Raw genomic sequence first — 63,843 nt, 5'->3', positions numbered from 1 at the left:
GTGGCCTACCCAACCACTGGAGGGGCCAGTGAAGTCCTATCAAGTACCCAGGAGGGGAACTGGGAATAATTGGTAAAAAGTACTAATTCCCAACACAGTGTATATTGGATCTTTTCATGGTTGCAGAAATCCCCTGGGGTAGTATCAGGGTCTCCAATTTATATATGAGGAAACCAAAGCCCAGGGCGTTAAGTGACTTGCTCAAGGTCTCCTACAACATGCTCCAGGTCTTCTGACTTTGAGATGATACAGGGAGGGCCATATCACCGAGAGGGTTGAAAGTTAAGGAGATCCTTTTATTGAGGATGCTGCATCAAAGTGGGGAATGGGGGCCCTTTTCATGCAGTCACCAGGGAGCTTGGTAAGCATGCAGATAATTGGTTCCACTCCAGAGAAGTGCTCATTCTGGAGCTCTGAAGTGGAGCTAGGAGCAGGCCCTGGGTGATTCTGAGGCAGAGGACCAAGAGCCATGTTTTAAGAACCACTGTTAGGGGAAGTCTCTCTAAGTCTGGTTTAAAAGTGTCCTTTCCTCTTGAGGGGTGCCTGGGTGGCTCAGTCGGTTAAGTGGCTGCCCTCGGCTCAGGTCATGATCCCAGGGTCCTGGGATCGAGCCCCGCGTCGGGCTCCCTGCTCAGCAGAGAGCCTGCTTCTCCCACTCCCTCTGACTGCTGCTCTGCCTACTTGTGTTCTCTATCTCTCTGTCAAATAAATTTAAAAAACTTAAAAATAAATAAATAAATAAATAAAAATGTTCTTTCCTCTTGAGCTCTGTAAGCTGCAATAGTGCTCAATTCTTTTTATCCCAGGTTGTCCATTTCCTATCAATTTTTTCTCATCCCAGTATCCCCCACGCTCCATAAGGGCTATATTTGCAGAACAAATTAACTGAGGAATAAAAGGGATTTTTATTCTTTAATTTTTTATTCACAGTGGAACTTTAAGAATTTCTACATGGGAATTTCTGTATGGATGCAGGAAACTTGAATGGAGAAGGAAGGTCCTTGAAACTGGGTTTATATAGTAAATTTTTTTTTAAGATTTTATTTTTATTTGAGAGAGAGAGAGAACATGCGTGTGTGAGAGAGAAGGAGCATGGGGAGGGGCAGAGGGAGAGGGAGAAGCAGACTCACCACTGAGCAGGGAGCCAGATGCAGGGCTCGATCCCAAGACCCTGGGATCATGACCTGAGCCGAAGGCAGGCACTTAACCTACTGAACCACCCAGGCACCCTATTATATAGTAAATTTACATAAGTTTGTGAAAATGAATTAACTAAAAATTGGGGTGGTGGCATGATGGAAATTCACCTCTGCCTGTTCATTTACTTAAAAACACTATTATTAAGCATGTACTTTGTGCAGGTATTAAATGGTGTGTCTGGTTCTTGCCATATTCTCTGTAATTCAGTTGTGGTGGCCCAGTGTATTCCTTATTGATGGACTGCTATGGTAACTGGGAAATTCATCTGGGACAGAAATTTGCAGTGCTGGGTGCTGTGGGATGTCACATGGGGCATACAATAGGTTGACTGGGTTGAACACTGTTACATAGTGAACAAGGTTCAAGTCAGCAGTGAGGCAAGATGCAGTTATCAGGGTTGGTAGTTGTAATTTGGGTAGTTGTGATTTGGGTCTCTTATATCCTCTTGAAAATTGGAATAGTGACCATTAGCAATAGGTCCCAAAGAAGGCCCTACCGGGCAGACCTACAAAAGGCCATATAGAAGTCTCTCACCTGGAAGGCTGTACAGGTTAGGTCCCCTTAAGGTTAGCTGATTCACTCTCAAACAGCTTTCAGAGTTGTCCCTTATAGAAAGAAAGAACGTTATAGATGAGGCATGTCAGAAAGTACACAGATATGGGGCTCCCAGGAAGAACAGCATACAGTTATAGTCAGAGAAGCTAATAAATTGGAAAGTGGGAGGTAGAGACAAAGAGAACAAGGAGCCTAAGAAATAAGTCAAAGCTCTTAATAATCAAAAGATACTCCTTCCAGATAAAGCAGTTGGTCCTCCTTAAGAGCTTACCCTTTGGGAAGAAATGCTTTGGTGGTTGATAAATTTGTATACTTTCATATAGGAACTTGTTTTGTTTTTGTTTTTCTTTAGGGGGGGGAGGGGCAGAGGGAGAGAATCTTAAGCAGGCTCCACGGCCAGCGAAGAGCCCCACACGGGGCTCGATCTCACAACCCCGAGATCATGACCTGAGCTGAAATCAAGAGTCAGATGCTTAACTGACTGAGCCACCTAGACACCTCTCATATAGGAACTTGTTAAAATGAGGATAATAATGTTCTGGTGGTTTTAAATTGAAGTGCAAAATAATAAGGAAAAAAGAAGTGAAGCAAAGACAGCCAGAAAAGTATTATAAATGAGTTCCTTTAATAGAGAGATGAAAACTTTAGAAAGATACATGTAAACCGAATGGGACACAGGATGATCAGCAGGGGCATCATTACGTGGGAGGAGGAGGCTGTACCTGAGCTAGTTAGAAGAAAGGGACTGTGTGAAGGGTTGCGACTAGCTAGAAGAAATGTGATCTAAAGGGACGCCTGGGTGGCTCAGTCGGTTCAGCGTCTGCCTTCGGCTCAGGTCACGATCCCAGGGTCCTGGGATCAAGTCCCGCATGGGGCTCCCTGCTCTGGGGAAGCCTGCTTCTCCCTCTGCCTCTGCCTCTGTCTCTTTGTCTCTCATGAATAAATAAATAAAATCTTAAAAAAAAAAATGATCTATGAAGTCACTAAATTCAGAGAACCCTGTACAGGTCACCAAGACCTTATGGAGAAACAGCAAAATAACATTTCTTTTATTATAAGTGAGGTGAGCCAAAAAACATAGTTGAAGGAGACTGAACTGCATCTCACCCACTCAGAGTGGCCCCGGCATCAGAGCTCCTTCCTCATGCAAATGACGTTGTAATGAGAAGAGCAACATTCAAACTAGGAAAAGAGTAATTAGAGGCAGAGCCTCAAAAGGTCTGGGAAGAAGTTTGAGAGGAATGTGGAGTACAAGATAGGAAACTGAGAGAGAAAGAAGTTATATGAGAGTTAAATATAGAAGAGTTAACTTAATCTTACCAGAAGTACTGCTGACCTGTTTCTTTCCCAGTGACTCTGATCAAGTTAGTTGTGGGTAATAATAAATCATGGAGTTATCTCCCCTGGTTTACTTATTGGCATCATTTCCTGCCAAGAACCCAGAGCCTGGGAAAACCAGAGTCCCACTCTCATTGTATCTGGGAAGAGTGGACCTGGTATTAGAGTAACCTAGGTGTCCTCTCGCTTAGATGATTTTCTTGTCTTTTCTGTTGCTCTGAATAGTTGGGAGTAGAGAAAGGGGGTCAGGACCAGATAATGAACTTTCCCAGATCAAAGTATCCAGTCCCTATCGCCAATAAACCCCACAATCTAATAGAGGACACAGAAATCCACTGAAAAGCCTTAGAAACAATGACCAAAACTAGTAGAAATAAACCTCTCTAATACACTGGTTGTGGTCTTGAAATATTACTTCCATTAAAAGAAACCAGGACAAAAATAAGTTCAACTGATTTTTGACAAAAGTGCAAAAGCAATTCAATGGAGAAAGGATAGGCTTTTTTACAAATGGTGCTGGGACAACCATAGGCCCCCCCAAAAAATGAACTTCAAACTAAGCCTTACACCTTAATCAAAAATTAACTCAAAATGGGTCACAGACCTTGATGTAAAATGTAAAATTATAAAACTTTAAGAAAAAGCATAGGAGAAAATCTTCAGGATCCAGAGCGAGGTAAGGAGTTCTTAGACTTGACACCAGAAGCACAATTCATAAAAGGAAAAGAAGTGTCAGAAACGTAGTGCTTGTGGGCGCCTGGGTGGCTCAGTTGGTTAAGCGACTGCCTTCGGCTCAGGTCATGATCCCAGGGTCCTGGGATTGACCTCCGCATCGGGCTCCCTGCTCCGCGGGAAGCCTCCTTCTCCCTCTCCCACTCCCCCTGCTGTGTTCCCTCTCTCGCTGTGTCTCTCTCTGTCAAATAAATAAATAAAATCTTAAAAAAAAAAAAAAGAAATGTAGTGTTCGTGTGGTGGTAGCATAAAGATTAACAAATAGATCCATGAAACAGAATAAATCACCCAGAAATAGACCCACAGCACTGTTATTTGATTTTTGACAAAGGCACCAAAGCAACCCAACTGGGGAAAGGAGATTCTTTTCAACAAATGGTTCTGGGATGGGCGCCTGGGTGGCTCAGTCGTTAAGCGTCTGCCTTGGGCTCAGGTCATGATTCCAGGTCCTGGGATCGAGCCCCGCATCGGGCTCCCTGCTCCGCGGGAAGCCCGCTTCTCCCTCTCCCACTCCCCCTGCTTGTGTTCCCTCTCTCGCTGTCTCTCTCTCTCTGTCAAATAAATAAAATCTTTAAAAAAAAACAAATGGTTCTGGGATAACTGAATACTCACATAAAATTAATTTCAACCACTGCTTCTTACCATAACAAAAATTAATTCATGATCATAGATCAAAATATAAAAGTTAAAACCACAAAGCTTTTAGAAGAAAATACAGGAGAATATCTTCACGACATGGGAATTAGCAAAGCCTTCTCAGTTAAAAGGGATCAGGCATTTGAAAAAGGTGAGTTAGACTTCATCAAAATTTAAAAGTTCTCATCAAAAGACACCATCAAGAAAATGAAAAGATAAGCTACAGAGTAGGAGAAAATATTCACAGAACATATATCTGGCAAAGGATATATTTTAAAAGTCCTATAATTGAATAATAAAAAGACAACCCAATAAAAAAAAAATAGAAGATGTGAACACACTCCTGAAAGGAGATATATGAATGGCAGTAAGCACGTGAAAAAGTGTTCAACATCATTAGTCATGAGGGAAGTGAAAATTAAAACCCAAATGAGATGTCATTGCATACCCACCAGAATGACAGAATTAGAAAAACCAACAACAATAAATGGTAGTGAAGTTGTAGAGCAACAGTGTTTCTTAAACATTTTTGGTGAGAGCGTAAGATGGTACAACTTGTTTGGAAAAAAGACCCAGCAATTCCACTTGTATGTATTTACTCAAGATTTGTGTAAGAATTTTTTGTATAAGAATATTCACAGCAGCATTATTCATAATAGCCCCAAATTGGAAACAGTTCAGTCTTTTGTCTATAGGGGAATTGGTTTTTTAAAACTGTGATATATCAGTATATTATACAATGAAATAACTACTCAGCAGGGATGAACTATTGGTACATGCAAGAAAATGGACGAATCTCAAAAATGTTATATTAAGTAAAAGAAGCCTTAACATAAAAGAATACACACTGCATGTTTTGGGCGCCTGGGTGGCTCAGTTGGTTAAGTGACTACCTTCGGCTCAGGTCATGATCCTGGAGTCCTGGGATCGAGTCCCACATCGGGCTCCCTGCTCAGCAGGGAGTCTGCTTCTCCCTCTGACCCTCCCCCCTCTCACGCTCTCTCTATCTCATTCTCTCTCTCAAATAAATAAATAAAATCTTTAAAAAAAAAAAAAGAATACACACTGCATGTTTCCATTTATATGAAATTCTAGAACAGACAAAAGTAATCTATGGTGGAAAAGTCACAACAGTGGTTGCCCCTTGGAATTTGGGTAGGAATTGACAGAAAAGTCATGAGGGAATATTCTATTTTTGATACGGGTTGGAACTACATGTGTGAATGCTTTTGTCAGGATTCTGCAGATGCGCACTGTGGCACATCCATACCATGGAATGCTCCTCAGCATTATAAAGGAAAGAATTAGTGATGCACACAACTTGAATGAATCTCCAAGGAATTATGCTGAGTGAAAAAAAAGCCAATCCCAAGAGATTATATACTATATGATTCCATTTGTATGACATCTTTGAAGTGACACTGTTTTAGAAATGGAAGACAGATTAATGGTTGTCAGGGATTAAGAACAGGGAAGAAGCATCAGGATGGTAGGTGTGGATATAAAAGAGTAACATGAGGGATCTTGTGCTGTCAGAACTTTTCAGTTTTTTTTTTTTTTAAGATTTTATTTATTTATTTGACAGAGACACAGCGAGAGAGGGAACACAAGTGGGAGGAGTGGGAGAGGGAGAAGCAGGCTCCCCGCTGAGCAGGGAGCCCAATGGGGGCTCAATCCCAGGACCCTGGGATCATGACCTGAGCTGAAGGCAGATGCTTAACGACCGAACCACCCAGGCACCCCCTTTTCAATGTCTTGACTATGGTAGTGGATACCCAAACCTACACAGGTGATAAAATTGTGTAGAACGTAATACAGACACAAAAATGAGTCCAAGTAAAACTGGAGGAATTCAAATAGGGTGGTAGATTGTATCAATGTCACTCTGCTGGTTGTGATTATAGTTTTGCAAAATGTTACCACTGGGGGAAACTGACAAAGTATACAAGAGATTTCTCTGTATTATTTCTTGTAACTGCATATGAACAATTACCTCAATAAAAATTTCAATTAAAAATATTTCTTAGAGGAATGCCTGGGTGGCTCAGTCAGTTAAGCATCTGCCTTTGGCTCAGGTCATGATCCCAGGGTCCCGGGATCGAGTCCCACATTGGGCTCCTTGCTCAGTGGGGAGCCTGCTTTTTCCTCTGCCTGCCACTCTCCCTGCTTGTGTGTGTATGCAGTTTTTCTCTCTCTCTCTGAAAAATAAATAAATGAAATCTTTAAAAATTTTTCTTTCTTAGACAAATGTCTAATACCATGTCTGGGCAGGAAATGTAAAAACTGAACTAGGAACATTTTGATATACCACATGGCAAAGAAGCTATCAAAGATTACTGAGGTTGTGTCAAAATGACTGAGGAACCAAATTGAGGCCAAAGATGTCTCAATTTGAGTTTCAGTATGAATAGCAGTTTCAAAGACTTGAAACCTGTAAAATAGGTTTAAATCCATGAATTCATCATAATAGTTTAAACACACACAGATTGGTTACCTTCAAAGAATAACAGAACCAATTCATTGTCTTGAAACCTGGGAAATGAAAGAGGCCTTTCCTAAGTGTGCAGTGAAGAGAAGCATCTCCTAATATAATTACTTCAACAAAGAAATCAACCAAATGATATAGTTAGAATTATCACCATTTTGTTACCTCCAGGGAATTAATGGATTTAGGCATTGAGCATTAGTGGACACTTACATCAAAAAAGAGACAGTCAGACTTGTAGACGTTTGCTGATAAAAACATACAATACCACTTGTAGCCTTGCTAAAGGGATTGCACCTGAGTCTGATCAAGCCTCTGGATCCAGCTGCCAATGTGAAGAAAATACAACAGGGCAACAAGTTGAACTCTCCCATGAGAAAGCATGCAGTCAGCAAAAGTCAGACTGAGAAACTGGTCAGATGGTTGAGATTCTTCAACAGGCAACTTGTAAAAAAAGAAAGGGGTGGAAGGGGACCCTGTGGGTGGAATGAGAACCAAACACATATCAAGCTAAAAACCTGAGGACAAAAGTAAAACTCTAGAATCTAAGGATGCATACTTAAGTGATAAAACCACAAAGACCTAAGGAAGTGATTACTACAGAATCAGGAATATGTTCACCTTTGTGGGGAGGATTGGAATGGGGCACATGGGGAGGCTTCTAGAGTAGCTGGCAAAATTGTTTTCTGATTTCGGTAGTGGTTAGCAGGATGTTTGTCTTATAAAACAAATCACTACACATTTGCTCTTTAAAAAGGCTGTGATAGAACTATTCTCAGGTAGCTATGAGAGGCCAGAAGAGGCATTTGATGTCTGAGGAGAGGATGAAGAAAGGGCCTCTGAGCAAGGTGCTGTTGGGAGAGTGAGGGTAGTTGGGATGAACATCAGTGATGAAGCTAGAGAAATAGACCAGCTCATGAGCTGTCATCTGTACTAGGTTTTATCCTGGAAGCCATGGGGAGCCATTGAGGAATTCTAAGCTGACAAGTGGCATGCCCACATTTACATTTTAGAAAGCTTCCCTTAATGGCTGTATGTGAAGTGGATTGGATGGAGGAGGCAGGACTGGTTCCAGGGAGACCAGTTGAGAATCTACTGTGGTAATCCAAACTAAAGATGGTGAGGCCAGAAACAGCTCTGTGACAGAGAGAGGAGCGAGGAAAGGACTAATTTGAGAGTGCTTAAGGAGGTGGAAACACACGACTTGAGAGAATATCTGGGAGAGAGCGAGAGAAATCAAGGAGGTTTCCCTAGTTACTGACTGGGGTGGCAAGGTGGAAGATGTTGGTGCCATTAACTGGGACATGTAGAGCAGGTCTGGAGAGATGATAATCTATACTATTTTGTAAATTGAGATAAAGTTTACATACAATAAAATGCACAGAACAGAAACATGCAATTCAGTGATTTTTTTCAGATGTGTGCACGCATGTGACTAACACAGCAGTGAAGATGTAAACGCTTCCTCCACTCCTGAAGTTTCCATGCAACCCCTTCAAGCGCTGTTCTGATTTTTATCACCAGAGATTATTTTGTCTGTTTTTGAACTTCACCTATATGGAATCATACAATATGTGGTCTTTTGTGACTAGTTTCTTTTGCCTAACATATTTCTGTGGCTCACCTGTCTATTGTATATGTTAGCAGTTCATCCCGTTTTACTGCTGAACGGTATTGCATTGCATGAATACACAATTTGTTTATCTACTCTTCTGGTGATGGACATTTGGGTTGTTTCCAGTTTTTTGTTTTACTATTAAGAATAAGGCTTCTGTAAACATTCTCATATAAATCTTTGTGTAGATGTACATTTTCATTTATCTTGGGTAAATGTCTAGGAGTGGAATTCCTGGGTCATAGAATAGGTGTGTTTGTTTAATTACAGAAGAAACTACCAGACAGTTTTCTAAGGTGATTGTAGTATTTTATGCTCCTACCAGCAATGTATGAGAGTTCTGGTTGCTTCACATCTCAATGCTTTGATGCTTTCATTGTTTTTCGTTTCACCATTGTAGTGAGTTTAACACACACACACATCTATCTCATTATGGTTTTAATACAAAACAAGTAATGAATACTAATGATGTTGAACCTCTCTTGAACTTATTGGCTGTTTTTCTTTTGTGAGGTGTCTATTCAAACCTTTGCCTATTTTTTGTTGGATTTTTAAAATTTTATTTGGATTTTATTTTTATTACGGATTTCTTTTTTTTTTTTTTTAAAGATTTTATTTATTTATTTGACAGAGAGATACAGCGAGAGAGGGAACACAAGCAGGGGGAGTGGGAGAGGGAGAAGCAGGCTTCCCACCGAGCAGGGAGCCCGATGCGGGCTCGATCCCAGGACTCTGGGATCATGACCTGAGCTGAAGGCAGACGCTTAACAACTGAGCCACCCAGGCACCCCTTTATTATGGATTTCTTGATATATTCTGGATATAAGCCCTTTGTCCTGTATGTGCATTGCAAATATTTACTCCCATTCTTTCACTTGTCTTGTAATTTTCTAAATGATGTCTTTTGATGAGCAGAAAATTTTAATTTTGAGAGACCAATTATTTTCGTCTTTTATGATTAGTGCCTTTTGTGTTCTCAGAAATCTTTGCCTATCCTGAGGTTGCATATTTTCTTAGATTTTCTCTCTTTTTTTCTTTTTTTATTAAGATTTATTTATTTTATGATAGACACTGGGGAGGGTATGTGCTCTGGTAAGCGCTGTGAATTTTGCAAGACTGTTGAATCTCAGATCTGTACCTCTGAAACAAATAATGCAATATATGTTAAGAAAAAAAAAAAAAAGAAGAAGAAGGTAGCGGGAGGGGAAGAATGAAGCGGGGGAAATCGGAGGGGTAGACGAACCATGAGAGACGATGGACTCTGAAAAACAAACAGGGTTCTAGAGGGGAGGGGGGTGGGAGGATGGGTTAGCCCGGTGGTGGGTACTGAGGAGGGCACGTTCTGCATGGAGCACTGGGTGTTATGCACAAACAATGAATCATAGAACACTTCATCTAAAACTAATGATGTAATGTATGGGGATTAACATAAGAATAAAAAAAATAGTAAAAAAAAAAAAAAAGATTTATTTATTTTAGAGAGAGAGAGCATGTGTGTGTCTCCCCGGGGAGGGGAAGGGGCAGAGGGAAAGGGAGAATCTCAAGCAGACTCCCTGCTGAGCACAGAGCCCAACGTGGGACTTGATCCCACAACCCCCAGATCATGACCCAAGCCGAAACCAAGAGTTGGACACTTAACCAACTGAGCCACCCAGGCGTCCCTTATGTTTTCTCCTAGAAGCTTTATAGATTTGGTTTTTGTATTGAGATCTAAAATCAATCTTAAATTTTTGTACATGGTGTATGTCAGAAGTTCATTTTTTCATATGAATGTTAAGTTTTTCCAGCACCATTTGGTGAAAAGGTTTTTGTTTATTCATTGAATTGCATTGATATTTTGTCAAATTGGTATGTTTCTAGACTCTATTTTCCTTATACCCATACCACACTGTCTTGTGGCTGGCATATTGAGGGAATCTACATTATGTTGTCTTTTTTTTTTTTTTAAGTGGTAAATAGTATTCTAACAGACAGTTAAGTTACTGGCAGAACCCTTTGATTCTATCAGGCTTGCTTTTATTCTTATAATTTGAATCTGTTCCTGTGGCATATCCTTTCTGAGTCTCAACGTGAACACTTCCTATTCTGGGCTGGACTACCATTATCTCCCAGCTCTGCGTGATCTCTAGTGTCACCATTTACCCCATAACAGGCGGTCTCTGCTAAGTCCAATGAAGGCATGCCCTGTGCATGTGCAGTCCAGCTTTGAGCCGAGAAAGTGCCCACCGACCCCACCCTGCCTCACAGATTCCAGCCACTTGAGCATCACAGAACTCAGATCTGCCTGCTCATCGAGACTACCACTCTGCTTGAGTGCCATCTCCCTACCCCACAATGAGAAGGTACCCCCGGATGAAAGCTAGAGCAGTCACATCCTCCCCTGCTATGTTTCCCTTCTCTCAAAGATTACCGTCCTGTGCAGTTCAATTCCTGAACGCATATTATCAGTCCACCTTTATAGTTTTCCATGGCAGGAGGGAGATTCTAGTTCCAGTTATTTTGTAACGGCTTGAAGTGCAAGTTGAGGTTCAGTTTTGGATATAATGCTGAGTTTTTAGTATCTGTGGAACATCCCAAGTAGAAATGCTCAACAGGCAATCGGGTATCTGTATGGAAGGCCTGAGAGAGACTATTGGAGATTCAGATTTTTACAGTTGAAGCCAAGGGAATGGATGTGATCACCTAGCTATACTTACCTTCTTAGAATAGAGAAGGAGTAGAAAAACAGTTTTCTCTTAAAAAGCCTGAAAAGGTATGGCTAAAGAAGGAGGTGAAGAACAGGAGACATGGGTATCACGGAGACCACTGTGAATAAAGCAGTATTCATGTGGGGAAGTCACAGCTACCAGGAGCCCAACCTTTGTTCTGTGATGCTTGCCAGTCCAGAGCCTAGCTTTTCTTCAGTGCTGTCAAGGACTTAGTAAAGTCTTACTAGGTGATTGTTATAGAAGAACCTATATACCCAGGTCCTAATACTAATCTATAGAGTTAAAGCAAGACCTGTTACGATGAAGCTCAGAATTCTTCTAGTCATAATCACATTTGTGCTTCTATAGCCTTCCTGGGCCTGTGTAGCTGACAGGTATGATCATCATGTTCATAAAATGGAGAGGAAAACCAAGGCCTTGAAGAGGTTAACAACTTGATTACAGTCTGTTGTGAAGTCTGCCCTATTTCCAATTTTAGTTTCTAGTTGTCCAGAGACTTTACAGGTTTTCAGACTTGGAAGTTGCTCTGGGTCATCTAATGCAGTCCCCTTGTGTTTTAGGTGGGGAAATGGACACTCATAAATGAGAGGACGTTAGCTAGGTATAAATAACAGAAATTCAGTGAAGCCAACTTGAGCAAAAAGAATTTATCACAAGAGTACAGAGCTAGCTGATGGAATTCAAAAGGCAAAGATAAAGCTGAGTTTTGAGCATAGGCTGGAGCCATGACCTGGAGTGCTATAGAGAAACTGGGATGCCCCTGGTTTCTGCCCTTTTCTCTGTTTCTGTCTCCTGATTCATTCTTCTCTCAATGTAGACTAACTTCTTCTGCCCCACCCCACCCCCACCCCCTTGCAGAGAAAATGGTCACTAGTGACTTTTTCTGAGTTTATATCTTAGGAAAGAAGCCATTCACTCTCTTCCATTCAGGAAAGAATTCAACCAATTCTAGAATTGCAACTCCTATTCCCCTGGAGACCTCAGTGGCCCAGTTGGAGCCATCCAGAGTCCAGCTGCCAAGGGTCTGGAGTAGTATCATTCTACAGGCATGGCTACCAGGGAGCCCTGCATCTCTGAGTATGTGGGGTAAATTTTGGGGGGGGGGGGTGCAGGGAGCAAGGGGGCAGATGGCTGGGCAGCCAGTAGGGTAGGTGCTTAGTAGGACAGTAGGGTTGCATCAGTAACCAGTAGCAGAGCCAGGACCAAAACCCACAGCCTCTGATCCAGCATCAGTGTTTCCTGAGGCTGCCTTACATGGGAAAACAGTGGTAATTATTTGGTCTGGTAACAGGAAAGGCAGACAGATGGACACTCACTGCCTCAGTTCTTATTCCTCTTAGTGTGAAGAACTAGAGGTCCCTTCCCTGGGAGTCGAGGGAATCCAGAGCTCTAGGACTGTAACAGCCAAAGGGGGGTTCCATTAGTCCAAAATCTTAGTGACAAGTCATAGAAACCTAAGTCAAACCAGCTTAAGCAAAAAAGGGTATTTATTAGAAGGTCATTAGGTACCTCATGGAACTGAAGAAAGAACCGAAGATTCCAGGGCAGCTTTCAGGAATCTGGAATCAGTACCACCAGGACTCATACACATGTGATCACTTTTTTCTTTATCTTTTTCACTTTTCATCTTTCATTTCCTCATTTCTGCTTGGCTCTGGTACCACAAGGTTTTCTCCACAAGTGGGGAACATGGCTGACAGCAGTTCGCAGGTCATATCCGCATAGTGTCTGACCAAGAGAAAAGAGTCTTCCCTGCTGACTCCAGGCAGAAAAATCCCAGAGAATTCCAGTTGAGGAGATGGAGTCCTATGATTGGCTGGGCCTTGTTCACTTTCACACCCTTGGGGTCAGGAGAAGGCAGGGAATATTTCAAGAAGGGGGAGCTGTAAGCAGGGTCAGCAAAAACCTCTTTTGTTTTGTGTCTGTCTCCCAGGTGACCATGGAGGCTGGCGGCCTCCCCTTGGAGCTGTGGCGCATGATCTTAGCCTACCTGCACCTGCCCGACCTGGGCCGCTGCAGCCTGGTTTGCAGGGCCTGGTATGAACTGATCCTCAGTCTCGACAGCACTCGCTGGCGACAGCTGTGTCTGGGATGCACCGAATGCCGCCACCCCAACTGGCCCAACCAGCCTGATGTGGAGCCTGAGTCTTGGCGGGAGGCCTTCAAGCAGCATTACCTTGCCTCCAAGACGTGGACCAAGAATGCCCTGGACTTGGAGTCCTCTGTCTGCTTTTCTCTATTTCGCCGGAGGAGGGAACGCCGTACCCTGAGTGTTGGGCCAGGTCATGAGTTTGACAGCCTGGGCAGCGCCTTGGCCATGGCAAGCCTGTATGACCGAATTGTGCTATTTCCAGGTGTGTATGAAGAGCAGGGTGAAATCATCCTGAAGGTGCCCGTGGAGATCGTAGGCCACGGGAAGTTGGGTGAGGTGGCCTTACTCGCCAGCATCGATCAGCACTGCTCCACCACACGCCTGTGCAACCTTGTCTTCATGCCGGCCTGGTTCTCACCCTTCATGTTTAAGGTGGGTGCCCACATCCAGATGGGTGGCCTCTCTGGTCCGACGACTTGGGCCTCTTCTCAGTGGGTTTGCAACCCCTTTTTTGTTGGAATTGAGGGTTTTGTCACTGTTCCTATAACACACTCCTGAGTTCTGCAGCAGTTGAGAAATGGGTAAGGGATCATTAACGATCAACATTCTGCTTTATTCCTGGCAAAACTGTATTAAAAAATAAGCCGGGGACTCAAGACCCAAACTGCTTTGTACTTCTTTCCTTCCACACTGGATGAACTGGCACCACAAGTGGAATAGCTAGGTGGAAAATCCGGGTCCGGGAGTATACCACACAGTGACAGGAAGCAGAGAACACTTCATGCCCAGAGATGGCCAAAGTCAGGGGACGCTATGCAGGACCAATGACCTTTAGCATGTTAGCCCCACCCTGTGGAGGAGGGTCAGGGAAGGTCAGGCTTTTACCAAGGGTGACTGGGGAGAGGGCCAGGAAATACCAGCCCAACACTTAACCTTCTAGGAACACAGAGCACAGGCTGTATTCAAAGCAAAGAATGTACTGACATGTTGGTAGCTCCCGGCAGAAGAGTCTACAGCTTTACATTGCCTAGAAACATTATAATATCTGGATTTCAGACCTAGTCAGTAATAATTATATTGCCACTATGACTACCAATCACAACACGTTGTCTCTCGGGTTTGTAATGATCATCATACAACCAGGCATTTACAGTACACTTACTTTGTGGCTGGCATATGCTTTCCAGCCATTAGTAAGAGGGGTCGTGCCATCTGGTTTTATAGATGAGCAAACTGAGGCTCAGCAAGATTAAGTGACATACCCAGGTCTCAGACTTAGTAAGGAACAGAGCGAGGATCCAAAGCCTATATTCATAATCTAGGTGACTATCCATCTGTGACTTCATTTGATCCCCACAACAAATAGTTGTGGTAGACAGTAGACATGGTATCCCCATTTTGCCCATCAGGGGCACTAATGCTCAGAGATGCTAAGTAACTTTCTCAGGTGATTAATTAGTGAGATTAGAACTCAAATTCTAAGTACCTTTGAAATTACATTGTGCTGGATTCCTTGGAAACTTAAAAGCCTGTTTTTTAGGCCTAGAATGTTTCAGGAGGACTGATGTACAACTCCTGTGCTGGTCTGCAGACCCAGAAGAAGAGTTTGATTCAAGACCCTTCACGTTTCATACAACATTTACTCTTAGAGTAATATGTTCATTTCGGCCTCTCCTTCTCCCTTGGAAGTGCAGCCTCAGATGCTCGGGAGTTGGGCCTGGCATATATTAGTGCTCCGTCCATGATCGTCTTTTAAGTGAAAACAGGACAAGGGGCTAGGATGACCTTGCCTTTAAAATGCAAAGACCAGGGTGATTTCACAGCGGTTATGAATTTTATTATACTATGAAGCCTATGGTCTGATTTCACAAAGCCTGTATTATGTTCTCCTGATACTACATGTCCTTGACATTACCTCAAACGCCCCATATTATTATGGGATCATATGAAATTTAAACAAATTCTTATTGGTGAACATTTGTTATTCCCATTTAAAAACTGTGTGACATTAATGATGTGATTTTCATCTTTTCATTGTTTGAATCTCATAATCATGTATTTCTATAGTATGATTTCCAGATCACAGTTGCATGTTACACATTCCGTTGTATAGTGCTTTTGATATGTATTGCCACCAAGAAAGAAAAACATGTAACTGTCATTTCTGCATCAGTAATTAATATATCTGATGAAACCACCAAATCCCAAATTTTTCTATTATTTATTTCATGGGGATGAGGGAAGAATATGGGAAGTGACTTCTGAGGAGAACCCCAGCAATGGCTCTGCATCTCCAGATAGCTGGTGTTCATCTACAGAGAGGACCCAGTAAGAGAAAATAGACTTAAATTGCTGCAAGAAAAAATTAAGTTAGCCATAAGGAAGAGCTTATAGGGGTTAAGGCCAGTAAGTTCTGGGCCAGGCTCTCCAGGGTGCTCACTGCTAGAGAATGTAAAAACTGTTCAGGGCTGGATATGTCTGGATTACTCAGTGGGATCATGAAACCCTCCCTCATTTTCTGGTTCAAATCCATCTGATGGAATTTAGCGTGAAATCCGGAAACAGTTCTTTTTCAGGAATATAGAGTAGCTGTGCTTCTCAGCCAGGCCTGGGAGCTAAGGGGCTCAGGTGAGTGGTGCGTGGGATTCAGCACTTCCCCACCCCAGAGGAATCTCTGCTCTTTGTGTCCCTGGCCCCAGGTAATGGTAGCTAATTTTCAGTGGGTGCCAGCTTTGTACCTGGCTCTCTACCTTGTGCTTTGTTGGCTGGCAGGCCCCCTATTGCATACAAAGCCTCAGAGAGATGAAGTCCTATCCAAAATAACACACTTGAAAGAGGCAGAGCTGGGAGTTATTCCTATGCGGTCAGACTCCAGAGCCCATCTTAACTCCTGCTCAGTACTGCCGGGCCATGACAGCTTACCTTGTCCCCCTCTTTAGGGACACAGCCTGCTGTCCTTTGCTCTGCCCCTCCCCCACACACACACATGTACCGGTTGCCACACAGGCTGGACTCTTTCCCAGAACTGTGGCTGGGTCTCCGCAACTGCCTGCCCAGCCCAGCCCAGCCCAGGCAGGGTTCAGCTCCTCCTGGCCTGTCTTCTGTCAGCTCTCAGGCTTCTGCCTGGCTCTGTCCTGAGTTCAGATGCCAAGCTGGTGTTCTGTGGGGTGTTGCAGGGCTGAGAGAGGAATGGTGAAGGGAGGATGTGCTCAAGGGGTGAGACCTAGTGAGACACCTCATGATCTCACGCTTTCTTCATGTAACCAAGACACTGAACTGGGACTCCCTTGCCCTTCAGGGGTCACAGTAAAGTTGTGCTCAAATCCCAGCCAATTCTTGGTTTATGAAAGTCCAAAGCTCTCCCTGTCATTCCTGATCATCCCTAGAGTGATGCTCGCCCTGCTGGTTCACCTCCTGTGTTACCATGTTGACTCCATCTCACCCAGCATCCCTCTGAGCTTCAGCTTCTTCCCTCTTCCCCATCTTCACCCCTCAGAGTTTATATTCTCACTAGACACTAATTATGTACTGGGAGGATTTACTTGAGATTTGAGGTCTTTAGGAAGGGCCCTGTTGCAGAGTGTGAACTTTTCTGCCTTTATCCATTTCCAGTCCCTTTGGGATTGGAAGGAGGGAAAGGCAGCAACTCCAAATTATCCTTCCTCTGATGCAGAGCAGTTTCCTGTCCCCATCCCCCTGTGTGGGGGCTGACACGTGTCCTTAGGAAGGAGGAGAACAGGATCAGCAGGACAAATGGCCTCTCCAGGCGCCACCCTCCTTAAAGAGCAGTTAGAGTACTGACTGGCAAAACAATTCTTATCCCTGTTTTATCCATTTTCTCTTTTCTATTCCTCAGACAACATCAGGTCATGTTCAGTTTGACAACTGCAACTTTGAGAATGGGCACATCCAGGTCCATGGCCCAGGCACCTGCCAAGTGAAGTTTTGTACCTTCAAAAACACCCATGTTTTCCTGCACAATGTGCCCTTGTGTGTCCTGGAAAACTGTGAATTTGTGGGCAGTGAAAACAACTCTGTGACTGTTGAGGGCCACCCATCTGCAGACAAGAACTGGGCCTACAAGTATCTACTAGGGCTTATCAAGTCTTCACCCAGCATACTCCCCACAGAGGACTCTGACTCTTTAATGTCCCTAGACCTGGAGAGCAGGGACCAGGCCTGGAGCCCAAGGACCTGTGACATTGTCATCGAGGGCAGCCAAAGCCCTACCAGCCCAGCTTCTACCTCCCCAAAGCCAGGCTCCAAGGCTGGCTCACAGGAGGCAGAGGTGGGCAGTGATGGGGAAAGGGTGGCCCAGACTCCAGACAGCAGCGATGGAGGCCTGAGTCCTAGTGGTGAGGATGAGGATGAGGACCAGCTCACATACAGACTGTCCTACCAAGTGCAGGGCCCACGCCCTGTACTGGGGGGCTCCTTTCTCGGCCCACCACTTCCAGGAGCATCCATTCAGCTGCCCAGTTGCCTAGTGCTGAACTCACTGCAGCAGGAGCTGCAGAAGGACAAGGAGGCCATGGCACTGGCCAGCTCTGTGCAGGGCTGCCTCATCCGCAAGTGCCTCTTCCGGGACGGGAAGGGAGGTGTCTTCGTTTGCTCCTATGGCCGAGCCAAGATGGAAGGAAACATCTTCCGGAACCTGACTTATGCGGTGCGGTGTATACATAATAGCAAGGTACCATCATAAGGTTTACTCTACAGACCCATGAGGCCTTACTGGGTCACTAGGAACATGATTTTGATTAATGAGAGAAGGTTCCTGTGGCTATACAAAGGAAGGCTTTGGTGAGGCTGTTTTGCATTTTTTTTAAATCATCTTTTTTTCAGCTTATAACACACCCTTGCCTTATGTCCGTCGTCTGATTTGGACAGAGCAGAAACCATTCTTCCCATTTTACAGAAGAGGAAACAGACCCAGAGGGGAAATGTGACTCACTCGGGGTCACACAGCAAGTTAATGGCAGAACTGGGACTAGAACCCAGGTCTTCCAACTCCTCTCACTATGTCATGGTGTTTCTCAAATATGTCCCCAAGTCCTAGTAGAAGGAACAAGGGCTCTTTAGCCTGGATGAGAGAAAATTGAGGGACACATGATCACTGGCTTTGATCCAAACTGGAGAAGGCTTCCCAGAAGAGGTGTCTAAGCTGTGTAGGATGAGTAGAGGACAGCCAAGGAAAGTGGTGTGCGTGTGGTTGAAAGGGTGCAGAGTGAGGGCATTCCAGGCAGCCGGAACATTCTATGCTGGGGCCTGGGTGTGAGGCTGATTGTAACAGTGTGCTGAGGATGGAGGAGTGGTTGAAAATGAGGCAGGGGAGGTGAGCAGAAGCCACCTCGCCCCAGGCCTGGAAAGCCCCTTTGAGAGACACTGGGACTTTATGCTAAGAGCAGTGCGTCCTGCCACTGATGCCGTCATGACCCTGCGGTCTCTTGGGGCGCCGCGGGACAGTCCACAGATTCTCCACACTGCTGAGCACACGAAAGGCTTCTGAAAGGAAAGACACAGCCTTTTGGAAGAAAGCATGGCCTAGCTCCTGGGTTTGAGTCTTACCTCTCCACTGACTCACCACGAGCGTTACTGTCCTCTTCTGTAGAATGGAAATAAGCATCCCTGCCTTGCCTCTCTCACTGGGGTTTGTGAGGCTCCAGTGCCGTAAAATTGGCAGAGCACCTAGTAAGCTGCAGGGCATCGTACACATGTCACGTGTGAGACTCAGAGATCTCTGCAGGCTGCTAGAATGGTTAACAGCAATCACATCTGACTGCACTTTGTCCAGCCCACTTCCAAAGAGGATTTTAAAGGGTGGTGTTACCCTGAAAGAACATCAGACTACTATATAGAGAATAAAAGATGATGGTCAGATCAAAAGGATGGGTGATAGTTGTGCTCTCAGGTACCACGATGAAAGGATCTGGTCTGAGCCCCCAGGAGGGTCTTCCCTCTTGCATAGTTATTACAAGTGTGGCTTCTGAGTCGAATTCTGCCTCTGCCCCCTAATAGCTATTGTCCTTTGGACTAACAATACTGTCTGCCTCCCACGTGTGGTAAAGACTAACTCAGGTCGTATATATAAAGTTCTTAGCAATATGTCTGGCACAGAGCAAGTGCGCAACAGATTGTTGTTGTTGTTGATTTTTTAGAAGCGCTATTACAGTCCGGCGTGGGAGGTGCTGTGGGTGGCGTAGGCGCCCAGCCTCAGGGAGAGGGTCCCTGGAGGAGCAGTGCCTGGGCTGAGCTGTGTAGGAGCTGGCAACGGGAAGCTGTGAGACGTGGAGGTGTGCTTGAAGGCCAGATGTGAGAAAGGACGCCGTACGTTTAGGGAGTCACCAGTGACTCAAGCAGCCAGAGCATGAGCTGATGGCTGCGACAGGGGACCAGGGAGTCCGCAGGAGTCAGCTAGCTGAGGCACAGAGGGCTTGCCACAGAGATTGGAGTTTGCTGTGAAGGCAAGGGAAACTCACGGACAGATTTTAAGCAGAGGAGAACTGTGGTCAGATCTGTATTTGGAAAGCTTTCTGGGGAATGGAATGGAGGGGAGCAAGGCTGGAGGCAAGACCAGTGAGGGGCAGTGGAAAACTGTGGTCCAGAGATGGAGAGGAGGGGACAGAGCATTCTGGAAAGGTAGAAGGGAGGGCTTTAGGAGGGAGCAGTCAAAGGCATGAGGCTGAGGCTTCTGGCCTGAGCGGCAGAGGCATCAGCAGGAACATGGGAGGTTAGAGTGTGGAGACGGATGCTGAGTTTGGGGCATTTCCAACATCTAGCAGAGATGCTGTCTGGTTACCTGGGTCTGGAGCTTTGGGGAGAGATGTGCCCTGCCAGGCAGACTTGGAAAGCAGGTGGTAGCTGGGAGTCATCGAAAAGGAAAAGTTATGTGAAAAGTTACACAACCTTACTTGTAGCCCTTTTAAACAATTGCCTCCAGGGGCTTCTGGCAGGAATTGTGCAGCCTATAAATTCCTAGTGAGTCTCTAGCAAGGAACCTAAGAAACTGATATTCAGGATTTTTGACTTAAAAAAAAAAAATCCATGAATCTCCTGAGTATCCAGCATCAGGTACTATGTGCTGAGTGGCATTCATACAAGCAGGGAGCTGTGGGCAGGGGTGCCAGGCCTGCTGAGCCGGTCCCATGCCCACGAGCAAAGCCTTGATCCGGTGGCCGGAGGGCAGCCACCCCTCCCTGCCCTCTAGAACATCCCAGGGGAGTAAGGCTGACAGAAAGAGCCCAGTTGCTTCGGGCTCCACAAAGAAGACTAGTGTTTATCTTGCTGTTTTGTGTACCTTGTATAGAGACTGAGGTCAATTGCATTTATGTGTGGAGATGGGCATACCTCTTCTTTTGCCAGACCTTTAGAGGACCAGGTTTTGGGTCAGTCTAGTGAGGATCGAGCTGGTTTGGGTTTTGTCATTATCCTCCGCCTACCATAGGCTTCGTGTTCTTTACCTTCTGCTGGTTTGCCAGTAGGCTTTGCTCTGCTCCCTGTCCTCCCAGCAGTAGACTGCTTTCACTTGTGGCTCTGGCTGGTGGTAGGGTTTCTCGTGTACGTTTGTCCTTAGTCTTAGGTAGGTGCTGTGTCTGTGGGCTTGGAAGTAGGTCCTGCCTCACCCCCAGCATGAGGGGGACTCTAATGATCGGAGCCCGAGGTGGGGTTTTTTCTTTCACTTCCTTGAGAGTGACAGGGCTTGCTGCCCTTCTCCCAGCTGCTTCAGGCTTGTTCAGCAGGAACGTTGGGGAGAAAACTCCAAGAGGGGCTCAGTGCTTTTCCCACAGTGGCTGCACTGTCTTTCCCCCATGCCTGTGCCATGAGGGAGGCTGTCCCCAGTCTCTTGTCCGGTCCCCAGTCTTTCCCCATGAGCACCTAGCGAGGCGCGTGGAAAAGGGAACAGACACACCTACTCCCAGAGTTTCCGCACCCTCAACGCTAGTTCACACTTGGCCTTTAACAGTTCGCTAAAACTTGTAGCTGGCTCTTACCGGTTCGTGGGGCACCTGCATCTGCACAGGCAGGCACGGGCTCACATCTCATCTCCTGGGAGGTGCCTGTTGTCCTTGGATTACAGGCTCCTTGCTTGTCCTGCCACCTCAGCTCTCTGATGCGTTCAAGAAAGTGTGTGTTGTTGCATATTATCTGATTCTGTTCTTGTAGGTGTGGGAGCAATGAATGCTCTTATCAACTTTCTCTATCCTAAACGGAAGGCTTCTCCCTGAAGCTGTACTTCTGTTCTACTTTACCACTCCCAGGCTTTTATTTTAGTGTAATATATCGTTTATCCTAATGTAATATATTTTACTATTAATACAAAGTTGCTTAAAATAATACAAATATATTCTGAATTTTTAATATGCTTATTAAATAGGGGGAAAAAATGTGAGTGGCAATACATCCCCTTAAATAAGCTGTGTGCTGGGTTGTGGTACCTTGTTTAAAGGAGGCTTCCTTGTACCAATACTTCTAATTGTCCCGTAGTTTGGAGTACCAGGGGTTTTTCCACCCCTGGAACATACACCCAAGAAAGATTCAGAATGGACAAGAATAGGACTTTGTCTTACAAAGTAAAAGAGAAGGTAGGAGGTTATTCTCAGGTGCTTTCTCAGGCAGGTGAATTTTAGCAAAGGCACATGTGGGAATTTGATTCCATTCATTGTAGCTTGGAACCTGGGGAGATCTTCATGTGACCCCAGTCCACATAGAGTTTGAAGACCACCAAATCCCATCTTCTCTGAGGGTCCCTTCCATCCCGTCATCCAGTTATTCTGCTCGCAATTTGTGACTACGGGACACGGGGCCAAGCTTCAGTCCGGGTTTTATTAAAAAAAAAAAAAAAAAACCACTGCGGTTGGTAAGGAGCCTGCAGGGCAAAGCCAAGCAGGGCTCAGAGCTTGCTCCGCTCCTGGGAGTACACAAGGTGGGAAGAGGCGGCCCTTGCCTGTGGGCGGAATAGCATGGAGGGAGCAGATGGTAAGAAAAGGACTCAAGTGTTCCCCAAGTGATTTTATAAAAAACCTGTGACAAGAAAACAAATGGCTTTCTCTTTTCTGCCTAGATTGTCATGCTCAGGAATGACATTCACCGTTGCAGAGCGTCAGGCATCTTTCTTCGCTTGGAGGGCGGAGGCTTGATCGCTGGCAACAACATTTACCACAATGCGGAGGCCGGCGTAGACATCCGGAAAAAGTCCAACCCACTCATTCTGGTACTTCTGTCTTCATGCTCTTTTAGGTGGCTCTTGGTTCTCAAGCCTTTTCTGAGATTATTTAAGTAAATGTTGCCATCTTGAGTTTGTTTATTTTTAAAGACTTTATTTGAGAGCGAGCACAAGAAGGGGGAGGGTCAGAGGGAGAAGAAGACTCCCCACTGAGCAGGGAGCTGGATGCGGGGCTCGAGATGCCGGGACTCCAGGATCATGACCTGAGCCGAAGGCAGACACTTAACTGACTGAGCCACCCAGACCCCCCATTACCTTGAATTTGTATTGCTTCCTGCTTGCAAGTGGTTCCTTCCCTTTTCTCTGTGTGTCCTTATGACTCTGTGCCTCCCTCTTTCTTCATGTATTGGGAGTGGCTTTGAATAGATCACCTCCCTCCAGTCTCCTTGTCAGTAAGAAACAGGACTGGCTATCCAGTCAGGGAAGACAGGGAAATTTCACAGAGCACTTCCTCAGCCCTGATAGGCTCTGGTTGGTTTTGAGTTTGATAAAAATAAAGCTATATCTGCCCTACAAGACACCTGGATCAAAAATAAAGCACCAAGTTAGATCATTCTTCACAATAAAAAGGACATTTAAGATACTTAGTTCTGAAGATTGTTTCATGGATATTGTGAAGTCATGTGAGTTTGATTTTACACCAGTGAGAAAGCCACTTAAGATGGTAGAATATGGGACCAGTGATATGAGAGAACAGCCCCTTTTCCTACTCTGGGCTTCCCTGAGAGACACATTTCCTAGGAAGTAGGAGATGTGTCAGACTTCTTATGGACTTGAAAAAGTAATATCCACCCTTATACATAGTGCTTATTGTATGCCACATACTGTTCTGAGCACTTTGTATATATTTACTTATTTATGGTTTAATCTTTTCACAGCCCTGTGTGGTAGAATTATTGTTTATCCCCATTTTACAGATGAGGATACTGAGGCACAAAGAGACTAAGGATGTTGCCCCAAATCATACAACTCATGACAGAGCTGACAGGCAGTCTGACTCAGGGTTGATGTTCTTGACCCATTATATTAGACTGCCCTCGCAAAATGCAGATGGAGGGCAGTCCCTAACTCTGTTTAAAAAGACATGCCTGACCAGTGTCCTTTTTCAACCCCTCCCCTCACTGTGTCTCTGCCAGGCAGCTGGCATCTGACGCACAGCCTTGGCTGAGGAAGTTATCGCCACTGTTGCCAGAGAGATGAGAGGAGTTTGCCTTCCCGGGGCAGAGGGGACAGGCCAGTTTGGCAGGGGGAGGAGGAGGGGGCGTCATGTTTCTGCCCTGGCTTCCTGAAAGGGTGTGGGGGATGGAAATGCCACTGCTTACGCTTCTCTCGCCGAGCTTTTCAACCTGTGAGCGATTTCTGTTAGGCAGTGGTTGCCCGGTTGAGTCTGCCAAATCCTTCAGGAGAAAATCTGGAAAGTGAGTAAGAATAGGAGAGCTTACAGTGTGGCACATTTTCAAGCAAGCTAGAACTTTGTTTTTGTTAAATCGTTTTGGAAGAGAAACCGCTAACTTCCTGGTTTAAGTACAGGAATGTATTTAGGCTGTAAATTAACAGAGTGAAAGAATTTTATTATCATTTATTATGATCTAAAAATGTTGTCACTGTGCAAAAGCAGGTAACCGGGAAACTAAGCTTCAGATCTGGCTCTGCCCCACACTGTGTGACCCTGGGCCTGCTTCCCCATTCGTACAAAGAGATACTCGAAATAAATCTAAGGGTCTTTGTAGCGTGCACACCCTCTGTGCTCTCGTGCCCCATGGAACCACCAGGCTCCCCAGAGCCGCACCTTTCCACAGGCCCTCCCTGAATGGGAAGTGAGGAATAGGAGCCAGATGGCTCTCCCCCTTCCTTGAAGGTGGCCCGCTTGGGACTACACGTGGCCAACATTGTCATATAGTGGGGGCTGCCCTTCCCGGAGAGGTGGGCTCCCTGGCTCCAGGGTGGTGTGGCCTGGCCAGATGAATGGGGGGTGGGGGGAGCTCTGGAGGCTCAGCAGTTTTCAGTGGCGTACTTTGCAGGTGGAGGCAAGAGGCTGGGTGGCGAAGGCTCCTCTCTCTGGATTCTCCCTTACAGCTCTGCATGTGTGTGGCGGGGCAGCAGCGTGGTCCATTCATTTTGTCTTATGCTAGCTAAGGGTCTTCAGTGGCGTTGTTTTCTCCACTGTGTTCACACTGGCCCTGCTGTGGGGCGGCAGTTGAGCACTCTGCTTCTTGCTGGCTGGTCTGATCTGTCTTCTGTGCTGTCTCATGTTCCCTTGCAGTGTAACCAGATCCACCATGGCCTTCGTTCTGGCATTGTCGTCCTTGGCAATGGGAAAGGCATCATCCGGAACAATCAAATCTTTTCAAATAAGGAGGCTGGCATTTATATCCTGTACCATGGAAATCCAGTCGTGAGGTATGTATGCTGTACTCAGACCATCCTCACCCGTGGTCCCTTCGAACCTCTGTGATCTCTCTCTTTCCTACTTCCTGGCTTTCCTCCATTTGAAAACATTTTTGTTTACTAACACAACTGTATAGCAAAACAAGCAAAGACCAGACTCCACCCTGATCCCACCGTAGTAACACAAGCACTTTTGTTTGCATTCCCTTCCAGTTCACGGTGTAGCCATTCTTCTCAGCAGCCATTAGTGAGCGCCTCTGATAATGGTGGTAAAGAGGGGCACCCCCCCCCGCCGGAGCTTACTCTAGCATGGAGGACATGTGTGACCAGAAATAACTCTAAGATAGAGACGGCATCAAGGTTTCAACTCACCCGACAGGTCTGTTCGGTTGAAAGTGGCTACCTAGGATGCTCTGTTAAGATCTGGCCTCATCACAGAAGCATGCCGTGACCGATCAGCGGAGCGAGCTGTAGATGCGAGGAGCAGGGGCACTGTGGGCACTGGGAGCTGCCATCCCAGCTCTCATACACAGCAGACTGACAGACGCCATCAAGGCAATCATTTATTAAGGGGATGTGCGAAGACCTCATTTTCAAGGGGGCATGAGAGTCGGACTCTGAAATATGGGTAGGAAGTGGGCTGTCGCGGAGATGGGGAGTGGACATTCCTACTAAAGGAAACCACATGAGCACAGGCAGCAGAGCACCTGATTCAGGGCTTAGCTGACAGTCCACTGTGGCTTGAGAACACATCTGACACGAGTTGTTAGGTCTTGCTTCAGGAAAATAACTGGCAGAGATGTGCAGCAAATATATTCTGAAGTGTTTTTTCCCCTTGATTATTCCATATGCACTCTTCCATGTTGTTTCATGGCTTTTGTCAGTTTTGGAAAGTTTCAGAACATTCTGTTGTTTTGATATTCCATTATTTTTTGAACCAGTCGTATTACTGTTAGGCATCTATTTTTCACTGTTACAGGCAGCTTACTGAAAACAGTTTGTGGTCCCAGAGCTCTTTTTCCATCTTTTGCATTATTGAAGAGTATGTGTTTGTATGTGTGTTTTTCCTTTAACACACATTTGAGTGTTTACTCTCTGTGTAAGGGGACAGTGATATAAAAAGTGTGTAAGAACAGTCTCTGCTCCATAGAATTTACAGTCTCATGCTGGAGACAGACACATAAATAACCCTGAGTGAAGACTCACCAAAACGAGTGCTTCTCGGGCGCCTGGGTGGCTCAGTTGGTTAAGCGACTGCCTTCGGCTCAGGTCATGATCCTGGAGTCCCGGGATCGAGTCCTGCATCGGGCTCCCTGCTCAGCAGGGAGTCTGCCTCTCCCTCTAGCCCCACCCCCTCTCGTGTACTCTCTCTCTCATTCTCGCTCTCTCAGATAAATAATCTTAAAAACAAAACAAAACAAAAAAAACGAGTGCTTCTCAATAGGCCTTCGTGTAAGTGCCAAAGGAGCCAGCCACGATTCCAGCTGAGCGAGTCAGGGAAGGGCATGGGGGGAGCTGACATGGAGTTGTGCCTAAAGGGTAAGTAGGATTTTGTGGCCGGGGAGATGGTATTCTGGGCCCAGCGGCAGTGAAATTCAGGGTGTGTCCTGGAAAGATGGTAACAAATGTGTGTCTGTCACGAGATGCCCAGGGGGTTGAGTAAATCGGCCTACAAAGCAGGTTGTGGCTGGAACACAGAACCTCAGGTATTGAGTAGGATATGTAGAATAATGGTTCTCCAAATACATCCATTTCCTAATCCTTGGAGCCTGTGAACATGTGCTCTTACGTGGTAAAAGAGACATTGCAGATGTGTTCGTCAAGAATCTTGGAATGGGGAGATTATCGTGGATTATCCAGGTGGGCCCAGTGTAATCCTAAGGATCCTTAGAGGGAAGCAGGAGAATGAGTTGAGAGGAGGAAATGTGACACCAGAAGCAAGAGATCAGAGTGATGAGGCCAGAGGCCAAGAAATCTGGGTGGCCTCAAGAAGCTGGAAAAGACAAGAAATGGATTCCCCCAGACCTTCCAGGAGGAACACACGTCTGCTGACACCTTGATTTAGCCCTGTAGGACCCATTTTGGATTTCTGACCTCCTAAACAAGAAGGTCAGAAATCTGTGTTGCTTGAAGGCAGTGTGTTTTTGGTGATTTGTTACAGCAGCCATTCATCAATCTGGGAAGTTGGACTTGACCTTGTGGGTGCGGGTAACAGTTGAGTTTTGAGCAAGGACTGTTACAGTCAGATTGGTGTCTTGGTTTTTAAAACAGAACCCTCTTTGAGGGGCGCCTGGCTGGCTCAGTTGGTGAAGTGTGTGACTCTTGATCTCGGGGCTGTGAGTTCCAGACCCACACTGGGTGTAGAGATTACTTAAAAGCTTTTTTAAAAAACAACAACAGAATCTCTTTGAGAGGATACATTGTGCTTTTTTCCTTTGTGTTTCCTTGTGATGGAAGGTAGGGATCTGGGGGAAGGTACAGAATCGATTTTGAGGTCCCTGAAGTGGCTAGATGAGGCAAACCACCGCAGTTTTCTTTGCCAGGGAGAGTTTTATAACCTTTTGTGTTTCCCTTTTTGCTTTGGCTGTAAGGAAGCACAGGGCTCAGAAGGGCTCATCCGAAGTAAACATCCCACCCTTGGTTTTTGGAACAATCATCTGTCCCCTTTTCCTAAATGTTTTCTGATACCTCTTTTATCTTTAATTTGCCCTCCCTGTGTACAAACACATACATGTTTCTCCAAGTGGCCACGGGTTCTTCCTGGAGGTAAGTGAGATTCATATTGAAAACATGCCAGCTGTACATTTGCTGCTCTGGCAAAGCCCACAGATCCACGGACGAGGCGTGCCCTAGCCCAGGGACTGTCTCTGACCATGAATTCTAGAAACCCACAGGAACCATCTGCTGATAGAATTGTAACCAGATCAAAGCACACTCGTCAAATCTAAGGGCAGAGATAGGGATGTTTTTAACAAAGGATTTCACTTGTTCAACCCAAATCCATGGTGTAGGTGCAGTTGACATTTCGCTTCCCCAGCATCAACATAATTTGCTGGGTTTTTTCCTCCAAGGACATAAACCATTTGGACCCTACCCTAAGAAATGGAAAATTTAGCCAAATCCTACTCAGTGAAGTTCTGTGGGGTGCCAGGCCCTGTGTTAGGCTCTGAAGAGCCAGATGAATATTTGGACCTAAATCCCTCAGCCACATGATGGGAATTAGGAGGGTTGCCTCCTAAGACAGGAGGCAGGTGCCCTTCCAGGAAGAAAGGAGGTCACAGCATTCCTGTTAGTAAAAATAACAAACAGCACATGTGTCCTCCAGGGATAACCCAATTGTGCTAACGTCCAGGTGTGACTGGCCTTGTTTTAACAGGCAGGAAACCAAGTTGCAGAGACTGGAAAGCAATGCATGTCTTACAGCATGCTCAGGTTTTTCATTCGCAAGGCCTTTCCATGGCAGTGACAGCTGTTGCGTAGGAGTGGGTTTTCCTGTATCTTCCTTATGTGGCTAACCCAGCCCATGAGGTTTCATGTTGGTTACACATTGATATTCTTTTTTTTTCCCCCACATTGTCCAGTATTCTTAAAACCCCCTTTTTAAAAATCTGCTTTTCTTCTTTTAAGGCATACCATTATTTTATGTTGTCATTCAGTGGGTAGGTGATTACGTTAACAGAAAACGTTAACAGAAAACAGAAGATAGGCTCATTATAGGCAGAGAATCTGATTCAGGCTTTGGACACAAATCATGCCCAAATAAGTTTAACACAGTCCTAGGAATTCTTGACACTGCCAAGACTTGTCACCTGTGCACCACGATGACCTGCATTTCAAACGGTGTTTGTATGTGAGCGATAGTTAAGAGAGGCCACAGAAACATGAATATCATTGTGCTCGTATGGCATAGTTGTAGGTTTAGTTCTGGATCAAGTTGTCTCTGGGATAACTGACAATTTTTAAATGCCTGGCTTCTAGGACTTCAGAAAATGCTTTATGCCTCTGTGGACTTGAGTCATCTGGGGAAGGTTACAAAAGAAAAGAGTCACCTTGCGCAGGCATTGGATTTGACACATCGGTCTAGTCTCACTCTCTTCTTCTCCTTCCATTTTAGTGGGAACCACATTTTCAAGGGCCGTGCAGCTGGCATAGCAGTGAATGAGAATGGCAAAGGCCTCATCACAGGTAGAAGTGGGAACCGCCTAGAGCCATGGCCAACTGAGCAACCAGCAGCCAAGCCAACATCCCTGGCCTTGCCCCCAGCCAGTCCTTCACCTTGACAGACTGGCCGCCTCCTCTGAATAGTAGGCCAGCACTCTGGGACTCCGGCCCCATGCACTGGCCCTGCTTGTCACAAGGAGGGCCTGAGAAGGAGGGAGTGTCTGTCTGCTCTTTGTCAGGCCTGCTGCTTACAGAGCTCCCTGGACGGCTCACATAACACTGTCAGAAACATTTATGGCACACAGACTGAATCCCTCCTCTTGTCTTTTGTATGGGCTTGTGCCCGCTCTGGAAATGTATCCCCATTTCCCCCCTGCCTGGCCAACTCCTGCCCATCCTTCAGGTCTCAGCCTAAATGTCCCTTCCTCAGGGAAGCCTGCCCTGACCTCCCACTGTGCACACAGACACTCACAGTACCCAGCAGGCACGCTCTAGGACATCTTGTTTTCTTAGTGATCTGTGTAAGGGCAGTCTCCTCTACTGTAAGGCAGCAAGTTCTCTAAGGCCAGAACCAAGTCTACGTGCTACCTGAGTGTGGCCTCAGCACAGAGCACAGCCATACCTGGGACATAAGAGATTGGCCCAGTGAGTCCCTGTGACTGAACCAGATGTCCTTCATTCATCAGACATTTATTGAGCACACACTGTATGCGGGAGCTGGGGATACGGCAATGCAAAACAGATGTGTGAAACAGCTGCCCTTGGGTTCCTGCTGTCGGGAACTGACATTTTAGGAGGGGAAAACAAGAAAAAGCACACACACACGCACATACACACGAAAGAAATGTATCTGGGTGATACGTGCTCTAGAGATTAAACAATTATATATTAACTTTACTTACATAAATATATATGTACTTGATATATATATAAATATAAAATATGTAAACTATACATAATATAATTTATTATATTAAAATAAGATTATAGAGGGACTGTGTGGGTATTTAAGATTGTGTGGTCAGGGCAGGCCTTTCTGAGAAGGTGACATGTAAGCCAGACCTGAGTGACAGGACAAAGCCTCGGAAGAGAACCAGAATTCCCTGCAGGGCTGCATGTGGAACACCGTCGGCATGCCTGGGGAGCAGGGAGATCGCTCGCGTGACTGGGTATGGTGAAGGGGGGCAAGGGGTGGGATGTGGTCACAGGGGCAGGAAGGGACCAGTCACACAGGGTCCCCTGGGCCACTGCACTCCAGTCCCAAGAGCCTGAGAGTCTGCCTGGCCATGGTGCCGGGGGCATCAAGGTCCCAGCACAAACCCCCCTTAGGACTCTTCGTTCCATTCCCAGAGAGGGATGGATGGGGAGAGGAAGGCTGTGGTCAGTCCAGAGCTGAGGCTGACAGGGACCAGCTTGTGCCTCCCCAGGCGGGTGGGGGAGATGGCTGGATTCTGCCTCAGCCCTCCCAGAAACAGCCCCCAGGACAGGCAACACTACCTGGCCTTGGTCCAGGGACTCTAAAGCAGTTCATTCTTAGTCATTGGTCCTGAAGGCCACTGGATACAATGGATCTTAGAGATATGAGCACAAGATAGATACAAACCTTGCCCTTGAGGAAAGCCAACAGCACTCAGGTCCCTGAAAAGTCAAACACCAGGCAAGATTTGGGATGCTGACTGCTGACAGGGTGCAGCCTGGGTGTCCTGGTCCAGAGGGTCCTTTCTCTCAGGTGTCCCAGTCCTCATGGCCAGTGTGGGTGGCCCTTGGGTCTTGACCCTCTCTTCTGCCTCTCCATAGAAAACGTCATCCGTGAAAATCAGTGGGGAGGTGTAGACATCCGCCGTGGAGGCGTCCCGGTCCTCAGGAGCAACCTTATCTGCTTTGGCTACTCAGACGGTGTGGTCGTGGGGGATGAAGGCAAAGGACTGATAGAAGGAAACACCATCTATGGTGAGGCGCATGTTCCTGGGGGAAGGGGCCTGGGATCTAGCCCCACCAGGGAGGCAGGAAGCCCAGGTTCCATCTCTAGCTGGTGGGTCCTGAGAAAGTCACTGCCTGTCCCTGGGCCTCAAAGACGCCCTGAAGAACAGCATCAGTCTCAGGCCACAGACACACGGTCCCTCTCTGAATACAGAAGCGTTTCCTAAGTCCCCTTGTAACCCACAGGGTCAGCAAAGCAGAGAGCTTCATCCCCATTTAAGATAGCAGAAGGCGGGAGCTGTGTAAGGACAGGGCCATTCAGGCTCTGACACGTGGGCATCTAACTCTTACCCTTTCTTCTGATCCAAAGAACTAGAGATCTAATGGGAGAACTAGGGTAGCCCTAGAAAGGAAACTGTTCTCACTCCTGCTGTGACTTTGAGCAAAGCCTTACTCTCTGGACTGCATCTCTAATAATAATAATAATAATAGCAGCTAACGTGTTCTTTGTAGGTGCTTTATATGCTTTATCACATCTTCATGACTGCCTTCTGAGGTAGATATGGTTATTGACCCCATTTTAAAGATGACAAAACTGAGACACAGAGAAGTTCAGTAACCCGCTCAAGGTCACACAGCTAGGAAGTAGTAGGGCTGGGACTCAGACGGAGGCCACTTCCATCTCTCTGCAGGACGGGGTTGGGCTGGATGAACTCTGAGGACCCCTTAGTGCTGTCCCTCTGGGCTTGTGTGCTTCCGACCTGGAAGTGTGACCTTCGCAGTTCTCAGAGCACTTTTACACCCTATGGAATGATCCTGGTTGTGAGACTGACCTGACTGGTATCCCTCTTGTATGGAGGAGAAGCCTCCAGCCATAAAGTGACTTGTCTGAGGCCATTAGCACACCAGGGCCTCTGTCTCCCAGGCCAGTGCCATCTTTGCTTCCCCTCCTGGGGAGACACTGGGTGCTGCCTCACCCACTGCTCAGTGTCCATGACAGCTCCTTTCCCTGTCCCAGCTAATAAGGGCTGTGGTGTGTGGATGATGTCGTCCAGCCTGCCTCACGTCACCAGCAACCATGTCAGCTACAATGGCCTGTACGGAGTGGCAGTGTTTAGCCAGAAGGACGGTTCTGGGGAGTTCCCTGGAGGTCATGGGGCCCAGGAGAACTTCAGCGAGGACGGAGATGCCATCCTTTGGGAGACCGAACTGGAGAAGGACGACGACCCATTGCGTCGGCCCGTCACCATAGCTCTTGTTGAGTCTAACAGTATTAATCACAATGGAGGTGAGTGTCTCCCTGCTCCAGAGCCTTCTGTGCTCACACTGCCTGCCTTGGGAGGCACCCTTCTCGCTTTGTTGGCCACTTCTTTTGGCCACACACCCGATACCCCAGACCTCTGGACATCATCTTCCCTGAACTTAAATCCGTTCTGTCCTGCCCCTCAGCCCCGCCTAGCTCATGCTGTTTCTCTTGCCTGAAATTCCCTTTCCCCCATCCACACATCCCAAACAACTTGAAGTTCAGAGCCCACTGTGACTGTGCCCTCCGTCCTTACCTTCTCACCCCACTGGCACTTACAGGGCCTGGGACGGGATCTGTTTCTCTGGCTGTTTCATCAACTCTGATAGGCTATGAACGTGAGGCAAGGAGCCGAACCCCACTCCTGTCGGCGCCCCTGCCCCACCAAATCCCACACCTGTCATACACATTTTTTTTTTTTTATTATTCATTTGATAGAGCATGAGCAGGGGGAGGTGCAGAGGGAGAAGCAAGCTCTCTGCTGAGCAGGGAGCCGGATGTGGGACTCGATCCCAGGACCCTGGGATCACAACCTGAGCCGAAGGCAGAGGCTTAACCATCTGAGCCACCCAGGCGACCCCGGCATACACATTTCTAATCCATTCTGAGACACATTGTCCACATTTTAACATCTAAGGACATGCATTTGCAATTGATGGCATGTCATGGTTTAATTGGCAATTTTTCTTTCTTATACAAAGAATAAGTGTGTTTTAAATCCACAAGTTATCTTAAACTGGATAAAAACTGATAGACATTCCAGTGTTTATTGAATTGAGGAAAAAAAAGAAACGTACAGAGTTGATCTAACTGCAGGGCTCCCAAACCAGGCTGATCATCAGGACCACTGTGGTGGGCTGATGGAGGCAGTCTTGTTAAAAGGAGGCTTCTGGGCACTGGCGAGCTCTTGCCCTGGGAATAGCAGAGGGCAGGGAGAGTGGGAGCTGACAGAAAATGAGTTCTGTCCCCTCCCAGTTCAGGGCTTTCTCTGTGTGGCCCTGCTGTCTGTAGGACAGGCAAAGCCACATAAATTCACAGATGCTTGATTTATATTTGCTCTTCCCCAGCAGGCCAGGAGAAGCAGCAGGTAGGTGGCACCAAGAGGTTGGAACTTGCAGGCTCATGGCTCCCATGTGACCCCATATTGTCCTCCACACCGCCTCCTCCCAGCGCTGCCAATGTCTCTTGCTCTTGGGGTGGGTCGATAACACCACTGGGGAGTCCTCTCCTCTTCATCCCCAGGCCCCCCTACCCCCCCGTCTCTTCCTGACCAAGTCATGGGGCTCTAAGCCTGCTAAGTTTTATGCTTTTTTTCTAAAAGCATATAGTGTCTCTAAGCAGATACAACCCCAAACACCATTTTCTTTCCAAAATTTCTAACACATTTTAGATATTTAGCTTATAAATTTTTCTATTCAAAAATTACAGAATTTCCCTTGTGAAGAAAATATCCCAAAACAATAAGAGAGGTAGATTCCAGCTCAGTACAGGAAGATAACTGGAGCAGCTGTCCAGCTGGTAGCTCTGTGTGGAGGTGGAATGGGCAGCCGTAACAGGTGGTGAGCGCCCCGTCACAGGAGGTGCACACAGCAGTGGGATGGCAACACGGGAGGCATGCAAGCACAGGAGGAGAGCCTGGGTCTCACGAGCCACTGAGCCCAAGGAGTCTTGCATCACCTTTCCCTGTTTACCGAGCACTTAAGTTCAGAAGGAACAGAGTTTCCTTGATATTCCTGGTTTGTCATCCATCTTGAAAGATGTAACTCCCAGGGGCCGGTTCTGAGTGTGGCTGCCTCTTCCCCACCTCTCTGCTGGGGTGCACAATTCCATGGAGGTTTTTTCCTGACTGTGTTGTCAGGGCTGACCCTGCTCCCCAACCTCTCCACCCGTAGCCTCAGGCCTCTACGTCCAGAGCAGTGAGGTGCTGCACGTCCTCACCAATGTGATCCACGCTAATGGGGACAGAGGGATCACCGTGGCCCAGAGCAGCCAGCTCACCCGCGTGGTCAACAACAGTATCTCCTGCAACCGCCAGAGTGGGGTCAAGGTCGAGGCCCAGTGCAAGGTGGAGCTCCGGGGCAATGGTATCTATGACAACAGAGGCCATGGCATCATCACCAAGGGCGACAGCACCGTCGTCATCGAAAATGACATCATTGGCAACCGGGGCAGCGGGCTGCAGCTCTTGCCCAGGTCCGACACGAAGGTATGTGTACGTGTGTGTGACGCGAGGTGCCAGCACCGGGCTCAGCCCTGGGACAGCCCTCGTACTCTCACCGCTGAGAAGCCCAAAGCACTCAGCACCACAAGGGACAGCATTCCTCCTGCCCAAACCCAGCCGGGGAGATGCAGGTGGGGCTTCCCATGGGAGGGGCACATGAACTGAGCCCTGAAGGAGGGGCAGGAGTTACCAGCAGAGAGCCAGGGTGGGGGTGGCTCTGGGGGTAGCTTTCTGGTCTCCAGGTCAAGCTCAGGGCTCTTTCAGCCCTCCCGCTAACAGAACAGTCTCCCACAGGACCTAGTATGCAGTAGGTGCTTAATGAGGAGGGCCTGTGTGCACACTATTCCCTGTATACCCAGCATACCCTTCTCCCCTTTCTGTGCCTCTTCAGGAAGCCTCCCCCGGCCCCCCAGGCTGTCTGAGGTACCCTTTTCTGGACATCGGGGTGCTTATGCCCACCCCTACCTCACAGAGCACTTCCCACAGTGCTTTGCATCTGCTCCTCTGCCTCTCTGTCTCCCCCAGAAGTGAGCTCTCAGCTCCCTTTTGCTGCAAAGCACTGCGCTTGGGTGCTAGGGTTTCAGCGTTGAGCCCGTCCGACCCAGTCCCTGCACTTGTGAAATTACCATCCCAAAGCCTTTCTCTGGTTCTCCAGCTTCATGAGTAGTGTGACTTAGGCAAGCAGTAAAGAATTCTTTAGCTCTACATCTGAATACTGTGGAAGCAGAGGAAGGGGGGCGGGGGGGACACGCTGTTGCCTCAGTCAAGCTGCCAATGGTCCTTGCTTCTGGTGCAACCTCCCCTCGTTGCCAGGCCTTTGCATGTTGTTCCTTCTTCCTGGAACAGCCGTCCCCTGCTCTGCATCTGGTAAGCTTCTACAGCTTACCCATCATCCCCTTCGGGAAGCCTTCCCTGGTTCTCCCCGCCTGATCTCGAACACCCTTCCCTGAGCTCCCATGGTGCAATGCTGCCCTACTGAGCACGCTCTTACCCCTCCATTTTACAACAGCTATGTCCCTTACCTGCCCCCCCCCACCACCACCACCAGTCTGGGAGTCCCCGAGGTACGACAAGCTCTGACGGTCTCTCCCAGGTAATAAAGAACCGGATCCATTCATTCCGGGCCTACGGCATTGCAGTGCGGGGCCGCGCCAAGGCCCTGGTGCAGGAGAACATCATCTTCCAGGGCAAGACCAGCAAGACCATTTTTCAGCAGATCTCCAACAACCGAGAATGTGTCCTGCAAAACAATAAGTTCCTGGTGTTCAAGAAAAAGTAAGTGTCAAAAAAAAAAAAAAAAAAGAAAAAGTGTCTGCAGTCTGCCTACACCAATCTCCCAGAACCACAGTGAGGTCACCGGAGAAGCCAGGCCCAGTGACCGTGGCTGCCCTTGTTCCCCACGGTGCCGCCAGCTCTCGGCCCTGGTCAGGTCATTCAGGCCAGTGCTGAGGCCCTGCGCCCGCCTCCCTGGGAGGGAACAGGCTTTAAGAGTCCAGGGTGTGTGATTGCAGATCTCAGCTCTGCCAGTCACTGGCTGTGGAACCTCGGGCAAGTTACTCACCACCTGGAGCCTTAATAAAACCCAGTTACCGATGTCTGCATTGTAGCACCAATTTGGGATAATATCAGGTCATGTGACCTAGCAGACTGGTATTCCCAAAATGTTAACTGCTGCGGCTGTCACTTGCTTTTAATACCTCTGCCTCTGTGTACCACAGTGGCTTCACACACTTCTGCCCCAAACCTTCCTGTCCTTCCCTATCCCTCATTTCGATGACCTCACCATCCCTCCACGCTGTTCTGGCAGCAAAACCTCTGCGACCAACTTCCCCCTAACATCACAGTTCAGTCAGTTACTAGGCCTTCTCGATTCTGACCCCTTCTCTTCCCAGCCGCCATCACCCCTGTTCACGTCTCAGCACCCCTCACCCCGACCTGTGGCCCCACTGCCAGGATGCTGGTGCACTTGTCTGTGGATGGACTCTGTTCTGCTTGCTTGGTGCTCTGCTCACTGGTTAGGAAGGTGATGATCATACTGTCATTGCTGTTGGCATTACTCACTCCTGCACCGCAAACAGCTCTGTCCTATGGTGGCAGCCTCCTACCTTGTGTCCCTGCCCCACCCCTGCAGGCTGTCCTAATGCATCCTGCCAGATTAATCTGAATCAGTTCTGGTCCTTCACGTCCATGGTCAGAAACCTCTGATGGAGCCCCTGTTTCTCTTTTCCTTTTTTAATTGAGAAAACCTCATATATGCATGTTTTGTATATTCATAACTTATAAAGCTTAAAAAAATAGAAATTATAATCTTTCCTACCTACATCTTGGCAATCATATTGTGGACTCCCTGGGGTCTGCTTCCTCCTGCCCCTCTGGAGACCTCAGAATACAGGAATCGCAGACCCATCAGCCTGGCATTATCCACCGTGCACTGCTGGGTCCTAATTTTCCTTTCCAGGCTCACTCTCTGCTGCCAAATTCAAATGCTGGCAATTCTTTGAACATACCTCCAGGCTTCTCACTCACCTCACTCATTCCTACTCATTGTAACATAATCATCCTAAAAAGACAGAGAAGACATTATCACTGGCTTAAGCAATTTAGGATTTGGTGTTAAGAGGTGGTTCCTTGTAACTCAAATGACAGAAAGCCCTGAACGAACCTTTCCCTGACCCTTCATAGTCTCCATAAGAACTCGAGGGACTGGAAACTCACCAGCTTCTGTCCCCTACAGATTTGCAGTTTCCAGAATGTCATATTAAAAAAATTGTACAGTATGTAGTCTTCCCAGTCTGGCTTCTCTCACTTAGTCTAGTATACCTGAGATTTGCCCATGGTGTCACATGTCATTCATTCTTTTTGTTGCGGAGTAGTGTTCCCTTATATGGATGTACCACACTGTTTATCCGTTCATCAGCTGAAGGGGTAAGTAGTTTCTAGTTTGGGGTGATTATGAATAAAGCTTCTATACACATGGATGTCATACACCTGGGAGGGGAGGGGATGAAAGAGAAGAAAAAGTCACTGATGTTCTCCAGATCCTTATAGAGATGGGGAAGTTGAGGCTTCTAGAGGGAACTGGTCCAAGGTTACATGCAGAATTGCAAGTGTAGCTGAACTAGAATACAGGACTTTTGTCCCTTATGTGTCCCACCTCCTTGAGCTTTCATGGACTTGGAGGCAAAAACCTACACCTGGATCCAGTGATCCTGAACCAAAGGAAATTGTGCGGGGCATTCAGCAAAAGCTCCAGACTCTCAGTTCATGGACCGTCATTTTGCACCCCCAGATCTGATACATGGCGCCTGGTGAACCCACCGGCACGGCCTCACCTTGAAAGCTCTCTCCGAGGCCCCTCTGCAGCCCATAGTGGGCAGAAGGTGACAGCCATGGCAACGAGGATCACAGCCCGCGTGGAGGGTGGTTACCACAGCAACCGCAGCGTCTTCTGCACCATTCTGTAAGGATGGGAGCCGCGGGGTGGGGTGGCTGGAGGGCTGTCCAGACTCCGGGAGCAGCAACCCCATACCCTGCACTCAGGCTCTTGGGTGTTCAGGTGAGCCAGGAGGTAAAGGCAATGTCAGGATGGAAGAAGCGGCGTCTGAGGGGCTCTAGGCCCCTCTCGGTCCTCCTACTCACCGTACCCCAGAGAAAACAGGCTTCCACGCTTCCTGGGAACTGAGAAAAAAAAAAAAAATTGGTGGGCTTCCTGTCACTCAAGCTCTTATAGAGGTTATGGAGTTGGGGAAAATTGATACTAAAACTTCAGTCAGGTCTTTCTGTGTGAATGACAGGGAAGTGGTGTTTTACACACACCAAACCCGGACTCTAGTCAGAGAAGAGCAGACTGACTCCTGAGGGAGGAGGTGATTCTAGTGAGGTAGAAAGAGCCCCAGAATTTTCCCCTTTCTTGGGCCTCTCTCGATCCCTGCAGGGATGCGGCCACACCCTCCCGGCTGTCTACAGAGGCTGGAGGAGTTGAGTTTGGTTCCCTTCAACTTGAACGTGGACTGTGAGGGGAACAGAGAGCCTCTCTGGACAGGCTGCCCCAGGGATGACAAGGGACATGCTGAAAACACAGGCCTCCTTTGAGCAGCCTGGTGCCAGGTTGGGCAAGGCAAGGACACACGAGACTCCACTCTGCCCTCAGGGAGTTCCCAAACTCAGGAGGATGCTGGCTCGGGGCCTGCCGTGCAAGGGTTGGGGTCCTGCGCACACCCCCACCAGCTGCCCCTCCTGGGCACCAGACTGGTGGAGATGGAGGTGCCCAGGTCCCCTCGTCTGTATCCGTGTTCTCTCATGGATAACTGCCTGCCTTTACTGACCCGACCACGGTTCCCCACTCTGTGCCTTGGCCCACGCTCTGACCTCCTCCTGGCATGCCCTTCTCGCCATCTGCACATGTCACGTCCCACCTAGTCTTTGAGGTTTAGCTGAGACACTGCCTTCTCCACAGAGCTCCCATCCCTGCAGTGACCATGCTCTTCCCCCTCTGAGGCTCTGCTGCCCTTTCTCTGCCCCCTCTCAGGTACTGAGCACTTTCTGCCTTGCTTTGGAATTTTCTAGGTCCATTCCTGTCCCACTCACCTGCCTGTGAGCTCCCGGACGGTAGGACCAGGTCTCCCAGTCTGTCCCCAGTTCCTAGTCCAGGGTTGGGATAGGGTCAGTAGCCTGAGTGAGGGGAGGAAGGCCTCCCAAAGGGCTTTACTGTACCGTACTGTGAATGTGTCAAGGTTCCAGAGCCAGGTGGGCACAGATCCCACCTGCTTGAGGACAGGGGCTGAATGCAGGACTGGCTCAGCCGGAACACTCCCCCTCCCACTCGGCTTTTCATGCGGGGCCTTCACCAGCCTGTTGGGGGCGCTGTTGTGCACCTTACCAGTGGCTTCCCAGGCTGGTTCTGCCAGGCCCTCGGTGCTGCTCTCCCGGGCTGGGTGGAGGGGGTGGCTGGAGGGAGCCAGGAGCACTGGCTTCTCCCCAGGACTGTGGGCACATGAGCACTGGCCCCTCCCGTCCCCAGCACTGTCTTTTGCACTTCTCTGGTGGCCCCAGTGGGCGTCGCTGTACAAAATGCTGCCTTTGTTATTTTGTAGTGACTCTTCTGTGAACCAAATGCTCATGAAAATCTCTGCAACCAAAATAAAGTTCTATCTTTTAAAAGAAGCCCTCTTGGAGGACTTTCTTGGCCTGGGTACATGCTAGAGCTCCCGGGCGGCCGGGTGCAGGCGCCTGCTTGGCCTTCCCGAGGCTGAAGGAGACAGAGGCCCAGACTGTCGTGTCCATTCGGCTCGTTCCCACGCTTCTGGGTCCCAGGGTCTGGATGGCTGCGTGAGCCGCCCCACTGCGGTGGGCTGTGTGGGGATGAGCAGTAACAGTACCTGGAGGAGAGGACTTCACAGTGTGCAGAACGTTCTGAGATCATGAACTCGTTTTTCCTGTATCTGCATGCCACCTGAGGAGAAAGGTAGTACTTAGTACTTTTCTTCAAATCCTCTTTTTAAATTAATTATTTTTAGAAGAGTTTTAGATTTACAGAACAAGTGAGCAGAGTCCCCGTGCTTCCCGGCTATACCAGTCTGAGTGTGGTGCATCTGTCAGAATCAACCGATATGAACTCATTATTACCTGAAGTTAAAGAACTGTTCCCCAATGTCCTTTTCCCTTCCAGAATCGTAGCCATTTAATTTTGCAGAACTAAAAAATGTTTACGTCACTATTAAATACAAAGTTAGTGTTTTCTAATACACATCTAAAACTATTAAAATGAAAATATAATACCACAAGCAAATAAACCTTTGTGGAAAGCAGACATTTGGGGGAAATATGTTACTGCAGTTTATCCTAACCAGCAAAACCTTGTGTATTTTGATACACTGACATGGTCTTATGTTCTGTCAGCAGTATGCCAAATACTGATTTGGTGGGGTCACTGCCCTGTTTTTTTTACAGAAGGAATTGAGGCTCTGAATAGTGATGCTTGTTAAGGCCCAGCAGATGAAAGTTCACTGTCGAATGTTCAGAGCCTGTAGGCAGGAGAGGGGTGGGTAAGGCTGTTAGCTAAAGCTTTGGCAGCAGAAAAAGGAACAGCAGAGACACACACGGTGCCCATCTCCTGCCAAGTCACTTGGCGGTGGGACACCCATCCTTGCTCTTGGGGGGGGGGCGGAGCCTGCCCTGCAGCAGCCTGCATGAGTGGGCAGGGCTAGCCGTCCCACACAGCAGGCCAGACCTGCCCACCTGCCCGAGAGAACCTGTTCTGATTTTTGTTTTTCCCCTCAAGGGAGCCAAAATCTCTCTCTCTGGCTAAATCCTACCCATACTTCAGGATCTTCATTATCACTTCATAGAACATCTTTCCTGATTCCCTCAAATCTCAGTAGTCCCCCTCCGTGTTACCCCATGATGGCACTGAACCCTTCATATTGCAAAAATCTGTTGATTTGTCTGATCCCCTACCCCATGCCCTGTGAAATCCGGCCCTATTGATCCTCTATGCCCAACCAGACCAAGATCACTAAGTGTTGGATGCATGGGTAGATGGATGGATGAATGGAGGGATGGATGAAGAAACAAACCCACCCCCACTCCTAGCATCCCTGCCTTCTGGAGCCCCTGAAGGACACAACTTTTCTGTGACAACCCTCCAGAGATTTGCAGACAGCAGCCGTTTGCCTGTGGGGGCCGTCCTGCCCCTGGCCTCCTCTCGTACGTTCCACTTTGCAGACCATCTCACCCCCCTGGTCATTGCTCGAGACCCACTCCAGTGGTTTGTGTCGGGGGAGCCCAAAGGCACAGTGGAGGGGTCCTGTCCTGTATCTTAGGAAGGATCTCCCAGCTCTCTGGGTAGCAATTATACATCTTGGGTCCCTTGCTTTTCAAACTGTGGTAGCTAAGGGTTCCCCTCTACTGGGTTGTCACAAGGCGAAGGCTTAACCCTGGTACAGCGTGCAACAGGTCTCAGCGGCCCTCCCACCCAAACAGCTTAAACTGTGGCCTCCCTGGCCTTTCCTGCTGGCCAGTCAGGCCCCAAACATTGATGCCTACTGATGCAAGTGTACAAGCACAACAAAGACCAACACAGCTTCATCCGGGTCTCCAAATTCTGTTGAGGCCACTGCCCGGGTATCCTGAGGAGGTCCTGAGTACAGGGAATGGTGGATATGGTGTGGCCAGACCAGACACAAGCCAGCATTGTGTCTTAGAACAGCATATGATCCTACCCGGTCCTCAGCAGCCTGGGGCCCATTCCTTCCAACAACACAAAGAAAGCCTCCTCTCTAAATGGTTCCTCATGGTAGGCTCCCATGGGACCTGATGGGCTTGTTCCAGCCCTAAGCAGTTTCTCCCAACTTGAACATGTTCATTCCATTAGCTCTTTCTCCCTTGTCCAGAATTTTGCATGGTGCAGTTATGGCCGTGGGGCTCCAGAACCAATCTACCATGATTAGCATCCTTTTTAAGTGAAGTCGACCCTAGCATGGCCCTCCTGGTGCAGTCTGAGCAACTCACAACACAGCTGTCAACATCTGCTTGGAACATAGTTCTTGCCTGAGCACAGCTAAAGATCCTGTGTACTTGTCAGGATGATGTTTCACTCCTGGTTTTGGCCCATCGTTTATGTCATCTATTTGGGCTCCTTGGATAAAAGCCTGATTCTAGGGCTACAGCAGGGAAAGTACAAGATGGCTGGAATATCTTGGGACAGAAAGGAAGCACCCTTAAAATGACGGGGATACAGGAGCTAGTGAAGGAACTAAGATTGGCCAAATGTGGTACAATCTGAACATCAAAATAAATAATAGTACCAATGTTCATAGAATAAAATGAGAATCTACAAGTCTATCCTATCACTAAATGAATGAAAACTATTTTAACAGGAGAGAAAAGAGGGCTTCCTCTGCATAAGAAATGATAGGGTTAGAAAATCATTTTGCAGCCATCTTGGTAATTGATTCACCAAGAATCCTCAATAAGGCTAAAACTCATGGTGACTTCATGAGGGAGCGAACACAACCTAACCAAGTAGTAAAAGTTAACATCACAAGTATAGGACAAACATCACATGCCTCCACCGTGATGCTCTTGGAACACAGCATCATGTCTGATTTTCCTGAATCTAAACACAAGGAAACCCCAGACAAACCCAACTTGAGGGACACCCCACACGGTAACTGACCTTACTCTTCAAAACAACAAGGTCAAGAAAGCAAAGGCCAAGGAACTGTTTCGAGAGGTTAAACAAGAGAAGTGTGATGGGCAAGATCTGAAGACGAGCTGCGGGCTAGGCGCTTCTATGGTATCATTGTTCTGTTTCCTGCTATTGATGAAGGTGCCGTGGTCATGGAAGAGAAAGTCCTTGTTCTTAAGACACACACACTGCAGTTCTGACAGGGAAAAGGGTAGGATGCTACTCTCAAATTTTCTCAAATGGCTCAAAAATAAATACATAAATGTATAAAGCAAATAATAAATGGGACAACATATCAACGGTGGGAAAATCTGGGTAAAAGATATACAGGTTTTTGTACCATTCTTGCAACTGTTTTCTAATTAGGACATTATGTAAAAATAAAAGTTTTTAAAAGGGGACACTTTGAAGAATTTTATCTAATTAGCTTTTTCCAGGTCGGGGTCCCCTGTAAGCGTATTAAATATAATTTCTCTGACCTCATCACTGTTAACAGCGTCCAGTGGGTCAGGGCCACAGGCGGAGACTTCCCTCCAGGGAACAGACTCATTCTGCTAATCAACACGCAGAAGTTGAGATGATCCCACAAACTCAAAATCTTACTAAAGGTACAAGTATGTAGCGCACAGTCTCCCTTTCTTCAAAAAGGACATCAGGAGACATTACAGCAAAAAATGTTGTGGGATCAAGGTATCTTCTGTGAATGTATTAGTAAATAAGTGGTTTTTTTATTTTTTTATTTTTTTTATTTTTATTTTTTTTTAAGATTTTATTGATTTATTTGACAGAGAGAGACACAGCGAGAGAGGGAACACAAGCAGGGGGAGTGGGAGAGGGAGAAGGAGAAGCAGGCTTCCCGCCAAACAGGGAGCCCGATGCGGGGCTCGATCCCAGGACCCTGGGATCATGACCTGAGCCGAAGGCAGACGCTTAACGACTGAGCCACCCAGGCGCCCCAATAAGTGGTTTTTTTAGAGTTCGGAAAAAAAGCTAGTACGATTCCATTGTTCCACAAGTGTTGACTGCCTGACATCCCGACTGTGGAAAGAAGGTGCAGTTCATGGACTAGGACTCATTCAACAGACACCAGCTGCTTATATGGAAAGCACGGGGCTAGGTTCCCTCTCGTAAGACTTATTCAAGTGGATCCACAAACCTCTTGATGTACAGAAACGTGCTTTTCAGTCGTCCCCTGAGAACACACCCCCTGCATTTGGCAAGGTACACCTGTGGTCGGCCCACACTAGGAGTTATTTGCTGTCCTGGACGTTTGCCCGTCAGTCCCGCACCTCCGTGTGAGGGTCTGAAGACAGGCCGCCTCCCCACCAGCACAGAGGGGGTTCAGAGTCCTGCGCACATGCTGTGATGCGAACATCCCTGGAACTGAAGTCTCACAGTGTCACACCCATCAGAATCTAAAAGTGTTCATGGAAACACATTCTACCCTACGAGCCCACCAGGAGCTCTCTTCCCAGAGGCAGATCAGGATACTCTCTTTTCCGATGCAGACTCACATACTGGATTTTCACAGCAGCTTAAAGGAAAACGAGGTATTTCGAGGTCCTGCTCACACCTCTGTTGGAGGCGGACAAAGGAGGTATTGATGCCACTACCCAGGATCAGACACAAATGGGACACACCAGAGCACAGCCAGAAAACACGCGCGGTAGGCAGGCCCGCGGCCCAGAGCGCAAAGACATACGAGGACGACCTGTCCCAAATGAGTCCTCCCAAGCCTCGTTTCCACCATGTCTTCCTTCACGGTGGGCCCAGCTGCTGAATGGACTTCCTCCCGTCGCATTTTCAGAGAGAACTGAATTTTACCTTCCCTCCTGCCCTGGTCCCGCCTCCCCAGTGCTGAGGACCACAGACCTCAGCCACTCCCACTGCCTCAAAAGCACCCTGAGATCTAACTCTGAGCGCTGGCCCCACACCTGTCTCTCCAGGTCTCGTTCCTGCTCCGCACAGCGCCCCTCCAGACACTGACTTCCCTGTCGCCCCGTGGCAGGTAAGGTTGGGTGACGGTCAGCATCCACTCCCATCTCCTAGGGGGGCCTTCCTGCAACTAGAGGCTGGAGAACTGACACTGATTTCCAGCCTCCCTTGCTGCTAGGGTTCTAGGTGCAAATCAGGTTCCTACATGTGTACAGTTGAGCCTCGAACAACCTGGGTTTGAGCTGCACGGGTCCACTCGTACATGGTTTTTTCAATAAATATAGTGCAGTATTTAATATGATTTTCTTTTTTTTTTAAAGATTTATTTGACAGAGAGAGGCACAGCGAGAGAGGAAACACAAGCAGGGGGAGTGGGAGAGGGAGAAGCAGGCTTCCCGCGGAGCAGGGAGGCCGATGCGGGGCTCGATCCCAGGACCCTGGGGTCATGACCTGAGCCAAAGGCAGATGCTTAATGACTGAGCCACCCAGGCGCCCAGTCTGATTTTCTTGATAACATTTTTTCTCTAGCTTTATTGTAAGAAATATACTATATAATACATAGAACATACAAGATATGTGTTCATCAGCTGTTTGGGCTTCGAGTCAACAGTAGGCTATGAGAAGTTTGGGAGGTGTCGGATTCTTGACTACACGGGGGGTGGGCACCCCTAACTCCCTCATTGTTCAAGGGTCAGGTGTACGGTCACGTGCACAGATGAGCCTCAAACACTTATGCTAAGTGGAAGAAGCCCCACACAGAAGGCGACATGATGTGTGATTCCATTTACATGAAATATCCAGGTAAGTCCACAGAGACAGAACACAGATGACTGACTGCCAGGGACTCAGGGGAGGACTGAACAGGGTGTTTCTGTTTAATGGGTACATGGTTTCCTTTTGCGGGGCTGAAAAAGTTCAGGAACTAGATTGTGGTGATGGTGGCATAACATTGTGAACGTACTTCATGCCACTGAATGGTGCATTTTTAAATGGTTTTTCGAAGGTAAAGTTATGTGCATATGTTTTACCAAAAGAATATGTGAGCAACCCATGGCAAACACAGCCAAGACAGCCAAAAGATAGACTCTGGTGATAACAAGTCCCCTGCTGTCCCCTGCTGCCCAAAGCCACAGAGGACTCAGGGTGGCCTTGAAGCAGGGAGGGCCTTTCCAGCTCGGACACCACCAGATCCCACGGTCCTTAGCGTGCCCTTGACATTCAGTATGAAGTTCCTTCCCTCCCTATAGACTTGGTTTTTGCAAATGCCCTCCTCTGGTTAAGAAAAATTCTCTTGACAACCACCTGGACGTAACTCACAAAAAGGTGGAACCTAAACTCAAAGCCCAGACTTGTCTTTTACTATCCACTGAGTCATCAAGTGTGAGGACACGCCAACTAACTTTCAGGGGCTTCTGGGCATATTTGCTAGCACAGGCCCCCAAAACGAAACCCACAGCAAGTCAGCGAATGCCACCTGGGCTCAGAGGTAGGTCACTGCAACCACAGGGCCCAAAGCCAGAGATGCAGCCCTAAGGAAGCCTTCTGCCTTCTGTCCCTGACCTCACAGGGAAGTGCCCGGTTGGGGAAATCCCTCTCAAAGGACAAAAACTGCCCTGGCTGGAATTCTGCCTAAGGAAAGGAGGAAAAGTCTCGGCCACAGGCGCTCGGTGAGGCACCATCTCGAAGGACGAGAAACTAGACAACTGACTACAGAGAATGGGCGAGTTACATCTCATCCTCCGCGGTGAAGCCTCAAAAAAAGCCAAGAAACTGTAGAACATTCCAGGAACGGCAGCTGATTTAATGTAAGGTGTAAACCATAGGCGATAAAGCCGTATCTACGCTCTGGGCACAAGACTAAAGTGACGCTGGGCAGAGACAGGCAGGAGACGCAAAACAACTTTGATCTGCTGGATGCTGGGTATGGGCAGTAAACCAGACTCGTCTTTTAAAAAGATCCGATTACTGTTAGTGCACAATGACAACCGTCTTAGGATCAGAGCGATTGTCGCTGAGAATCAAAGCCCCGAGGACTGAACACAGGCCCCCAGGGGAAGGGCCCCGGGGGAGCCCGCACCCACCAGCAGCCCTGCCCCTTCCCCCTCCACTCCCACCTGCAGACCTGGAAGGGGTGGAAGGTCTGCACCGGACTCCACGCTCCGTCTGGCAGAGAGCTGAGGTCTGGCCGGTTCTCGTGGGACAGCCACGAACCAGCCCACCTCGGGGCGCACCTGCCACACCAACATCAGGAGCACCATGAACACCCCACTCCCCGGGCCCGGAACTGGGGCGTTGTTGGTCTGAGAGCCTTTGTACCCCCCTCGGAACCCAACCACTCTCCAGCCCCTGCTGCTGGGACCCCCACACATCTCCCGCGTTTCCACCTCTTCCGTCTCCGCTGCCATCACACACGTCCAGGCTCTTACGTGGGACACGCAGCACCCGCCCTCCCTGCTTCAGTCTTTGTCTCCTGCCAAGCCATCTCCACCCACAATCTCTTTTTCTTTTTTGTAAGATTTCTTTCTTTCTTTGAGAGAGAGAGAGAGCACACGAACGGGGGGAGTGGCGGTGGGGGGAGAGAGAATCCTCAGGCAGACTCCTCACTGAGCGGGGAGCCAGATACGGGGCTCGATCCCAGGACCCTCAGCTCCCGACCTGAGCCGAAACCAAGAGCCGGCTGCTTAACCAACTGAGCCACCCAGGTGCCCCACAGCAGTTTTTCTAGGATGCAAATCTGACCCTGCATCAAACCCTATGATGTCACCCCATAACTTTTAGGAGAATTGATTAGGGTCCGCAGTGCAAACTCTGGAGCCAGTCCTCCTGGGTTCATATCACCACTCTGTCACTTACTAGATCTAGGACTATCAGATTCCTTAACCCTTTGCTGCCTCAGTTTCCCCAGTGGAAAAATGTGGACAACAGTACCTGCCTCACAAGCTTGTTGTGAGGACTGCGTTAATGCATGGAAACTACTTAGAACAGTGCTTGTTGAGAAGGATTCTGTAAATGGTAACTATTATTTTCTTTTTTTCTTTTAATGATTTTTTTTTTTTAAGATTTTACTTATTTATTTGACAGAGAGACACAGCGAGAGAAGGAACACAAGCAGGGGGAGTGGGAGAGGGAGAAGCAGGCTTCCCGCTGAGCAGGGAGCCCGATGCGGGGCTCGATCCCAGGACCCTGGGATCATGACCTGAGCCGAAGGCAGACGCCTAACAACTGAGACACCCAGGCACCCAGGCAGCTGCTATTTTCACAGATGTGTGCTTCTTATTGTCCTTCAAGGCCCTCCCCCCCCCCCCCCCCCCCGGTTCAGGCCCCACTCAGCTCTCCAGCCTCTTTGCTGTCCTCCATCCACCTGCGCTCCACCTCCCAGGGAGTTCCAGCCCCACGGACCCTCTTCCCTTTTGCTCATGCCACTGTCATTGCCAGTACGCTCTTCCCTCTGTGGCTTGTCCACTTGTCCATAGTTTCCCTCTCTCAAAACTATATTCGACTATTTGTGTATATCCCCTGCTGGAGCAGAAGATCCTTGCGAGCAGGGCCTCGGGGGTCTGAGTCACCATGATTCTTCAGGATTTAATAAATACTGGCAGGATGACTGAAACCAGCGGTGCTAGCCCGCCAAAGCCCAGGCCCCAGAAATACAGCCCTTCTGAAAATAATCAACAGCGACAGAGTCTTCTCTATATGACAAATACTAGAAGTCCCGGCACATCTGTAACTTCAGGACATCCCAGTTTGCTACAGCTATTCCCAGGGGAGCCACCACTGGAAGAAGGCAGATCCTTGTGAAATGAGCGAGGTTCAGGTGCCTTAACAAATTCAGTCCACCAGGGAGAGGGAGAATGGCTTTGGAGGCAGAGGAAGAAGAAGAAAGAGCTACATTTCAGGTGCTTGCTGTTCAGATTTTATGTGAACTGACATTACCAGGTCATTACTGGGTAAAATGAATACACATTCCTTTTGTTTAAAAGAAAATGTTAGAAAAGAAAAGGAAGGAAGAAGTTCTGGAAGTTTCCTATGAAGCCCTTCTGTTAAGCAATTTCTATTTTCTTGCAGTTTCCTCATTACGAAATTAGAACTGTGTTTCCCTGGACAATAATCTAGGCCCTGGAAGCTCATTTCAAAATCCAATGACCACCGTAAGAAAAGCAATTACCTCCTAATTAAACATTAGATGATGGTTCAATGTATCAACATACTGCTGCAAAACAGTTACAAAATAAACACAGATCCTCCCCATTTCCCCTTGGCCCACTTCAGCCTACCTCATACTCTGATGGCAGATTAGTTTTACTAAAAGCACAGCTCTGCTCATGCCTTGCCCTCATTCAAAACCCTTCAATGGCTCCCCATTGCCTTCAGGATAAAGAACAAACTCCTAAGTGGGTGTTTGAAGATCCTTCTCCTTTTGGCACTGACCTACTTGAATAGCCTCATTTCCTTCTAATCACCTTCAAATAACCCCTGGTCCCAACAAAAGGCACTGAGAGCCACTGCCATGCCTTTATCTTCTTCCCACCTCTGCCCAGAGTGTTCTTTACCCACCCCCAAACTCCCCATGTCAAACCTCTGCCTCCTTGTGAGACTCACTCCAACGCTACCTCCTCCACGAAGTCTTCCATGATGTCCTCTTCCACAACACCTGCCCACCATCTCCAGACTTCCACAGCCTTTTACTAGAGATGATGCTCATTATTTATCCACAGCTGGCTTGCCTTAGTTATTTTTTTTTTAAGATTTTATTTATTTATTTGACAGAGACACAGTGAGAGAGAGAGCACAAGCAGGGGGAGTGGGAGAGGGAGAAGCAGGCTTCCTGCTGAGCAGGGAGCCCGATGTGGGGCTCGATCCTGGGACCCTGAAATCATGACCTGAGCTGAAGGCAGACGCTTAACGACTGAGCCACCCAGGCACCCCAAAGTTATTTCTGAACATATTCTCTACCTCCTGATAAACTATAAACCCAAATACATTTTCCCCTCACACTGAACATGTCATGCAAACACAAGGTACTAAAAATTCTGAATGACTAAAGCAACAAATAGCAGAAACAGCACAATATGGTCAGCAGCAGCCGAATTTATCATGGCGCTTAGAGAGGGAGCAAGTCTGGAAACATACGAACTCTATCCAGAGGCTGGGACATTTGGTCTACAAACCCGTTTCTACTGAAATCCCCTATTTGCTATCATTATCTACCCATATCTTTCACTCCTGCGGGATGTGTGTGTGTGTGTGTGTGTGTGTGCACATGGAAGGAAGCAGAAGGAAGGAAGGAAGCAGAGTGCAGGAGGGGGATGATCACCAAAAACTGGCGGCGGCAGCAACAGAGAAGCTCCTTCAGTGAAGACAGCTCAAAATCCACAAGAGCCAAGCAGGTCACTGCACTAACATCAAACACAGGGAGGGTGTGATTTAAGTCCTGCCAGGCGGTGGTTCTGACTTCACCAAGGAGCTGCGGAGCTTGGTACAACACAGGGGGGCCCTGTGCCCAGAGTTCGTGTGTCTGTAGGTTGGGGTGGGGCTCAGATTTTGCATTTCTAACAAGCTCCAGGTAACGCTGATAGGGACCACACTTTAAGGATCCTCCTTGTAGACGGGCAAATGAATCAAGGGGTTCAAGGTAGGAGGATCAGCTGTGGTCTACAACGCAGGCATTCCTTTTTTTTTTTTTTTTTTAAGATTTTATTTATTTGAGAGATACTGCATGACCGGGGTTGGGGCTGGATCCCAGGACCCCGAGATCATGACCTGAACCAAAGGCAGATGCTTAACCAACTGAGCCACCCAGGTGCCCCTCGACACAGGCATTTCTAAAGCTAGAAAATTCGTTTTTAATCAGATTAAATCACACGGAAAAACAAAATCATACCGTGACTTTTCCTTCTCCCTTGTAATTCAGACACTAAATCCTAGACTGGAGAGTTACTGACAAAGGAGTCAGGAGACCTGGGTTCGAGTCCTGATTCTGTCACTGGTTCGCTGGGTAACCAAAGAGCCCTCGCTGCCCTCTAAGGACATCACTGCCCCATCAGAGCCACAGACATGCTCAGCCTGAACAATCTCCAGGGTCAGGTCTTACATCGTATGATCTCACAAATTTGAAAGCCTGTTGGCAATTTAGTTCCAAAACTAAATATTATCCCACCTCTGTAGAAAATGCTTGAAGATACTGCAGTTGGGAAATTGAAAACATGAGAAAAAATTAAGTTAAATTGGAGAAGAACCCATAATATATAATTGCAATTATGAAGACTGAAAGAGCCTTCACTTAAAGAGGTTCCCCGAAGATAAGTGCTTGAGAATATACCATGGAAATAGATTTTTAAATATACAGGAAAAATACGGGGCGCCTGGGTGGCTCAGTTGGTTAAGCGACTGCCTTCGGCTCAGGTCATGATCCTGGAGTCCCTGGATCGAGTCCCGCATCGGGCTCTCTGCTCGGCAGGGAGCCTGTTTCTCCCTCTGACCCTCCCCCCTCTCATGTGCTCTCTCTCTCTCTCTCATTCTCTCTGCCTCAAATAAATAAATAAAATCTTTAAAAAAAAAATACAGGAAAAATACAATTAGGAATATTACTCGGCCAGAAAAAAAAAAAATGAAATCTTGTCACTTGCAATGATGTGGATGGAGCTACAGAGTATAATGCTAAGTGAAGTAAATCAGTCAGAGAAAGACAAATACCATATAATTCTACTCACATTTAAGAATTTAAGAAATTAAATAAGTTAAGAAACAAAACAAATGAGCAAAGGAAAAAAGAAACCAAGAAACAGACTCTTAATTAGACAACAAAACGATGGTTACCAGAGGGTGGGGGAATGGGGGAACAGGTGACGGGGATTAAGGAGAGCACTTCTCGTGATGAGCACAGGGCGCTGCAGAGAAGTGCTGAATCACTATATTGTACACCTGAAACTAATACAACACTGTACGCGAACTGGAATCGCAAACTTCATTTAAAAAATGCTGCAATTTAAAAAACCCAGCTCCCTTTCTGCGAACCATCTAGAGAAAGCAGGACATGTTCCAGAATGAGAACACAACTCACCAGTGGCGCCGAGCTGAGGGGAGTCGTCCAAGGAGAGCAATCGGCCCCTCTTCCCCACACGGGCACCTCCCCTCCTCCCCACAGTGCTCCTGGGCCTCCCAGCTCCCAGCTCTTTTTAAAGGGAAAAGGCCACCTTCCCAAGATGGTGGCCACAAGAAGGGGAGTATCAAATGACCTTCCCATAGCTCGTCCATGAGCCCAAGTAAAGCGCATCGCTGGACCATGAGGGCCAAGTGGGACGGTCCCCCAGGGGCCCGGCGCCCGCTCTCGGGCGGATCCTGGGCAGCCTCAGCCATGCCCCCGACCCCAGGGGTCTGGCCTCTCCCCCTTCGGCAGCACAGGCCCAGAAGCCCTCCAGATGCCACTGTCCTCCCCCCACCTCAGCCACCGGAACCAGCCCAGGGAGGAGACCCTACAGGTTCTTGACGGCAGCCCGGCTACTGCCGGGCCGCGGGCAACAGAGAACGTGCCGGCTGGCCTGCTGGGGCTGCCCAGCTGCCTCGGGTTAAAGCGAGCGGCTCGGCATTAAGTCGATAAGCCTCCCGGCCTCCGGGGGAGGTAGGTCACCCTCAAACACATTATCCCCCCTCAACAGATGGGGGGACGACGCCACGGGAAGATTAAATGACCTGCCAGGCCTCACACAACCTGCCGGAGGATGGGGGACGGGATGGAACAGGGTGTGGGTGCTGAGACGACAGGACAGGCATGTAGGCAGCCAGGGGGCAGGCCCAGCGGGGTTCTATCGGTGCCCCCGGTCCTCTGCACCCCGCCCCCCCAGGGCTCTGCACAAACTGGTGAACGCTGGCCTAGAATGATGCCACTTTCACTCCTTTATCCGATGAATACTTGCATATCTAACGGGGGCAAGTCACTGAGAGACACACATAGATGAACTGGACCATCCCTGCGGTCACGAAATGTCAGTGAGCAGTGCACATAAATCACTAAAATACCAAGTAGTGGGGCACCTGGGTGGCTCAGTCATTAAGCGTCTGCCTTCAGCTCAGGTCATGATTTCAGGGTCCTGGGATCGAGCCCATCAGGTTACCTGCTCAGCGGGGAGTCTGCTTCTCCCTCTCCAGCTCCCCCTGCTTGTGTTCCCTCTCTCACAGTCTCTGATATTAATTAATAATAAATAACCAAGTAAGGGCCCCAGCAGAGGGGCTGGGAATGTTTGGTGATGGGAGCTCACGTCCAGCTGTGGCTACAGTAGGGGGTATCAGGGCAGGCTTTGTGGGGCAGGGGACCAGGCCAGGAAGGAGAGCGACACCTGCAGGGCTGGGGAGGGGGGGGGAGGACACAGAAAGTGCACAGAAGGGGAGATGGCAGGAGGCTAACTTAAAGACCAGGAAGAAGGATGCAGGGACAAAGGCTATGTTTTGGGGTTTGAGGGACTTAGGGTAGGACGGGCAGGTAGAAGCCCCATCACCAAAGGCCTAAAGCATAGGACTAAGGAGATAAACTTCGCCTCTAGCCACAGTGCTCAGCACGGCACCTTGCTCACAGAGACCCTCACTAATGCCTTGGAGCAAAATGCAGGAAGACAAGTTCATGTGTGTGAAATGTACGACAATCGTAGAAGAATATGCCACAAAAAAGGCCTCGACCTTTTAAGAGTTGGTATCTGGTCAGAACCACTCCTGAGTTTAGCTCCACTATCTGAAGCGTTTGCTACCTTCTGCCCCAAGTGGAGACCATAATACTTGCCATCGCTTCTCACCCAAGAACACTGTGAAAATTAGTGATGAGGTAATGTCTGAAATGCTCCGAGCTCTTTGGAGATGTGTGGCAAAAGGCATCACCATTATTAATATTTAAAGAGATTCTACCCAGCTCTGATCTCTTTTTCTGCAGACTAATGTTACGTCCACAGGATAAGGTGATGCCAGATCGGCCTCTACATAAACCTTTCCGACAGACAGCGCCCAGCGCCGGGGCCTCACCCTGAGCCCCTTACCTGGGACTGATGGAGCCTCAATCCCAACGATGCCGGGCTGGTTTCTGACTGGTTCTCCGGGGTTGTCAGAGCACGGGGGTGAAATGAACCAGGCAGAAGAGCAAGATAGATTTCAGAAGGTGGTCTTCCTTGGGACCCCATTTTTTAAGCACTTGAGAGAGTCCAGTGGAGACTTCAAGGGGAGTCATTTTAGCAAAACCCACATCGTATGCCAGTTAACAGTTCTAGGTCTAATGCAGTGCCCCAGAAGAAATAAGAATACCTCCATGGGCTCAATTACAAATGGAGTGGAAAGAATAATTTCAAAAGTTCAAGGGGAAAAAAAATCAATTTCCTTCCCCCAAAGCTTTCACATATATAAATACACTCATGCAAATGGACCCAAGACCACTATTCCTTATGAAAACACTACCTGTCTGGCATTTGCAAGATAAACCATAGTCGAGTCGCCATCTTGCTTTCAACCTCTGAAGCTCAAACAGTGCTCTCCAGTAGCTTCTCTCTTCTTAAATAATACCCATTTACCCCTGCGGATTATAGAAGTAATACATGTGCCTGGCAGAAAATTATGAAATTACAGTTGACTCTTGAACAACATGGGTTTGAACTGTGTGGGCCCACTGAACATGTGAATTTTTTTTCAATAAATAAAGTACTAGATTTTCCTAACATCTTTTTTTTTTCTATCTTACTCTATTGTAAGAACATGGTATATAATCTGTGTAACATACAAAGTATGTGTTAACTGACGGTTCACCAGTGAGGCTTACAAGGGAGCAGGCTATCAGTAAAGCTGGGGGCGGTGGGGGAGTCAAAATGCAATATGGATTTTTGACTGTGTGAGGGCTTGGCGCCCCTCACCCTGGGTTGTTCAAGGGTCAAATGGTCACAGAAGCAAGCAAGATGGAGGCCAGCATCTTGATCTTTTGGCTGTTTGTGCTGATCAGCAAAGGAGTGGAACTGCGGGCACTGCAGGCAGGGCTGGCCGCCCTCACCGGCTGCAGGGACCCAAGCAGCAGGGTCGGGCACGAGGGGCGTCTCCATGCCTGGCCTGAGGAGCAGCCTCCGCTGTGTGCTCTTGAACCTAGCAGTTCCAGGGCCCGCCTCCTGATTCCCACACGCGCAGCCCTTTCACAGTTCTATAGCTTTCTGTCCATGCATGAAATCCCCTTCTAAAGAGATCTAGAACAGTGTGTTTTCCGTCCTTCACTCTGACTGCTTCCTCTCTCCCAAGAATGAGCTTTCGGAGCTGCTCCCTGCCCTGTGTGTGGCCCGAGCCAGGCAGGGCGACTGGGGGGCTCCCCGGTCACGGCAGCCTCAGACTCACGGGCCTCCTCCGGCAGCCCAAGGGCACAGGTGACCCACAGCTAGCTACTGATCAAGCCCGAGGCCTCCTCTTCCAGCCCAGCCGGGCTATGTCCTCCTCACCACGGACTCCAATGGCTCTTCCAGGCTAAGCATGGCACTTCATGTTTCTCTTTATTAACAATTATCCATTGGATCTGCCATGGGGTGCAGCCTGTAAGATCTGTAGACTCTGACTTCCCCAGGCCCCACCCTCCCACAGCAACCAGCTGCCACTCATAATCACAGCAACACCAAAGAGGAGAGCTCAAGTCCAACATGGCCATCACTTTATGTTTCCACTGAAGACCAGCACAACTTGAGATGCTGCCTTCTGGCTTCATAGCCATGCCAGAGCAAGGCTTCTTTTTCCTTCTCATTGTAAAAATAAAAATGGAAATGAACAGAAGCAGTGGCTGGGTGTGGCCAATATGCTCTATGTGGAAAGCACGCTTCTAGGTGATTCTCCTCCGCTTCGACTGGTGTCCCGAGGTCTGGGCTGGAGGCAGCGGGATGGACAGAGTGCCCAGTTTGTGACCCTCCTCCCCGCCAGCTGCTAGAGACACCCTTCTTTTAGAGATCTGCAGCCGCAGGGCTTTCGCCATCTCAATCATCCTAAGGAACAAACACAGAACAAATGGGGGAGAGTGTCCTCAGTAAGCCTGACATGAGGGAGCAGCACATTCATGCTCCTGGCCACGAAGACAGAACCCCCAACGTGGCCACCAGGAGCAAAGCAGAGAAGGAAACAAGACCCAGAGCCATCATAGGCAATTTCATTTTAATGTCTTGCCATGAGAAAATATCCATACAAGTAATGGAAAACCAGGCTATCTCGACACTATTAATAACTTTGTTTACTTCTGATAACCAGGACTGGGCACTTGCTAGCATCTTGGTAGAATGTGTACAGGCTCCAAGTATCTTATTGCTCTTTTATTTTCAAACTCACTGCCTGTGAGAATACCTTCTGTGGACAGCTCTCAGGATAGCCCCTCCAGGGACTGCTAGAAGAATCCAGACAAGGGTATTCTCACAGGCTCTCTTGGACCACCACCAGCAGCCTTGGATACCAGATGCCCCAAATCACCAACAAAGGCCAACATATCCCACAGTTCACGATCCTGGAAGTTCTGCTCCCTACTTAGTCTGAATCTCTCCTAGCAATCCTGGAAAGGGCCCAAAAGACCACAACTCTGCCATCTCTCCCAGGACCCTCCAAGTCTGTCCCTGCTGCTCAGCAGGGCTGCTGGGTCACAGAAGTCCCCATGTGACAGCCCTAACAAATGGCAGCCCCACCTTGTTTCCAACACCTCACCTGGCAACCCCTTCCATCTGACTCAGAGAAAGTTCTTTTTGTTAAGCTGAGATTGGGGTCTCTTACAACTTCCAGCCCTGGGCTCCACCCCTCACGACCATACAGACCCCTTCTCCCCAGTGACAGCAATTCCAAGATTGCTTGGTTACAAAGGGACAGAATGCTATGGGAAGGCTCAGGCTTGAAGCCCAACTATTTCCCATCTTGGTTGTGTGAGCCTGGGAAAGTCAATGACTTCTCTGAACTGAGGGTTCTCCTGTTGTTTTGTAGGGAAATCACTGAGATCATCACAGACTTAAAACTGTGCCTCGCACAGACAAGGCACTCCATGTCTGGTTGCTCATCCATTTACTCACTCGTGCACTGACAACTGTCCCCCAGTCCCAAGTCTCATCCATACTACATGTCCCCAGTTGCCCCTTGATGGTGCGTCTTGCTTTCCAGCAGTACTAGAAATACATCAAGCACCCTGCAGGGAGCTTGTTATTCTGTGGTGCTCACCTTCTCTCACTGAGCTTCAAGTCTCTCTGTAACACAGTCAGGTCAATCTGGAAGTCGCTTATGTGCAACGCAAGTATGATTACATATGCAGTGATCTTCGCCTTCATAGAATCCGAAATTAAGTTCCGGAGGCTAGGAAAGCAATGGCAGTGAAGGAGAGACAGCATTAAACTAAGATGATTATTCCGAAAGCAAAATAAAAACATCCAGGCCTGTTCTCATGCACACTCAATGTCTTCCCATCTTGGGGAGAAGAAAAGAAAGATGAGCACCATTCCTGGTCCTGTCAAGGTGCCCACACCTTCACACACAGTGGAGCAGTGAGCCAACCTCAGTGTTCCCTCCAAGTGGGTCAGAGAAACCCACACGTATACTTTCCCCAGGCACAGTTTGAGCCTCGCAAACACAAGGACCCTCTGGGCCTGTCCGGGCTGCTGGGAGACCAGTCATCCCAAACCCAGTTGCTGAGGATGTTTCCAAGCACACTCAGAGCAGGAAACACAGTCCAAGCAAAGGGCAAGAAAGAAGGCCAGATGTGCCGTTGGGGGTCCTCTCCCCAAGCCCCTACACTGGCCTGCCCTTTCCTGCTACACTGCCTTCCCTCAGCACACTGGCTCGGTGGGCTATGAGGAAGGGTTCCTGGAAAGAAGTCTCCGTGGCAGGACTTCCCAGAGCCTCTAATGGGAGCTTCTCCAAGGGGGACAGAGCATGTAATATATAGGGTTTTCTCAACTGACTTGACCCCAGGCCCCTGCAAAGGGCCGTGAGTGCTCTCCTCAGCGGTGTCTGCGGACATGGAAGCCAATCCACGCTCTAGTCCCGCCCTCCCTGCCCGCTTTCTCCTTTATAGGCAGAAGCCCCGAAGTCAGTCCCCGACCTGCCGTTGTTGTAGGTCAAGCAGGTGAAATGCTTCAGCAGTTTGGTGTTGATGATGTGGGGGACTCCAGGCCCCAGGGCACCTGCAACACAAAGGTGAGTTTGCTCATTTTGTTTCCAGACCCTTGGACCACACCTCCTCCGTGAGCTGGGACAAGAGGCCAACAGCTGTGCCACAAGAACAGAACCATGTAGTAAGAGAAGCAGGGGCCCGTGAAACAGGAGAGCCACTTCCCGATGCAAGCACGCTCGGGGGTGCTTCAGCCTGCAGGCCGCACGCCCCCGAGAGACGTCTGTGATGGGGCAGCGGTGAGAAGGAGAAACAGACTCCAATGAGGCCTAAAGCAGCAGAATTTCTAAGATGCAACACAGATTGTGGCGAAAGCCCAGGGAGAGGGAAAGGAGGGGAGCCTGGAAAGGGAAAATGAGCAGCAAGCAAGTAATGACAACATACAGACTCTCGGGAGCTCAAGCACCGTAACAAGACGGCACCACCTTGTGCCTAAAACCACAGGTGCATTTCCAACTGCAGGAAGACAGGAGCGCGAGGCAACCCCCTCCCCGGCCCCGTGGCCCTCGCTGTAGGTGACACGGGTTACCAGGCGAAATGGACTCTCTTCTTTCTCAGTGGGAGATAAGCTGACACAACATAGCCCTGCCACCAGCTTCACGTGAGCGAGGCCGATTTTTTCTCCACACAGGACCGATGTTTGTCCGACTGTCCCTTAAAATTTGCCTTTGACTGGATACTACACTTTGCCCAATGCAGAAGAGAAGCAGTGAATGTTAGCTCTGAACAAGCGTACGACGCGGCCTGTCCCCACTTTCAGATGGGGAAAGGGCTGGGCCGATCCCTTCGGCATGTTGGCGGTGTCTACAGGAACCCCACTGTTACACAGAAATAAAGATCTAGACAAGTACATGCATTTTCTTCTCTCCTTAGAGCTGGCCTAAGAGACAAGTAACAGGCTGGAAATAACTAGAATAAAATGTCTATCATGGACTTACTTTTCCGCTTAATCACTTTCTGTGCTCGAAATTTGATGAGTGTGTCCAGAAACCATATGCATCGGGCCTGGCGATCTCGGCTCTCCTCATCTGATGGCAAAGACTTCAACGCTTCTATGACAAAGGAGCAGTGGCTAAAACGGCGGGGGGGGGGGGGCGGGGGGCAAGGGAGGAATGTGTAAGACCAACTCTGTCAGGGGCACTTCCCACTCTCACAACGAAAACAGTGGGCATCCCCCACAGCTGATACACACTAGCGGTCGAGGAAGGGCCATCCTACTAATGCTCCTCATAACACAGCGAGCACGCTTCAGAGCTAAGGCGCTAAAGGGCTAGTCAGTAAATATATCGGGCTTTGTGGCCCATATGGTCTCTGCTGCAGGTACCCAAAGCCGCCAAAGTACTGCGAGGGCAGCATTATAATACACAAACGACCAGCCACGGCTGTGTTCACAGCTTCGTTCACAGGCAGCAGGCCGGAGCTGGCACACAGGCCACAGGCTGCCCCATCCTGACGCAGTGGTCTGGGGCACAGGCTTGTGGGTCAGACTGCCTGGGTCTGAACCCCCTCTCTGCCATTCAGTGGCCTGGACAAGTTTCTATCTTCTATACATCTCTGTACATCATCTTCACCTAAAAATTTAGGACAAAGATAGTAGCCTCCCCCTAGAGGTTTTCTCTGCATTAAATGAGACAATGCAAGGAAAGTGTGTAGAAACAGGCACATGTAAGAGCTCCATCAGTGTTAGCTATTATCTTTATGTACTGTTCCACCACCATGAGGATCCCGGACTCACAGAGATAAGAAGGCTCTTCAAGACCATCTTATACAGCAGCCTCATTTTACAGATAAGAAAACTGAGGCTCAGAGAGGGGAAGATCACACAGTACCTCAGGCAGAGCTCAGGGACTCAGTTCTCCAGACTCTCAGCCCAGAGCCCATTCCTGCACCTGCTGCAGAGCCACAAGTACATGAAGACAACCCAGAACCAAGAATAAGCTTTTCTGGAAACATATCTTTGGAACAACAACAAAAAAAGCACTTTCAAAAATCAGGGAACCAACCTAGGGTTGGCAATTTTTTATTTTCTCAAGATGAAATTATTAAAAGAAAAAACTCAAAAGAAAATTCCACTATCATAAAAGAAAAGCTGATTTAAGGGCCAAAGGAGACAAGGAAGATAATCTGAGTTCTTTAAAATATACAGTACTTAGGGCGCCTGGGTGGCTCAGTTGGTTAAGCGACTGCCTTCGGCTCAGGTCATGATCCTGGAGTCCCTGGATCGAGTCCCGCATCGGGCTCCCTGCTCGGCAGGGAGTCTGCTTCATCCTCTGACCCTATCCCCTCTCTCATGTGTTCTCTCTCTTTCTCTCTCTCTCAAATAAATAAATAAAATCTTTAAAAAAATAAAATAAAATAAAAAATACAGTACTTAAACACATAAATTTAACTTTTTAAAAAGATTTATTTTATTATTTTTTATTTTAATTTTTTTTAAAGATTTTATTTATTTATTTGACAGAGAGAGACACAGCGAGAGAGGGAACACAAGCAGGCGGAGTGGGAGAGGGAGAAGCAGGCTTCCCGCCGAGCAGGGAGCCCAATGCGGGGCTCGATCCCAGGACCCCGGGATCATGACCCGAGCCGAAGGCAGATGCCCAATGACTGAGCCACCCAGGTGCCCCAGATTTATTTATTTTCGAGAGAAAGCATGCGCATGAGCAGAGGGAGGGGCAGAGGGAGAGAGAGGGAGAGAAGCAGACTCCCTGAGTGTGGAGCCCGAAGCGGGGCTCAACCTCGGGACCCTGAGATCATAACCTGAGTGGAAATCAAGAGTCAGACCCTTAACCGACTGAGCTCCCCAGGTGCCCCATAAATTTAACTTTGTGTATAAAAGCTCACTCAGCACACCATCACCCCCACTGGCACCTACTCGCAGGCTAGCACCTGGGCCCCACCAGGGACAATCACTATCAGCATAACACTGGGGACATGGGCCAGCCCCGGTTCCAAGCCCCCAACCACAAGGCCTCACCACCCTCTGCTCAGTCACAGGCTCCATGCAGAGGCCACCTCTCTCTCCCTTGACTGCCACCCACAGCCTTGGGACAAGAGGCCTGAAAGCCCAAACATTTTTTTTTTTTTTAAGATTTTATTTATTTGACAGAGAGAGACACAGTGAGAGAGGGAACATAAGCAGGGGGAGTGGGAGAGGGAGAAGCAGGCTTCCCGCCGAGCAGGGAGCCCGATGCAGAGCTCGATCCCAGGACCCTGGGATCATGACCTGAGCCAAAAGCAGACGTTTAACAACTGAGCCACCTAGGCTCCCCAAGCCCAAACATTTTCAAGAAAACACTGGCTTGTTCATGTTCAAATGTTGAAAAGACATGCCCTCACCGACGGACACCCCTAAAGGTCCACTTCGTGTCTGACTACTGTCGTGTTCTGACATCACTGCCCCAGACACTCCATCTACCCAAGGGGTAGGGGGGGGGTACCTGTTCTCTTCAATCATCTTCAGTATTTCCTCTGATGAGACATTCCTGAAAGCTTCGGATGGGCTCTGAAGAGCTTCATACTCCGCAGTGGAGAGAACTAGTGACAGGTCAAGAACATAATCTGGCCCAAATGGAAACATCCAACTAGCTTGCTCATCTCTGAGTAGCCCCATGTTAGAGATGGGAAAACTGAGGCCCAGATGGGGGAAGATCACACAGAATGTATACACTGGGGCTGAGTGCAGGGACTCAGTTCTCCAGACTCCCAGCCCAGAGCCCATTCCCTGCCAAGGCTTTTCTGCCTCCTCAGCTTATCACAAAGCTACTACGGGCATTTTCCCTCTGACTAGACCCGCAAGTAGGGAAATTCCATGCTCTACTTATTACAAATCAGTCTGCCCTAGACTTAGGGCTGACTTAAAAGTCTTATTTGACTACTCATAGTGACCCCCCACAGGGCTGCACTTGAGGGCATGCGGCACTTGGCTGAGGAATGGGCTTGCGGCTCAGGGGCTGAGGGCCGCTCCCTCAGCCAGTGAGGAAGCCTAGCTGACCTCCCAGCAACAGCGCCGGGGCAAGTGAGAGGTCCTGCTGTCGCTTCTGTGAGCATCCTGGGACCAGCGACATCCTCAGAGAGCCTGTCTGCCCACTCATGTATGCATCTCCCAACTTGTGAAATAAAGCAGTATTTCTACTGCAACAAGGATACGGTCTTCAAATTTATACACGTCTTCAGGCTTGGCTGCATCAGCGTGGCAGGGAGGAAGGTAGAGGGAGTCATCTTGCAGGTCATCATGGATGGCGTCATTGACCAGAGCTTTTCAATAAAGGAAGAGACGGTGTCGGTATCATCCTGTTTGGATTCAGGTTCCCCAATACTCTGCAACTTATGCACTCAAGATTAATTGGTCCCAAAACTCCTAATCTGAATGCTTCAGCCAATGCAGCCGGACCAGGCTGATGGGTCCAGGCCGATGTCCACTCACGACGCAAACCTAACCAGGCACTGGAGAAGGTGCACGCAGCGTGGTCCCCTCAAGTAACCCGACAGTAGTTGGGTGGGACAGGTGTGCTAATAAATATTTACCATACAAGAGAAGCTAAAAATGAGGAAGAGAGCCTTTCATAGCTTAACTTCCAGAAAACTTCTCCACAAACTGTGAGTAAAAACAAAAACCTTGGGGCGCCTGGGTGGCTCAGTTGTTAAATGTCTGCCGGCTCAGGTCATGATCCCAGAGTCCTGGGATCAAGTCCCACGTCGGGCTACCTGCTCAGCATGAAGCCTGCTTCTCCCTCTCCCACTCTCCCTGCATGTGTTCCCTCTCTAGCTGTCTCTGTCAAATAAATAAATAAAACCTTAAAAAAAAAAATCAGAATATAAAACTGTGAACAACCCAACAAGAAAAACAACGTAAGAATTAAGAAAGCAGGGCGCCTGGGTGGCTCAGTTGGTTAAGCGACTGCCTTTCGGCTCAGGTCATGATCCTGGAGTCCCGGGATCGAGTCCCGCATCGGGCTCCCTGCTCAGCAGGGAGTCTGCTTCTCCCTCTGACCCTCCCCCTCTCCTGCTCTCTGTCTCTCATTCTCTCTCAAATAAATAAAAAAAATCTTTAAAAAAAAAAAAAAAGAATTAAGAAAGCATATAGATGTGGACAGAGAGGAACACAGAACATTCTAATAGTTCATCTGGTAAAATGATAGGAAATGAGTGAATTCTTTTTCTTTTAAGGTTTTTTTTTTCAAGTTTTATTTATTTGAGAGAGAGAGAGCAAGCATGGGTGGGGGGAAGGGCAGAGGGCAGAGGGAGAAGCAGACTTCCCACTGAGCAGGGAGCCCAATGTGGGGCTCGATCCCAGGACCCTGAGATCATAATCTGAGCCTAAATCATGAGTCCGACACTTGACCAACTGAGCCACGCAGGCGCCCCTTTTTCTTTTCTTTTTAAATGTCCTTTGACAGCTGAGAGTAAACTGAACAAAAAAAATTCAAAAATTTACTTATGCTTTCAAATAAATGGAGACACATATTTCTATGTTCCTGGATAAGAAAACAATATTGTAAAGAAGATATTGATTCTCTCCATTTTATTCTCAGTGGGATTTTGAGGGAATTTCACAAAACAATTCTTAGGATCACCTGGGAAAAAAAGGCATGCTACTCTAACCAATGTTTGTGAAAAACAAGGAGAGGAGGAGGAATTTGCCCCATCAGAAAATAAGCTGGATGATGAGGCTACTGAAATCCAAAGAGCCTGGTGCTGCCACAGGAACAGAATAGACAATTGAACAGAAGACAGAGGAGAGAGAAGGAGGACTTTTTAAATCATCTTCTACAAAAAAAAGGATGGAGCTGGGGACAGCTGGCTAATCCTTTGGAAAATATAAAATTAGTCTGTACCATATGCCAAAAAAAAAATCTTCATTAAGATTTAAATATAAAAAGTAAAATTGTGAAAATACTGAAAGAAAGCACAGGAAAATATTTATATAATCATAGGGTTTGAAAAGATTTTCTAAAAATTACTAAAATTCCATTTTATTTTTTTAATTTACTTACTTACTTTTAGGTAGGCTCCACCCC

The 63,843-nt window shown here is 48.1% G+C and overlaps 2 protein-coding genes across 3 annotated transcripts in view; one reads left to right on the top strand and one right to left on the bottom strand.

The window, feature by feature from the left end:
• The first annotated feature begins 13,208 nt into the window (after positions 1–13,208).
• On the top strand, positions 13,209–38,038 carry FBXO10 (F-box protein 10). Its single transcript, XM_021691629.1, has 10 exons — positions 13,209–13,793; positions 17,218–18,051; positions 22,420–22,569; positions 24,845–24,981; positions 29,084–29,154; positions 30,928–31,080; positions 32,069–32,338; positions 34,246–34,559; positions 35,668–35,849; positions 37,864–38,038. The coding sequence occupies exons 1-10, from the start codon at positions 13,209–13,211 to the stop codon at positions 38,036–38,038; spliced, it is 2,871 nt and encodes a 956-aa protein (XP_021547304.1).
• Positions 38,039–55,156: 17,118 nt separating this feature from the next.
• POLR1E (RNA polymerase I subunit E) overlaps positions 55,157–63,843 on the bottom strand; it is a 16,590-nt gene continuing 7,903 nt past the window's right edge. For both annotated transcript variants that reach the window (XM_021691258.1, XM_021691259.1), the window contains 6 exons: positions 61,973–62,080; positions 61,264–61,360; positions 58,765–58,898; positions 57,758–57,839; positions 56,881–57,012; positions 55,157–55,676 (listed from right to left, as the gene is read on the bottom strand). In XM_021691258.1, the coding sequence (XP_021546933.1) occupies positions 55,517–55,676; positions 56,881–57,012; positions 57,758–57,839; positions 58,765–58,898; positions 61,264–61,360; positions 61,973–62,080 (713 nt within the window). In that variant the 3' untranslated portion in view covers positions 55,157–55,516. The remainder of the gene's footprint in view (positions 55,677–56,880; positions 57,013–57,757; positions 57,840–58,764; positions 58,899–61,263; positions 61,361–61,972; positions 62,081–63,843) is intronic.

The sequence above is a fragment of the Neomonachus schauinslandi genome, chromosome 13 (genome assembly GCF_002201575.2).
Source record: "Neomonachus schauinslandi chromosome 13, ASM220157v2, whole genome shotgun sequence".
NCBI classification, from domain to species: domain Eukaryota; kingdom Metazoa; phylum Chordata; class Mammalia; order Carnivora; family Phocidae; genus Neomonachus; species Neomonachus schauinslandi.
The sequence above is the reverse complement of the archived record's forward strand: the minus strand, read 5'-3'. Positions and strand labels throughout refer to the sequence as shown.

Excerpts from the sequence above, each read along its gene's own strand:
- FBXO10 (XM_021691629.1), top strand. The coding sequence starts at position 13,209 with ATGGAGGCTGGCGGCCTCCCCTTGGAGCTGTGGCGCATGATCTTAGCC. Across the intron at positions 18,052-22,419 it reads GGTGTATACATAATAGCAAG|ATTGTCATGCTCAGGAATGA; the intron begins GTACCATCATAA and ends TTTTCTGCCTAG. Across the intron at positions 24,982-29,083 it reads CATGGAAATCCAGTCGTGAG|TGGGAACCACATTTTCAAGG; the intron begins GTATGTATGCTG and ends CTTCCATTTTAG.